Source organism: Megascapheus bottae, chromosome 15 (genome assembly GCF_031878675.1).
Source record: "Megascapheus bottae isolate mThoBot1 chromosome 15, mThoBot2.hap1, whole genome shotgun sequence".
NCBI classification, from domain to species: domain Eukaryota; kingdom Metazoa; phylum Chordata; class Mammalia; order Rodentia; family Geomyidae; genus Megascapheus; species Megascapheus bottae.
The window spans coordinates 35,654,287-35,716,394 of NC_143523.1; the positions used below are offsets into that span (position 1 = coordinate 35,654,287).

General features: G+C 38.8%; 2 protein-coding genes across 3 annotated transcripts; one reads left to right on the forward strand and one right to left on the reverse strand.

Moving 5' to 3' along the window:
• Positions 1-1,306: 1,306 nt before the first annotated feature.
• Ipmk (inositol polyphosphate multikinase) lies at positions 1,307-36,127 on the reverse strand. Its single transcript, XM_090346359.1, has 6 exons — positions 35,932-36,127; positions 23,022-23,107; positions 20,377-20,473; positions 11,104-11,276; positions 7,439-7,520; positions 1,307-6,146 (listed from the first exon to the last, which is right to left on the reverse strand). The coding sequence occupies exons 1-6, from the start codon at positions 36,119-36,121 to the stop codon at positions 5,521-5,523; spliced, it is 1,254 nt and encodes a 417-aa protein (XP_090202485.1). The 5' UTR covers positions 36,122-36,127; the 3' UTR covers positions 1,307-5,520.
• Positions 36,128-37,768: 1,641 nt separating this feature from the next.
• Cisd1 (CDGSH iron sulfur domain 1) lies at positions 37,769-55,753 on the forward strand. Of its 2 annotated transcripts, none has more exons than XM_090346362.1 (3): positions 37,769-37,932; positions 48,185-48,390; positions 55,304-55,753. In XM_090346362.1, exons 1-3 carry the CDS (start codon positions 37,902-37,904, stop codon positions 55,391-55,393), a joined length of 327 nt encoding a protein of 108 aa, XP_090202488.1. In that variant the 5' UTR covers positions 37,769-37,901; the 3' UTR covers positions 55,394-55,753. The 2 variants fall into 2 exon arrangements, with proteins under 2 accessions (XP_090202488.1, XP_090202487.1); XM_090346361.1 differs by lacking the exon at positions 37,769-37,932 and adding an exon at positions 42,929-42,990.
• Positions 55,754-62,108: the final 6,355 nt, after the last annotated feature.

The following is a 62,108-nucleotide window of genomic DNA, read 5'->3' on the forward strand; positions in this document are numbered from 1 at the left end:
CACCAGTAACAGAAAATGACAACATCTATTATTACCAAAACATTGCAGAGAACAGAGTTTGAGCGGGTTTTTTTTTTTTTTTTCTGTTGTTTTGCCAGTCCTGGAGCTTGAACTCAGTGGGCACTCTCCTTGGACTTTTTCAAGTCTAGGGCACCACCACTGGAGACACAGCACCACTTCTGCCTTTTTTGGTGTATGTGGTACTGAGTAATTGAACGCAGGGCTCTTTGCATATTAGGCAAGTACTCTACCACTAGGCCATACTCCTAGCCAAGTTTGAGGTTTTTAACAGCTAATGAACTTTTGCTACCACTGAAAATGGCCATTATCTTATCTGCTGGCTGCATTGTCTCAGATTTCTTTCTTGGCTGTGAAGCAGCTCTAGCTGGTTCTCTGCAATCCCACTGCATGGCATTATCAACTGAACTTTCTGCAAGTTGTGCTCTTACAAGTGTGGCCTATACATCAGCAACACCACAGATGCCATCTTGGCCTGTTTATTTAGAAGATGCATTTAAACAACAAGCTCTAGGTCATTATTTTCATTCTCAAAATTATTTTCTATTTCCCTCCCATTTCAGCTTTTAGTCTTTATATTATCTGTAATTTGGAAACAATGGCAGTGAGTTTCATTTTCAGAAGCACCCAGTCTTAACAAGAAAAAGATTCACGAAGTATTAATTTTACTATGCACACACAGAAACAGGTGATAGGATTCGCTTTGATCTCCCCAAGCAGTCACTCCCATTTCATACCCTTTCCACAATCTTGTTGGTAATATCAAACATCAATCATAGTCCCAATAGGATGTTATCTTCCACTTACATGTACTTTTCCCTACCCAGATAGCACGTATCACGAGAAACAAGTACTGAAACTTACTCAACTTTCTTAATCTCCAAACCTGAAGGAATTGTGTGCAAAAGATCTTGTGTTTGACAGTGCCTTTGTTTCTGCTTAATAACTTGGTCATTAAGTAGCCAGTTCACACAATTTTTAATACATACAAAAATATCTTACCTATTTGAGCCTTAAAAATATAGCATATTATTTTGAGAGCTCAATTTGTTTCTTCCAGTCACCTCTCCTATTAGGTTAATGTCAAAGAGTTTATATGATAGAAAAACCATACAAAACAGTTTATATACTTTGCTATTTCCAATGTGTTTATATCTTTCTACAAACACCTTGTCTTGGAATTCCTAACAACTCCTATAGTTTCTGACATATAATACCACATACAAAGATTCACTGAATTCAGTGGGTAACAACCTTGAGCTAGCATACTGTAATTAAAGAAAAAAGGTCCAATGCAAAACATTTTAATAGGCTGTCAAATATACAGTTATTAGAATTATCTAAATATCACTTATAAAAAAATTGGTGTATCACATTAGATGATTCTACAAAATAAAAACACAAATCACACATTGACAATGACCCCTGCAGTCCAAGAACACCCCCCCATCAATAGCACAAATTACAATTAAAAACAAAATGACATTAGACATTAAACAGAAGTAACTAAATACATTCATTCATCAAGTACAAGAAATTTAGCACTGCTGCTTAAAGTCACTAATATCACAATTTTAGGTGCGATTTCACATGCTTTCAAAAACTTCCAGTACAGTCCCCATAGTAAAGTGTCATTGTGCACGCCATGTTTGTTTTCTGTCGGTGCATTATACATCATAGTTAAGACCATTTCACCTCAAAATTAACTTATCTTGTAAGTGAACACCAGGCCAAAATTTAACCCCAAAGATGACAAAATTAAAAAAAAAATGAGAACCTTATTTTTGAAGATAGATATGAACTTGTTTCATTGTATGAGTACTATTTCCTAGCAGAGAATACAAAAATACTTAAATAGTAACAAGAAAAACAAAAGACGGTGCTCAAACCTTCCTAAAATATTAACAAGCATTTTATACTGCAATCATTCTAGTTAAAAAGTAATTTTGTATTTGTAGCCAAATTTAAAGTATCAGTGATTTGAAAATAGAATTGAGGCCTAAAATATTTTTACTAATTGGCAAAACACAATTTTTAAGTTTGCAGCCAATTTACTTGTGAATGTACAATGGAATGTGAAACATCATAGGATGTTTTATACACTTCGGTGGAAGGATAATTAATGTAAGTAAACGTACCTTCAGTAGCAAGAACGTGAAAAATTAAGGCATTTTTTATGCTATTTATGACTACATCAACTTAAGTCAAAAAGAGGCTATGCTTCTACAAAAGATTGTTTCTAACACTCCATCATCCTCACTCAATACTTAGGATTTACCTTTAATCCTGAAATGCAGTTAAGTCCTCAATCTCACTTTACCTAGAAAGGCTGCTGGAAATGGCAGTCTTGTCTGCTCAGCATTGTGTGCTGGGGCTGGGGTGGGGTGAAGAGTGCTTGGCTTGGCTCGTGGTAGACATCCAAACGAAGAAGTCTAGACTCCAAGGCAACACACTTGTCTTCCTCCCAAAGCATTTCTAAGCAATTTCTACCTGTCAGATAAGCAATTCTTAAAAAGAAATGGACACTTCCTGGGCTATTTAAAACATGACAGGATACTGAAACTACTAGAAAATCAAAGTTGAAGGCACTGGTTAAGGTAGATAATCACAAAACACTGTAAACAATTCATAAAGCAAATCAAGTTTTAAATGCTAGCCTCTAAAAGAAAACAGTACTGAAACAATGGAAGTGACTTAACAGTGGACACAATTTCTGCCATTTCACTTCTGTCATTGGTCTACAGTTTTCATTTTTCCTTACAATATCCTAAGCCCTTAAAAAATCAGTTAAAAAGAATTGCAACTAAAATAATTATGAATTCATTTTTTCCCAAACATCATAAATTTGGTAGGATTTATATGCAAGATGTGAAGAATGTATTTTGGAAATCATAAAGTACTAAATTATACTAATCAAAATTTGGAAAAAGTTTTACTCATTTAATAATCTAGAGCAAACTATAGTGTAAAAGAGTTATAAGAACAATCTTTCCAGACACAGAACAGAGAATCAAAAGTACTGAATGGAATTACCACAAGCTCCATGACAGAGCCATTTAATATATACATTCTCATAACTGTTTCTTGAAAAATTATTTAAATAAAATATTTCATATTTACCACCAAGTTTAATTTACTTAAATCTATGCAACTTCCATCCATATTAAAATATCAGTTACTGTAAATATTTATTATAAAACTATTTTACAATCTAAATTTTCATTTGAGAAATGTATTCACATCCACAGTTTCTTAAAAGTTCTTTTTTGAGTGCACGCCACAAAAAAATACACTAAAATCATGTTTCTTGGGGGTGAGGGAGGGAGGATTAATAACCCTATTATCCAAACTATATCCTTATTTTGTTTTTTTAAACAATGTTCAAATATCCTTGGTGAATAGTGATCACTTATCCCCACAGTGATAAATTTAACATAATCTTCAAACAGGACTACATAATAAAATAAGTCACATACAGACTAATAAACAAATAATCTGTTACATGTAAGCTTACTTATAAAGTAACATAAAATGGGCATTGAAAAGCAGTGATAAAAAATGTAAACAAAAAGAATTAAAGGTTAATCCCTTCCCTGAAAAACAAAACATAAAAGTACTTCTTTATTATAACAAAACATGATCTATTAAAAAGACAAGACAGTGATTTTACAGAACTGTATTTCCAGAGATTAGGTGAAGAGAATTGGGAACTGATTTACTGAGTTAAAATTTTCATAGAATCTGATGAAATTTTATTAAATTTGTTGTACATAGGATGATTACCACCCCATGAAAACAGCTCAAAATTCCACAGTATTTATTGCATGAAGTTCAGACTTTCTGGACCACTAGCCAACTAATGACAACAACAACAACAAAAGTCCATAGTGTAAGAAAAAGGAAAACTAAAAATTTCTAATTATTCATTCCCATAAACCAAAAACCAAAAAATTTAGTTAATACCCACTCAGTAAAGAAAAAACCAAGCCTCTATGGAAAACACTTTACAGTGGTTTCAAATAAAACATTATAAGATAGATATAAAATGTGCAGTTATTCCAGTTTAATAGTTTTGCTAAACACAGAACTCAGAGCATTTACTTCGTGTTTTCCTTGCACTCGGGTACTTGCAAACTGCCTTCAGAAAAGGCTAGGTAAGACAAATTTCTTGAGCATCACCAAATATGGCACTTAGATTCCAAACTTTAATGTAATTAAGAAATAAAGAAAAAAGTAACAATGTATAACTATCTTAATTTCAAATTTTAATGTTTTCATTGACAATTAATTTGAAAACAATAGTGGGTGCGAAACAAGTCTTTATAAATCAAACTTTTCCAGGAAAAATAGCATCATCCTTTGCCCTGCCAGAAATTAAAATTATAATTCTTGTGCAGACTAGAACATAAAACTTTTACTGAAGAGTGAAACAGAAGCATTGATATGCACCAAAGCCTATGTTATGCATTAATTGCTACATAGTACTTCTGACAATTTGCCCAACAGTATGTTGCCTTTTGTTGTTTGAGTTCTAAGAAACACTATTTTTAACAACATACATTTATATTATTGCTTAACTGATAGGAACATAGAAATACATGCATTCTGATAGGACACAGTTTAAAAATACTTAAATAACAAAAAAGCTTCAACCACCCACAGCTGACATCTCAGTTTAAGAAAAACGTGTTACACTATTTATATTATTTTTCACAATGTAGTAAATAGTTCCAATTTTGCCAGTAAATAAATGGGCTTACAAGAAAAATACATTGTTGCTTGCAAATAATTTCTCTTTTCTCCTGACCCTGAAAAAAATAATCAGGGCCCTGACTTTCAGGATTTTTGTTGTTGCTGTTGTTGTTGTCCATTTCAATAAGATTTTTCATGAAGTCTAACATTTTGAAATATGTGCAGAAATTGAAATAAAAGGAAAACTTGCTTTGGAATGCAACAATTCTAAATCATTTTACTAAGAAGCACCTTTTGATATGCTGGTCTGAACTTTTAATATAAAACACTATTTCTGAAATAGAATTTTCTCCAGTTTTAGTAGCAATAAACAGCCAATACTAAGGATGTTAGCCTGTGCTTTGTAGATATTCGCAGGTGTTCTGATGTCGGAATAGTTTAGATATGGCTCACTGTCAAGGTTGGGTGGACAGAGATTTCATGATAAAATTGGCTACAGAAAGCTAAATAAACTCATAATGACTGAACAATGATTTCCATTTTGCTTGAGCCAAACAGATGTTGTTTAAACCATGTACCACCACATTCCCTATTTAATATTCCTGTTTCTTTATTCTTCATAGTTTTCTAATGAACGTATTAGTATTCCTGAGTAAGATTATAAAAAAGTTAACCTTTCTACCAAAAGTATAAAGACAAATAAAATGTCGACTCACAATACAAATTTTTACATAGCATCACAGGTGCAGAGATAATGACTGCTGTTCTTCATTATGAATGGCCCATCCTTAAAAGATTGAGGCAAAAGATTCAATTGTCTAAAATACTTCGAAGTACAGTAATTAAATGTTTTAGGCCATAAACATATCCCTCATCTATTGTGTTGCTAGGGAACACATGAGCAAAATCTATCATTCGCACTTCTACTTCTGAAATCTCTTGGCAACCAGTGGGAAGGTGATAGAAAACTTTCTCTAGTTGGGAAAGTACATTTCCATTTAAATGTTCCTGTGACATGCTTTTCCACCCATTGTCCTGCTCCCTATTTTCAACTTTCAATGAAGTCTGACTGTGATGTCTTTTTGAATACATTTTTCTGTGCCGAGCATAGATCTTGGATAAGCTTTTGCCTACTGAAGACTCTATTTTCCCATTTGCTGTGGAATTTAACATATGAAAGTTATTATTGTACTCCAGTACGTCTGTGTCTGACAGTTGTCCTTTGGATAGTATCTTTTCTGCCAAAGTTCTGTCATTTGATTTTGTTGTAGTAGGTGGCTGAGATGAACCTTCATATACAAACAATAATGAGCTAGCATAGAAGTTAAGCTGTTTCTGGTTTTCAAACCACTGCAGAATCTTCTCGATCTTCTGAATACTGGCGGCAACAGCATCTTTTCTTAAGCAGAATCCATTATGAAAAAACTTGGACACTCCTATGACATGAAATACATTAGGGTTACTTTATAAAATAGCTACTAGGTGGAAAGTAAACTCCCAAGATATAAAATTTCCCAATGATTTCCTCATCTCTCTTAAAGTAACTGAATAGCTGTTTCTAGAATTCTAGTTGGAGAAATTTGGATTACAACTTAATTTTTAGTTAAAACTTAGAGAACATTTAAATGACATTGACATAGTAAAATTTTATTCAGATAAAAACAGACCTAAAAGATAAAAATAAATTTATTACAAACAAGTAGTTTAACTCTTGCTATGTATTCTCAAGAAAAGTGATTTCAAAATTTGCTCCATTTGATAACTGAGAATTGGGGGGGGGGTAAGGGGAATAGTTCATGAGTTTGAATTTAAAGCCTCCCTCTTGCTAAGCTGGTACTCGAATACCTGAGCATTTGCCAATACCCTTTTATCTGAGACTGGGTCTCAACTTCCCACCAAAGTCCATAGCAGAACCTGGTTTCCTCTACTCTGTCATTCCTGAAGTGGCAAAAGCATGCCATTGTGCCCCACTATGGACTAAAGAAAGGATCTTGCAAACTTTTCTACCTAAGATGGTCCTAAACCTTGATCTTGCCCAGGAATCTCAAGTAGGTACGATTACAAGTGTGAACTACCAGTATTTGGCTTAAAATTGACTTTTAAAGGTACTAACCCATAGGATAATTGGGCCTTTTTAAAAACAATGCCTTAAAGTGTTACCATAGATTGGAAATTATAAGTATATACAATTTGATTTCTGCTTTTAAGCACACATATTAATACAAAATGAAAATGTAAAAGGTGTCGATGATGTCATGGCTTTGAGTGAACTGGAAACTAAGAATTATGACTGACTTAATTTTGGGAATATAAATTTTATTTTTCAAGAAAAACATTTTATATATAGGTCAGGCAGCATGGCTGATTTCTATAATCCCAGTTTAGGAGGTAGAGATCAGGAGGATTTGGGTTTGAGGCCAGAATAGGCAAAAATTCAGAGAGATCTCATTTCAACCACTGAAACAATGGTCATAGTGTATTACCTATCACTCCAGTTGCAAATAGGAGCCTCTAAGTCCAGGATGGCCCTTGGAAAAAACATGAAGCTCCATTTAAAAGTAATTAATTCAAAAAGGACTAGAGATAGCAGTGTGCTTGCCTAGCAAGCACAATGCTCAGAGTCCAAACACCAGTACCAATTTAAAGAAATGTTTATTACAAATTATAACATTATTTTAAAGGAGCATTAAAACTGAAGTAACTTTGGCATTAATTTCGTAATACCTACCATCTTTTATAGTTTCTTTTGTTAAGCTTCTTCCATAGTGCTGGTTTTGTGTCTCATAGCTATCAGAATGAACATGATAAACCTGTTGAAAAGAAGTAGTATGATTAAAGGACTAATACTCTGATCACATTGTTTTTAACTTAACAGAGCAAAGTGTCTAATATGGCTACTATTTATATAACTCATCATTATAAATTTAAAAAAATCATAGATCAATACATACAAAACTAGTTTAACATCTACTACTGATAAAAAGTCCCATAACATAGGAAAAGATGATTATTTCCAATATGATAAAATTATCTATCTCAAACCAGAAAAAGTTAGCTTTCAATTTAAGGGGGAAGGTAAAGAAATGTTTCTTTTAAAATAATAATAAAAAAAAGCTCTCATATCACAGTATTATAAAATCACCAGTATTATAAAATACTATTTTGAAAGTATCAGCAAATACAAACACATATCAAGAGGACTAGGCATGGTGGTTTTACATTGTAATCCTAGCTACTCAGGAGGCTGAATTACAGGAGACTGCAGCTGGAGGACAACTCAGACAAAAAGTTAGCAAGATATCATTCTTATCTAAGAAGCTGGACATTGTGGCTCACACCTGTAATCCTAGCTACTCAAGTAGTGATGAGGAGAATTCTGGTCCAAAGCCACTGTAGAAAAACTGAAAGACTGTCTCTGAAAAGAAAGTGAAGTGTAAAAAGCGGGGGTCATGACAGTGTATTGCATTCGGCCTAGAAGCAGGAAACCCAGAGTCCACAATCTAGTAACACAGAGAGATAATCATTTAGAAGATAAATTGTTATTCTTTGTAGGCAGTAGTTGTATGTTGGAAAATCAATTGAAAAATAAATACAAAAAAAACTTGAAATAATGGCTAAATAAAATGAGTAAACACAAAATATTTCAAATAACAAATTAGAATATGTAGGAGATCCTATTTACAAATGCAACAAAAAAAGATGAGGTAGAAATAAAAGCAAGTAAGCACAAGATGTATATAAAGAGCTCTTTAAAACATTCTTAAGATATACACCCATGTTCACTAAGAAGATTCAACATCATAAAAAGATACTAATCCTATTTAAGTTAATCTACAACTAAAATGAGATTAAATGACCACCAACCTTTTTTTAATCAAGTAAACTAATTCTAAAGTTCGCAGCCAGGTGTGGTAGCACATTTCTTTACTATCAACTACTGAGGAAGCCAAGCAAGATAGAATGGCTTGAGATCAGGAGTTTGAGATAAGCCTAGTTAATCTGTCTTTAAAAAAGACAAAGAAAAATGAAAAAGCCCATACAGAAAAATAGAGATAGAAAAATCAAAATAAAAGGGCAAGATTAACCTTATCATAACATGTATTAAAATAAGTTTGAATCAAATATGATAGACAACTTAGTATGGGATAGGATTTTAAGTCAGTAGAAAAAGAGGACTAAATATTGTTAATTAGTAATAAATTCCAAATGCACAAAATGAAACAAAAGCCCTTCTACTGAAAACATGGAAGAATTCTAATAATCAGAGAAGGTATTTCTAAACTTAAGACATTTCTACCCCATTTGGAATTCTTTGTGCATACAGAAATTAAAATACATACAAGGAAAAGGTAAGTAAAATATATGTAACATATGCTTATACTTTATGGGAAAAAACAAAGGATCAGAAGCATTCCTAGAAATCAAGTTGGGCCTCAAACTTACTGGGAACACACTTAAATGTACCAAGCAAAAATGTCTCCAGATACTGGCAAATGTCTCCATAGGGGAAAAACAAAACAAAACAACAACAAAAACTGCCCCTGCTTGAAAATCACTGCTCTATAGAAGGCAAACTGCCAATATTTACCCAAGTTATAAATGTGGATGTGCAAAGCAATTCTCAAGAATTTATACCAAGAATGTGCTAGCACACTGGTAGAACGAAACAGATCTATAGTTACTCACTGCAACATGACTCATACTAGTAAAAGACAACCAAAAGTTTCATTTCAAACTCTTTACTACACTGAAGAAGTTCAATAAAACCACTTTCTTCTGCATACACACAACACCTAATTCAAAAGGATGATTTCTCAGCTGTGTGTGTGGTAGCACACACAGCCTGTGATGCCCGCACTTGGGAGGCTGAGAAGGCTCATCAGGAAGGTCCCCCTCAAAAGAAATTCTGAATGCAATGATAAACATTACATTCAGCCATAGGAGCACCTCTTTAAAAATGCACATTCTCTGTTCTACATGAAAATGTTTAAAAAGGATTCTAGGACTGGGGAGGTTTGTTCAGTGAGAGAGATATATGTTCAGTGAGCATATAATATATGCTCAATGTGAACAAGGCCCAGAGTTTCATGGCCCGCACAATAAAACCTGATTATCTAAAATAAAAAAAAAAGGATTCTAAAAAACTCACTCTTCTGTTATTCAGTAGTCTTATGATCTGAGTCAAATTAAGTCTCATCCATAGAAATCTGAACCTCACATACACACCAAAAAATTAAACCTTTCTAGTACAACACTTACTAAATTCTCTTTGCCCCTGTTAATTTCTCCTTTACTAACAGTAAAATGGAAAAAAAATCTTGAGTTTCTCCAACCTCTACTTACTATTAGTTCTTATCTAGTAGCAAAGGTATTTATAAAACAAATATTATAGTCCTACCCTGAAAACACGTATGTGTATAGTTAAAATAAAGCCTCTTATTATTTTTTTAATGGCTGGGAGACATGCTAAGGAGAACAGAATGAGCAAAAGCAAACTCCAAGTCTTTCCGTTGATAAATCTGAAGTGTTACTATCTCACAGTGTCATAAAGAAAGGGAATAAAGGGCCGGGAGTTTAGCCTAGTGGTAGATTGCTTGTCTAGCATGCACAAAGAGCTGGGTTCGATTCCTTGGTATCACATGCATAGCAAAAAGCCAGAAATGGTGCTGTGGCTAGAGTGGTAGAGAGCTCTAGCCTTGAGAAAGCACAAGGACAGTGCCCAGGTCCTGAGTTCAAGACACAGGACTGGCAAAAAAAAAAAGAAAAAAGAAAGGGAATTAAAGATTTTTGGACAGTATGATCAACAGACAAAAAAGAATTATCATTCCCTTTAATCAGGAATCAGTGATTGGGAAAGATAATTTATGTGTATTTCAAAAGAGCTAGAAGAAAATATTTTGGACATTCTCACCACAAATAGTAAATGCTTGAAGACATAAATTATTTCTGATGTGATAAAAACATAACAATGTATATACATCTACTGAAATATTACAGGTACCCTATGCATGCAAAAATTTTAGGTGTCTGTTAAAAATATTTAAAAATGTCAATGTGAAGAACTGTGAGCAAACAAGACAATTTTTTAAACCACAAAGTCTGAAACAAGAGAAAAGTTAAAAGTGCATAAATGTTTCTTCTAATATTTATTTTGAACTTTAGCTTAAACTTCTTTACAATAAAATATCCAGTTGCTGTCTTGGAGTTCAGTTTATTCATCACTATGTACTAGGAACAAGACACTAACCATTTATCAGAGACAAAAGGGAAAAGTTCTTGCCCACACAAAGCTTACATAGTCAGAATTTATAAAACCCTATTATCTTCTCATGTATTAGCATCATGACATCTAAAATTTTCAAAGAAAATTATTATATTAATAATCACTCTTACCCTCATGCCAAGCACCAAGAACCCAATCTCTTCCATTAATGGGTACTTGCTGACCTGCTGCTGAATCTTCTCAGATGAGGCAAAAGGATCATAGCTTTTTCGCCCTATCTTCACATCCATTATACACGGATTAGTAAATTTATGGGTCACATCTTCCAGTTTCAGGTATAAGTCTATAAGAAAAGAAAAATACTAAGTAATGACAGGCAGACATATCACTACTCAAATATCACAAAGGCAAACAAAATGAGGAAATCCTACAAAAGAAAAATTTAAAAACCCTGAACAATTATTATTGTACCTTAAAAAAGGATGGACCAACAAATGTGTAACAAGCACAAATATCACACACAAATTCCTAGAAAGTGAATAATATTCAACCATAAGCAAAAGGTATGAAGTAGATTTCCACAGGTGTTAAAGAAGGTGTGTGTGGGGGGAGGGGTGGATGCCTGTGGCTCACACCTGTAATTCTACTCAGGAAGCTGAGATCTGAAGATCGAGGTTCAAAGCCAACCTGTGCATGAAAGTCCATGAGATTCTTATCTTTGATTTAACCACAAGAAAACCCAAAGTGGTGCTGTGGCTCAACATGGTTGAGAGCACTAGCCTTGAGCTGAATAGCTCAGGGACAGTGCCCAGGCCCAGAATTCAAGCCTCACAGCTGACAAAAAAATAAAATACATGAAAGAAGAAGCAGGGGGGCAAGGGAATGGAGAGGAGGGCGAGCAAATGCATTAATATTTAATATACATTATATTAAAAATGAGTGATGTAACTTGTATATAGGCATGGGGGAAAGCTAAGGAAGGGGTGAAAATGTCTAAGCAGCATCGTACTCATAACTTGACTTATGAAACTAACATCTCTGTACAACTCCTGAAAAATAACCATTAAAAAGAAAAAGGCAATGAAGTCACGTACTGGTGGCTCACATCTATAACCCTAGCTACTCGAAAGGCTGACGTGGATAATCTTGGTCTAAGGACAGCCCAAGCAGAAAATTTCACCAGACTCACCATAAAAAGCAGGCAAGAAGGAAGACTAAAGTGGCAGGGCATCGGTTAAGTAAACATGAGGCCCTGAGTTCACAGACCCCCAATAATACAAAAAGTAGATGACATTATTTCAAAATTTCAGAATGTTTATTTACCTTTTAAATAAAAATTATGCCATCTATGCCTTAGCACAATATCTTAGAACTTTGAAATGTTTATTCTTCATTTAAAATTAGTAACTCTTAAGTTCTTCCTATAACAGAAGGATTAAGAAAGAATCAATTAATCTACAGGATACTAGTTTTACGGGGTTCTAAGGTAAATCAAAGGTCTTGCTTTTTAGAACACTGACATTACCCAAAGTTGGTTCAGTAGGAAGATGCAGGCAACTTAAATGGAAATTCAAGTATAATATTATAAAAATCCTAGTCACTGAAAGCAAGGATCGAGGACCAATGGGGGAAAAAGGAAAGGCATTCTCTTCCCCCTTCCAAGGCAAAATAATCTTTAAATTTTGAAAAAGATGATTCAGTTTTTAGTAATGAATACAGCAATAAACATTTAAAATAAAAATCTTCTCAAAGACAGAAAAGATTTTATATTTCTAACTATACACAACAAGCAAGGCTAGAGAAGATGTATATTACCTCTAAAGGGTACCAGGAATATGAGAAGCATTAGGTTCTAATGTCCCTTTTTCCTTGTTACTGTTCACTAAGGCTAGCATATTATCTAATTACAACAAAGAAATTTGTATTGAACCAAGTGAGGACAACTCAGAGCTTAATGTTTTTACAGTTCTCTGATTAAGCACACATCTCTTCTAAAGGGAAAGAGATAGAGATCAATTTTATCCCTTAAAGGCCAGTGGAAGGAAGGTTGTGACTACGTAGAAGTGAAGAATAAACTGCAGCCCAGAAAGCAGAACCAATATAGAAGAAAGAGCCTGCAATTGAGAGGAAAGTTCTTCAACAGCTTAAAAGAAAACACAAGATCTGGACACAGGCATAACACTGCAAGTAGTGAAAGGCAATGACCAAGAAGCCGGAGCCTACCTACACTTGTGTATTCTTTTTTTTTCTTTTTTAAGCTCTTTCCAAATTTAGTACATCTCAAATGCAACTCTTCATAACATGGTTCTTTCATGTGATGCCATTCTCAAAGGGCCTAGAGTGGGAAGGGAAGAAAATTGGGAAGATGTGGGCAAGGTTTTTAGCACTCAATACAGAGTGGCTACCATTACAGGTCATGAGATTTCCCCTGGATATTTGAGCTCAGTGTCTTCTTAGCATCTTGGACTTATTCTCCTGAGACTTCCAGCCACACTGTTTCTGACGCCAGTGGGATACAGTCAGCTCTTCTCCTCTTGGAAAAGCATCCCCAGTCTATACACTTCTCCTCTTGGAAAAGCACCCCCAGTCTGTATACTCATGTATTGGAAAAGATAATCACCATGGGGACCAACTGGGAAAGGAAGAAGCAAAGACAATTCCCTCCAGATCCTCTGCTGCCATCCGAGCGGCCCATTGCTACGGCTGAAGAACATTAGCAACAAGACATAAAACCAAACGTCAGAAACATCTAAAGACTCTTAACACCGTATATTCTTAGCGCTCAAAAGCTTAGCATTAATTTGGAGTCAAAAAATTCCAAATTCTTTTTTTTTTTTTTTTGCCAGTCCGGGGCTTGAGCTCAGGGCCTGAGCACCGTCCTTGAACTTTCTCAAGGCTAGAGCTCTACCACTTGAGCCTCAGCACCACTTCTGGCTTTTTTCTACGAATGTGGTACTGAGGAATTGAACCCGGGTCTGCATGCATGCACTCTGCCACGAGGCCAAACTCCCAGCCAAAATTCCAAATTCTTACTGAGATTGTAAAGCTGTGTGTGACACCGTAAAATTACTGGGAAATCCGGCCTCAATTGCACAACATGAGGTTATTTTCAATGTGTCCATTAGGTAGTGACCTGTTTATAAGTTCAAGACAAAAGTTTACAAGTAGGTTTTATATGTGTGAATATAAAAACAGTATTTCTTTCTCCCGCCTTTGATAAAGGAGGAAGATACAAGAAGAGTAAAATAAATGTTTGCTGAATAGTGAGTGTTTGCCTTTCCCATTTCTACCACCCAGTGGAACTTTGGACTTGGCTTTCCTATACTAAACAGTAATTTCTTCAGTAAATACATTTATTTCAACTGATTAATATGTTTTTCTTCAATTTAATTTTCAAATAACTGCTAGCCTATTTACTATTAGTCTTCAAAAATAAAGCTCTAACTTAAGGTCTACTTGGGTTGGGTATTTTCTTTTAGTTCTTTGGCTGCATTTTAAGTAACAATGAAAAAAAATTATATATCATGGACCATAACGTTTAAAACAATATTTGACTAAACAGAATATCAGTATGTATTATGTTTATCCAACTCACAGATCCTCAGAGTGGATCCCTTTGAAACTGTCATACTTTGGAATCTTGCCCTTTGGTCACAGTCACTGAAGGATGATTGGTCACCTGGTAGTACAAGCTTGTTTGGTCTTACCAATTTGGAATGAGGATGCAGAAACAACCTGTTGATTGCCAACCAACCATGTATATCTAAGTCACTAACATGTGCCACAATATGTAAATTCCTTGATATCAATTAAGTGATTCTTTTGATGTGGATAGCTCAAGAAACAGGACAGGAGGGGTTAAGAAAACATGAAAGGACTAGAGTGTGGCCCAAGTGCAAGAGCTCCAGCCTAGTAAGCATCAAGCCCTGAGTTCAAATTCTAGTACTGCCAAAGGGGGTAAGGAGCCCTGAATCAGTGGCTCAACCTGCAAACCTGGCAATTCAGAAGTCTGAGATCTAAGGATCAAAGTTTGAGGTCAGTCAGGACAGAGAAGTATATAAGATTCTAACTCCAGTTAACGTGCAAAATACTAAATTATAGGTGTGGCTCAAGTAATGAGTGCTAGCCACGAACAGAAAAAGATGTGTAAGAGTGCAAGGTCCTTGAGTTCAAGCCTATTACTGATACATACATACGTACATACATACATACACACACACACACACACACACACACACACACACAGAAAATACGCAGAGAGAGATCCAACCCTCATGCATTAACATTTGGTTTTGGGTTCTGGGGCCACCTTGGGCTCAGGTGCTTTGTCTTTGACTTTTTCTTTCTTTCTTTTCTTTTCTTTTTTGACAGTCTTGGGGCTTGAACTCAGGCTTGGGCACTGTCCTTGACACTTTTTGCTTAAGGCTAGCACTCTCCCACTTGAGCCACAGTGCCACTTCCAGCTTTTTCTGTGTATGTGGAACCAAGGAATTGAACCCAGGGCTTTTTGTGTGCAAGCGAGCACTCTATCCTAGGCTATGCTCCCAGACCAAGTCTTTGATATTTCTGTAGCTTTACCACAAATTCTCTTGTTTAATCAAGTCCACATTTATTTCTACAACTTACCATTAAAGAACAACTGCTTCAGTAACAGACAATAAATTCAGATCTCAACTTAATCATATATTAGTATGTGGCCTAGGAAGCAATTCTCTACACCTCTATTATATGTATAATAGAGATAGGACAGAATCCACCATTAGGTGTAATGAAGAATAGATGAAATATTATACTGCAAAGTGTGAATATGTAGTCTACAAATAGAAGTTACAATGTACTCCTACTTCATCCAAAATAAAAGTGCATACACTTAATATAATTGAGGTGAGAGATCTGTTCTGAGATAGAGGTAAACAAAACAAACATAAATATGGTTTGAGTCACTTTTGAAGGCTAGAAATAGCATTTTATGTAGCATGATACATGATATATATTATATTTACTGAATATTTACTCACTTTATTTGTAAATATATATAAATATAAAAATGCACAAAGTACTAAATGTTAAAATCTGCTAACCAATTAGCAACACCAATGGATCTTTACTGAACTTTAATGCTCAGCATAAATTTAAAAAAAAAGACTCACTGGAAATATACCCTTCTCTTTCCAGATAAGGGAAATATAACTTAATTACCACAAAATAAAAGACATACAACTCAATTACCCATATGATACTGAAGACTCTAACCCTGAGATTAATACCAAGCCTTAGCCAGTAGTCAAATATTAACAAGAATATCTATTTACTAGATAATGATTTTATCTCAAGCTAAATTATGTGTTATGACTGGAAAATACATTCAACCTGATCACTAGCTTCAAGCAAGGTCCTTACAACTGGTTAACTATCATAAACTACTCACTTTTCCATCCTCTGAGCCTATTTCATACTTCCTTCCTCAATACTCTCAGCTCACTTCTCTATTTTTCAAAATTCTGAAGAAAAAGTTATAGATGAAAAGTTAAGATTATAGAGAGTAAAGCTTACTGCAATAAACTTGACAGCAAGGTTGCTTTGTTGTTTATATTGTTTTAAAAGTCTCAAGTGCTATGAATGAGTACCTGAAATTCTTTAGGTTCACTCAGACCAAGCTCAACAATGTAAGTTAACTATAATTAATGTTTAGAAAAATATTTTATGATATGGTATAATTATTTTATAAGTTTTAAAGATAACATTTCATAAATAATAAAAGAATAATGTTGATATAATAAAAACTTTTCAAACTCTGGAAATATTATTTATGACAACTGATTCTTATAAAGCTAATCTTCCAGAGGCATATGGTCTGACATTTGTAAACCTCAGATTTAGAGAGATAGTCTGGAAAGCTTAGCACTGGTATTATAGTAAGTAAAAAGTAACTTCAAAAATATGAGTTCATTTCAAGAGATCATAATGAACAGTTCACCAGATTATGGACAATGATTTAATCCAGTAAACCATTAAAAGCCATTAATTAATTTAAAAGTATATGCACAATTTCTATAGTTTCACTAAAAATGCTTCTGAGCTGAAACTCATGAAAATAATTAAGATACATCAATAGCTTTACCAACAATACTGTTAGGATGTTTAAAATATTTCTACTTTCATGTTGTTGATGACAGTGTTAAAATTACAAAGTTAATGTGCATGAAAATTTTTTTCTACCACATCAAATACATAAAAGCTTAAATGACTTAAATATAATTAATATGTTGTTCTTTAGTATGTTAAGTGTAAAAAAATTCCTACAGCAAATTTCTACTGCTAGAGTATAACTGTGACACACTAAGAAAGGAGGTAAAGAATTCCCTGGTAAAAGAAGAAAAGCAGAAACATCTGAATTAAGAAAAATGTTTAAAGAGCTGGACACTAACAGATCTTATCTTTAATCCTAGCTACTCAGGAAGGGAAGATCTGAGGACTGAAGATTAAAGCTAGCCTAGGCAGGTAAGTTCATGAAACTCCTATCTCCACTTAGCCAGAAAAAGAACAGGCTAGTGGCAGGACACGAGCCTTGAATGAAAAAGCTAAGCAACATATGTGCACACATACATGCATTAACACATATCTTACAGAAAAGTAAATATGAAATAACAAGCCATTCTTTTGAAAAGGAAGACAAGGACACTTAGGGAACCGGAAAAAAAAGCTTAGATTCTTCTTAATGAATATTAATGACTGCATAAATTATGGAAATAGGTCCCCTATTTCAGTAAGCTTTTGCTCATAGAATCTAGAAAAATCTATTTAGTATTAGCTGCCATCTTCATTTCTGAACCTTGTTTAGAAAAAAAATCCCATTGGAGAATCACTGCCCCACTATGAAGACAGATGGAAAAAAACAAGGAGAATCTTGCTTTGCACAACAATTGTCAACTATGTGTGAGAACAGAAATTGAAAGCAGAAAGAATTTTAATTATAGACCATAAATCCACAAATTTGGGGTGAAAGGAGATGAAGAAACAGATATCCTGGGGCAGACTGTTTCAGTACAGGTAGCCAGATCCAAAAGCATACCCATCAATCAGAGAGGACGTTACACACTTGAAAACTGTCAATTTGCACATATCTTTATGATGCTATATAGTTGTGTTGTTTTGCCAGTCCTGGGGCTTAAACTCAGGGCCTGGGCACTATCCCTGAGCCCTCAAGGCTAGCACTTTACCACTTGAGCCACAGCACCACTTTTGGCTTTTTCTGTTTATGTGGTACTGAGGAATCAAACCCAGGGCTTCATGCATGCTAGGCAAGCACTCTACCACGAAGTCACATTCCCAGCTGTTATACTTTTCTTACCTCCAATTAACTATAGATCAGTATCTAAAAGCTTTTGACGTTATATGTCCTAAGCTCTATGTACTTACACAAAAGTGTAATGAGACTTACTATATATAACTAGCCTGACATCTACAAAGGTAATTGCCAACCAATGTTTTAAAAAAAATCCCACTGGTCATGATCTAAAGTTAAATAATGGTAATGATTGTACAACTCTGTAAATACACTAAAAACCACTGAATCATATGCTTCAAATGGGCAAGTTTATGATATAATAAATTACAACTCAATAACTGTTATAAAAAAATAAGAGGGAATAAGATACAAGAGGATCAAGGTTCAAGGCAAGCTCAGTCCAAAGTTAGGATAATATACTGGAAAACAAAATGAGTATGGCACCACATATTTGTAATACGAGCTACTTTGGAGGTGGAGGTATAAGAATCATGTTTGGAGGCAGCGTTAGCAAAAGTTAAAGAGACCTCAGCTGAAAAACAAACTGAAAGCAAAAGCACTGTTTACTACATGATGATTTTGTTGAACAGTTAGCTTTCTGTTTTACTGCTCTAAATTATACAAAATCGACATCAGCTTTATTAAAACTCTCCAATGCCCAACCAAAAATAAGAAAGCACAAAATACACAAGAACCTGAATATGCATGCCATTAATACTATGTAAAATACAGCAATGCAAACCACAGTAAAACACATAATGAGATATTTGCTTTTATGATCCTTGGACCTAAACATGCATAGTAGTTTGCTATCTTATACTTTGCTTAGAAGTAAATGGATTAAGGGGCCGGATGTTTGGCCTAGCATGCACAAAGACCGGGTTTGATGCCTTGGTCTAAAAAAAGCCATTAAGTGGTGGTGTGTTTTAAGTGGTAGAGCTCTGGCCTTGAATAAGCCCAAAGATAGTGCTCAGGTCCTGATTCTATGAAGTCGCTGGCAAAACTAAGTGATATGTAAGTTTTGTCTAACTTCTTCCAGAGCAAATAAAATGGGAAAGAAGAAATCACTTGAGATGACTGCTGGCTAGTAGAGTCCTCTGCGTCATGTATATTTTTATTTCCCATCCTTTTTTTCTTCTGGTTTAAATTTTCTCCTGTCTTCCTCATTTTCCTTACCTGGCCCTTTCCTCATAGTACCAACATCTCTAAAATCTGTAATTATTAAAAAATTAAGGCTACTTATCCCTTTGGTTATCTCATATTGTTACAATATTTCACCTTGTTATCTGATATATTTTATATGTGCTTAATTGGTTATTTGAAATTGGATAGGGAAGGGGGAAATCAAGATAAGCCGGGGGGGGGGGGAATGGGGACCATGTCATGAGAAAAAGTATTAATGTTTGTGAAGTTATGCACCTTTTATCTGGTGAATATAATGTACTCCTTCTATTAATCACAATAATAAATAAATAAAAATAAATTAAGGCTGCTTGGAGCCAGCAGTTTAGCCTAGTAGAAGAGTGCTTGCCTAGCCTGAAGACCCAGGTTCGATTCCTCAGTACTTACATAGAAAAAGGCCAGAAGTGGTGCTGAGGCTCAAATGGTAGAACTCTAGCCTTGAGAAAGTCCAAGGACAGTGCTCAGGCCCTGAGCTCAAGCCCAGACTGGCAAAAAAGAAAAAAAAAAGTCTCATGGACATTTATGCCTGGGCTGGCTTTGAACTGCGATCCTAGATCTCAACCTCCTGAGTAGCTAAGATTATAGGTGTGACCCACCAGCACCAAGCATCTCTGAATACTTTTGAAATAGATTATATGTATGAAACCACTTGAAATTGTACTAGGAAGGGAGGGGGGGTAAAGGAAGGATGGGGTGAACTAACTGAAATACATTTTATTCATTTCACAATGAAATCCCTCCCGCTTGTATACCTGTTTGCTAAAAACAGAAATTTTTTTAGCTCTGAAAAACAAAGACGATGATATCTGATAGCAAGCCCTTGAATATTTAAATCATGTAAACTTTGTTTTGAAAAGAAAAATCAGAAAGCATATATATTCTGTGTTTTCAAAATACTGCTTCCTTTACATATAGCCTTTAAAAGTCAATCTCATGAATAAAATGAAAAGACGTATTTTTAAGAAAATACTACCATTTGGTGCAGTAGGAGGTGACCAGACACCATAATACTTGGGCAAATATTTTCGTAGCTCTACAAGAACACCATCACTACAATCAGCAGCATAAACCTGAAACAAAGAGAAATGGAATGTTCCTTAGTCACTTATAATACTTTGTAATGTCCTGAATATTTCTCAAATTAAACACATTACTGAATCATAATTTAACTGCTATGGGTTTCAACTGGAAGTGACTTTGGAGTAAACAAAATAAGATTACTCTGTTTCCACTGGAAAATATGCATTATTATTTAAGAGCATATTCTTCTTATTTATCTAATTATACCCTTTCACTGTCCTTGAACTATTTTACAACTATGTACATTGGAGATAACTATTAGCAAATGCAAAGTAATTCTTGTTTGTAGTCATAGCTTGCAAATGAATTCTGGCCAAAGGAAGTTCAATAAACTTTCATAGGTGCCCCAGAGGAAGAAAGAATTTCCAAATGCATCTTAACTAAAAATGAGTAAAAGATCTATATAGTCAGTATTCTGCAGGAGATAAATGACCTGAAAAGATACTCAATATCATTAGTTATCAGGGAAATGTAAATCAAAGCAATTTACAGTGAGATACCATTCCATAATCACTGGAATGCTATTTAAAGAAAACAAAATAAGGACTGGGGATGTGGCTTTGTGGTAGTGCTTGCCTACCATGCCTGAAGCCCTGGGTTTGATTCCTCAGCACTATATCCACAAAAAAAGCCAGAAGTGGCACTGGGGCTCAAGTGATAAAGGGCTAGCAAAAGAAGCTCCAGACTGGGCTGGCTACTCAGAGGCTGAGATTTGAGGAACAAGGTTCAAAACCAGCCAGAGCACAAAAGGACCTGAGACTCTTATCTCCAAATAACCTCTAAAAAACAGGAAGTGGGGCTTGGCTCAAGGGTAGGGTGGTAGCCTTGAGCTGAGCAGAAGAGTTCAGGGACAACACCCAGGCGCAGGGTTAGGGCAGTAGCTTGGAGCTGAAGAGCTCAGGACAGAACCCAGGGAGGGTTCAAGTCCCATGACCCACAAAAAAAAAAATCTCAAGGACAGTGCCCAGGCCCTGAGTTCAAGCTCCAGGACTGGCAGAAAGAAAGAAAATGAAAAGAAAGAAAGAAAAATGTTGATGATAATGTCAAGCAATTACTATACTCACAGAACATGAAATAGCTTGACAGGTTCTCAAAATTTTGAACACAGAATTACCAAAATGACCCAATAATCCCATTGTTAAGTATGAACCCAAAGAAGAAAGAACAAGTATTCAAATATTTGTATACAGGGGTCGGGAGTTTGGCCTAGTGGTAGAGTGCTTGCCTAGCATGCACAAAGGCCCGGGTTGGATTCCTCAGTACCACATACATACAAAAAAGCCGGAATGGTACTGAGGCGCAAGTGTAGAGCTCTAGCCTTGAGAATGTCCAAGGACAGTGCTCAGGCCCTGAGCTCAAGCCCAGGACTGGCAAAAAAAAAAAAAATGTATACAAACGTTAACTGAATTCCTATGAAAAAAAGTCAAAAGGCAAAATAATCCAAACATTGATAAAAAGATGAACAAGTGGCATATAAGTACAGTGGCATATCACTCAGACATAAAAATGAAGGGTGATGCACACACAGGACCTTTAAAACATTACAGTAATTATAAGCTAGATACGAAAGGTCACACTTCTAGTGCATTCGTTTCTAGGAAGTACTACCAACTGCAAAGTTCACAAAAGCAGATTAGTCATTGACAGGGTAAGGAAGAAGCAGTGATATAGCATATGACTTCAGAGACAGAAGGTATCCTTTTGGATGACAAACTAAAAAACTATTCCCAGTCATCAATCATTGGGTTAATCAGATGTTACGTTTATCTACTTCCTCTCTCTCCTTATTCAAGACTTAACTGTAGATTAGTACATTCAAGACTAAATTTAGCATGATAGTCCATATCTCTACTACCAGTACTGGATGACTTGCAGGAAGATTTTAAGTTTATGAATTTAAGGCCCATCTGGTTATAAAGAATTTGAAACCAGAGTAGGATACTACAGTGAGAGCTTACCGTAAAAAGCATGCTTAAAAAGCATGCAAAAGCCAGGTGCTGGTGGCTCACATCTGTAATCCTAGCTACTCAATAGACTGAGATTTGAAGATCACAGTTCAAAGCCAGCCCAGGAAAATCAAGGAGATAACGGTCTCTCCAATTAGCCTCAAATGGCAGAGCGATAGCACTGAGCAGAAATGCTAAGGGACAACACCCAATCCCTGAGTTCAAGGACCCGGTATCAATACGAAGAGGGGAAAAGGCAAAGCAAAACCAAAAACCAAAACTAAGAAATTTTGTGGTAAAAACACTTATATAACTTAGCATTTCTGAGAATTACAAATACTCTAATTGTTTATTTTTTTAATTGCATCATGACTCCTTGACTAAAATCCATTTTCTCAGTAAGAGTAAGTCTTTGAGATATGCAACATGACATATAGTAATACAGTTAAAAAAAATAGTGCTTTGTCACGAAGCTTTTGTTTCTACTATACTCAGTGAAGTAGGTCATGGTAGCAAATGTATTTCCTACTTTGAGTCATCATCAGAAAACTGAAGAACATTCTGTATACAAGACAAATCTTACCTCACTTACCATATTATAAAAGTCCAACTCTCTGGGGCCCCTGGGAGGTGGCTGTAATTGCTTCAAAACTGTGCCATCCGGATGCTGCAGTATACCTAATAAAAGAAATGGGAACTTCATGTTTCCACTCCAGTAACCCTTACGTACAAGTCAATTCTGTTCCTCAAATGACATGTCAACTGCAGTATTTAAGGATATACTTTTACTTATTGCAGAAAATTTTAACACTCAACCAATAAATTTCAGTATTTGCTACGTACAAAGCACCCAAACACAAACTTCAAATCACTTGGTTTTATATCTTCTATTACTATTTCCCAGTGGCTCACATGGCCCTGTTCAACTCTGAATTCCACACACATGTACATTTTTATGGAAATTCCTCAGTAATAGACTTTGCAGGAGAGGTCAAGTTATAATTAAGCAAGAAATAGTAACACAAATGGATTCTACTTTTATAAACAGAAAAAACAAAAATGTGTTGGCAGGGACCATATATGTACTCCTGCTTATTAATGCTTTACAAACAAGTCTTCTGTTTTAAAAAGTTTTTTTAATAAACTAATTATCCTGAGTCAGTTTTGCCACTGTACAAGGAACACAAAGAAATGAAGGCTGGAAGCATGCACTAAGCCTGGTGTGGAAACGAGCAGCCTTTCACAATCTGCCCACTGAGAAGCACAGGGTTTTCCTAAACTCACCACAAGTGTGTCAACACTGGTCCTATCTCTGCAATCATGAATGGTCAGTCCTGAATATAAATTTTCAATTTTCATATGTTGAAACTAAAGCTAAAGCTCAGTCCCATTCCTAAAATTATCAAGATAAAGAGGGGAGATATCACACCAAATTCTGGTGGTTCATGCCTATAAACCTAGCTACTTAAGAGGCTAAGATCTGAAGATTTCAGTTCAAAATCAGCCCAGGCAGTAAAGTTCTTGAAGACACTTGCTGGAAGTAGAGCTGTGGCTAGCCTTGAGCAAAAACTCTGGGGCAAGACAGAAAATCAGAAACAATCCTCAAGGGTACAAACCTTAAGAAAGAAAAGCACCACTGCTCCAATGAAAAAAATAAAAAGGACTCTTCCTTAAAAGTCTTAAGCTATGGGCTGGGAGTTTGGCCTAGTTGTAGAGTGCTTGCCTAGCATGCATGAAGACCCAAGTTCGATTCCTTGGTACCATATACATAGAAAAAAGCCGGAAATGGTGCTGAGGCTCAAGTGGTAGAGCTCTAGCCTTGAGAAAGTCCAAGGACAGTGCTCAGGCCCTGAGCTCAAGACCAGGACTGGCAAAAAAAAAAAAAAAAAAAGTCTTAAGCTACTCAACAAATCATACTGTTCTTCAGAACCAGGCAAAGATCTACTGTTAATGAGGAGAAACAGTAATAATCCTCTACCTTGGAGGGGTAGAGAGTAAAGAGCAAGAAGGGTAAGGTCAAACAAAACCTCACCAGGTCCTGATTTAAAAGGCCTCTTAGTGATGGGTGAGGGAAAGGAAGTCTTATGCAGAAAAAGACTAGCTAAAGGCAGGAAACAGAGTTGGAGCCCTCAAAGGAAGCAGCACTTACTTAAGTGAACCCCTTTCCTAAGACAGCCTCACAAGGGGACTACTTGACATTACAACTGGGCCAAGACAACACAGAAAACCCATGAAGGCTAGATGAGTCACCAAGTAAATCATCAAGGAAAAAGCATGCTTTGGTATGGCCTCTCTGAGACCTGGGTACACACTGAAGATCTAGAACACTATAAAATAGAACGCTGAAAAAAAAAAAACCTCTGGCAAAACAGTCCTACCCCAAGCATAAGGTAAACAAAAGGTAAGGCCTTGGGGTCAAGCCCTAGTACTGGCTCATACAATATTCAAATTGATTTTTTTTTAAATTCAAAATGAGGCATTTTCAATGCAGAATAAGGGAGATACTAACAGAAAATGAGGGAAAACAAGGAAATGGCCTGTGATGGACGTGGGCATGGGCGTGGGCATGGGATGTGTTTTTTTGATAGGCCCTGGGTTTAATTTCCAGCTTGATGAAACTGCCACTGTGCAAATCTGGGTCAACCCCATCTTAATGCTGACTGAAAGCAGCAATAATAATGGGTAAAATCTACTCATTTAAGTTTGAAAAATTCACTACTTCATCATAACAGAGAACAAATTAATGAGGGAATCTATTCCTTAATGAAGAATGCCAATTGACTAATTAATGACAAAGTTAGGATATCTGTGTCTCTCAGGGTAACAAGTCAATCTGTCAAATTTCATTAGTGGATGTTTCAGATAAACCTTGGTGAGGAACAGGGTATATATCTGTCCCAAAATACTATCCCCAAGTTACTTTACAGCAATGGGGCAGGGGAATATAGTAGAAAAAAAAAACCTGATAAACATTACATAATCATATTATCAAAGTATATGAACAATAATGTAACAGACAACTCAAGTCCTGTGATGATTTGAGAATACAACCTAAGTCAATAAACAAAACTACATAATATTTCTGCATGTAAAATGATGAAAGTGTCGGGCGTGGTGGCTCACGCCTGTTATCCTAGCTACTCAGAGGCTGAGATCTGAGGATCTCGGTTCAAAGCCAGCTCTGGCTCTAAAGAACTTAAAGAACGTGAGACTCTTATCTCCAATTAAGCATTAGAAAATGGGAAGTCTGGCTGTGTCTCAAGGGGAAGGGCAGTTGCCTTGAGCTGAAGAGCCCAAGGACAATGTCCAGGCCCAGGGATAGGGTGGTAGCCTTGAGCTGAAGAGCTCGGGGACAGCACCCAGGCCCAGAGTTCAAGGAGTAGGGCAGTTACCTTGAGCTGAAGAGCCCAAGGACAATGTCCAGGCCCAGGGATAGGGTGGTAGCCTTGAGCTTAAGAGCTCAGGGACAGCAACCAAGCCCAGAGTTCAACCCACAAAACATAAATAAAATAAAATAAAATGATGAAAGAATCAGACAAATGTAATTAGAAAGGTATTCTAAAATTCCATATGTTTTAACTTCAAAAATTTCACTGTAGCTGGGTGCATGGTGGCTAATGCCTGTAATCCTAGCTACTCAGGAGGCTCTGATCTGAGGATCAAAGTCCAAAGCCAGCCTGGGCACAAAAGGACCAGAGACCCTTATCTCTAATTAATCACAAGAAAACAGGGAAGTGGGACTTGGTTCAAGGGTAGGGTGGCAGCCTCGGGCTGAAGACCTCAGGGACAATACCCAGGCCCAGGAGTAGGGCAGTAGCCTGTAGCTGAAGAACTCAGGGAACTCAGGGACAGGGACAGAGCCCAGGCCAGTTCAAGCCCCATCTCACACACACACACACACACACACACACACACACAATCATTGTTCAAAAAAATAAAGGGAGTATGGGTGACATATGCACTTAATATGCTCAAGGCACTATGTTCAGCTCCCAGCACCTTAAAACAGCAAGGACAGGGAGAAGGAGAGGGGAAGAGGGTAGGGGAGAGAGGGAGAAGAGAAAAGTGGGAGGGGAAAGAGAGGTGAGAAGGGACTTAACAGGAAAAACAAATGATGCAAATGACAGACAACTAAGAATCGTGACAGCCAAATTCGATATCTGATGATGGATGGAGAAAACACTACCTCGATATTACTGCAATTGTTTCTCAGACTTCTTAAAGACTCTTCAAGGAAGGAAATTACTGAAATATCACTTTTATCACTGTCATTTTATCACTGTCAGATAAGAAAAGCATCTTATTTTCAGAAGATAAACATTAATTTGGAGGAAAGGTTCATGATGCCTGCAATTTATTCTTAAATGGCGCTATAAATCATAATTCACAAGGAACAATACAGCAAATGTGATAAATTAACAGCAATTAGTAAATGCAGAAGACTGATAACGTTAACTCATAGTGCAGCAACATTTTTGTAAGTTTAAATTTTTTTTCAAAATACAAGGATCTTTAAAAGTCATTTATACTTAAAGTCTGACAAATTCTGTGTAAGACCTCTGCACTGAAAACTACAAATCACCAGAAGAAATTAAAAGACTCTAGAAGGCTCAAGCTTATCAATTCTCACCAAAGCAACCTATAGCTTGAAAGTAATGTCAAACACAATTTCATTCGGTCTTTTTGTTTCCTAAAGGGAAAGTGAAAAGAAAATGTGGAAATGTAAAGTGCCATAATAAATCAAGAAAATCCTGAAATAGGAAAACAGGATGAAAAAAATAGGGCACTTTACTACTAAGCACCAAAACAGTGAGGTATTATTGCCAGAATAAACAATGGAAATAAATAAAAGACCCAAAGCAAATCCAGGAAATTAACTGAATAAATTGTGGTGCATCTGCCCAAGGGAGCTCTGAAGAATGAGTGAAGAGAGCTCTACAAACTGATTTCTAGAGTGTACTGTCAACTTTTAAAAGCAAAATACAACAGTAACTATATCATAATGATTTTTGTATGAGAAAGGAGAACTAAAACTTGTATATAGACTAGCTTATAAGAAATCTAGAAAAGATGAATTAGGAAACAATAAAATTGGTGTTCATAAAAAATGTGAGAAATGAGGTAGGATGGTAAGAGAGTAACACTTTTGATTGTATTATTTCTGAAAAGTTTGACTTTTGGGAAGCATATTTATTCTGAATATTCAAATATACAAGTGAACAACAAAAACAAAACGGAAGGAACTGAACTTACACAGAAACAAATGAGCCTAACTACCACATATTAAAAAAAAAAAGAAAACAAGCAAACAAACAAAAACATCTAATCCAAAAGAACTTCCAAATAGTTTCCTAACACAAACTTTTAAGTAAAAACAAATTTCACAACTGGGCACTGGTGGCACACAATGTAGTGCTAGCTACTCAGGAGGCAGATATCTAAGAATCTTGGTTCTAAAACAGCACAGTCAGCAAAGTCTGTGAGGCTCATAACCACCAGAAACTGGAAGTAAAGCTGTGGCTCAAAGTAGCAGAGGGTTAGCCTTGAGTAGGGGGAAAAAAAAACAAAAAACAAAAAAGCTCAGGGACACTACCTAGGCCCTGAGTTCAAGCCCAAAACCAACACACACAAAAAAATTATTTTCATCTTAAATTATTTAATCAAAGTTTGTTTTCTGTAGAAGCATGGGCAAAGAATTCTTAAAGATGGTTAAGACTGAGCAAAAGAATAAATGCACTGTGACACTGGAAATCACAACTGTCACTGCTGAAGGAAAAACAAATGTAAAATTAAGGAAGGAAAGGACTCAGATGTGATTTTCAAAACACTTATACATTCATCTTAATTGCATCCATGGAAAGGTCTGGAGAGCAATGATGTGCCAGTAGCTATGACCACTCCTAGAACACAGATATTCGTTTGGGTCTTGGGATGTGGCTCGGTTGCAGACCACTGACTTGTTCAGCATTCACAAGGTCCTTGGTTCAATTTCAGTATTAAAGGGGGAAAGAAAAGGAAAAATTCCTAAATACCATTTCCCTTTAAAATGGATGGGGACTCTTTGGAAAAATAGCTAAGACAAGAGCTAGGAAGGGAAAATAATTGATAGAATGTCAATATTTGTGACAGAACTGTTCCCAATAACCAAATTCAGGATAATTTATAAACAACAACAAAAAAGAAAGCAGTTGTGTAACAGGTTATATAACACATTAAAAATAAGATCAATGAGCCGGGAGTTTGGCCTAGTGATAGAGTGCTTGCCTAGCATGCACTAAGACTGGGGTTCAATTCCTGGGTACCACATACATAGAAAAATCAGAAGTGGTGCTGTGGCTTAAGTCATAGAATGCTAGCCTTGAAGAAAACCCAAGGGCAGTGCTCAGACCCTGAGTTCATGCCCCAGGATTGGCCAAAAAAAAAAAAAAAAGATCAACTTGTCACACATGCATAGCAATAGAATGCTCGGAGCAGAATGCTGATTGTTGGAGTGATAGAATTGGGGGGAAAAATCAGTTTGTAACTATCACAGAAAGACTGCTTCAGAGAAAAAACAAACAGATGGCAGTTCATGATCTCCTCACAGTGGTTATTAGTTGCAAAGGAAATAAGATTAACTAACATTAACCCAAGAAGCCAGATGATCAAAGTTAACCAATAATAATGTCAGACAAACACCATGGGTCTCTAGATGTGAGAGTAAAAAAAAACAAAACAAAAAAAACCCCACATACACTTCCAACATCTGAATCTCATCATAAATATATCAGATATTCAAACTGAGGAAAATTTTACACAATACCTAGCTTGCAATCTTCAAAATGACAGTATAATTTTTTTTAAAAGGTTGTGGTTATGTCACAAATTGAAGGAGAATAAGAGAAATAGTAACTAGCAAAAGATGATCCTAAACAGGACCCTGTACTGGGGGGGGGGGGCAGGGGGAGGAATAGAAAGGAATAAAAGAGGATTAGTAGGACAAATGACAAAATGAGAATATCAATTATATCAACTATAATACCACTACCAATGGTGGATGGAAGTTTCCATATTTAATAAATACCCTGTGGCTACAGAAGATAATGTTATTCTTAGGAAATATTACTGTGCAAATTGGCATGTTATCTGCAACTCACTAACAAATAGCTGAGAAGAAACAATGTTCATAGGGAGAGAGACCATAAAACAAAGGTAGCAAATTCTTTCCACTGTTCTTATAACTTTTCTTTAAACTTACATTATTTTATACTAGTAAATATCAACAAGAATAGGTCAACAAATAAAACTAGTTCTAGGACTTCCCCATCACTGGGGAAGCCCAAGGACAGTGATCTGGCTCTGAGCTCAAGCCCCAGGACTGTCAAAAAGAAAAGAAACAGTTGAACAAGGTACAAGGTATACGACAATGTTCAAGAACATTGAATAGGGTTTGTAACAGAAAAAAAAAAAGTGCAGAAAATAGAAAACTGATTGCTGGAGGAAGAGTTCAGCAAAGTTTGATACATCTACTTTGTAGACAGCAATATTGGGTTTGTTTGGTTTTTTTGTGCCACTCCCAGGGCTTGAACTCATTGCCTGAGCACTGTCCTTGGGCTTTCCTCGATGTCTCGATGTGAGTGCTCTACCACTTTAGCCACAGTGCCACTTTCGGCTTTTTCTATGTATGTGGTACCAAGTAATCTAACCAATGGTTTTGTGCATGCTAGACAAGGACTCTACCCCTAGGCCATGTTCCCAGCTCCTCTTTCCCTCTTATCTGTGCCAATCCTGGGGCTTTAACTCAGGGCCTAGGCACTAGGCTCAAGGCTGACACTCTAGCTCATAAGCAATAGCTCTACTTCCAGTTTTTTGGTGATTTCTTGGGGATAAGGGTCTCTTTTCTGCCCCATCTGGCTTCAACTAAGGTCTCAGCTTCCAGACTAGCTAGGATTATAGGCAAGAGCCACCAGTGCCTGGCAACATCATTACAAGAAGTAAAAAGCCCAGTACCAGTAGATCAAGTCTATAATCCCAGTTACTTGGGAAGCTGATATTGGAAGGACTGTGGTTTGAGTCAAGGCTGGGTAGAAGTTAATGAAAAAGCTGGATGCAGCGGTGTATGGCTGTTATCCTAACAACCCTGGAAGACTAATGTAAAGTAGATGGCTGTCCTCTTAGGCAGGAGGTAAGACTCTACCTTAAAAATAACTAGCAAAAAACAGAGGCCTGCAAGGGCTAGGAGTGTATCCTAGTGGTAGAGTCTTGCCTAGCATGCATGAAGCCCTGGGTTCGATTCCTCGGTACCATATACACAGAAAAAAACGGAAGTGCTGCTGTTGACTCAAGTGGCAAAGCGCTAGCCTTGAGCAAAAAGTGTCCAGGGACAGTGCCCAGGCCCTGAGTTCAAGGCCTAGGACTGGGGGAAAAAAAAAAAAGTCTGCAAGCATGGCAACCTAGCAAGCATAAGGACCCAAGATGAAACCACAATATTGTCCCCCATCCAAAGCTGAGTATTGGTGCAAAAGCACTTCAAGGGCTGTCTTTCTAGGACTATGCAATATGACATTCATTTCCTGTTGGACAATGGCAACAAGCTGCACTCCCAGTTGACCACCAATCACAAAGCAACAGTGTACTATTAGCTATGCTATGATGCTGCCTAACTTTAGGTGCACTAAACATACTTCTTAACCCTTTTCAAGGTATAATGGATTTATGCATGTGGTAAGTATAAATACTGGCTTTTACTACCAGATATAATACAGATTGAAAAAAATGTTGCTGGGCCGGGAGTTTGACCTAGTGGTAGAGTGCTTCCCTAGCATGCACAAAGACCCGGGTTCAATTCCTCAGTACCACACAGAAAAAAGCTGGAAGTGGCTGAGGCTCAAGAGGTAGACCTCTAGCCTTGAGAAAGTCCAAGAACAGTGCTCAGGTCCTGAGCTCAAACCCAGGACTGGCACAAGCATAAACTCAGAATGGATCAAAGACCTCAATGTCAGACCGGAAACCTTGAAACTGCTACACGATAGAGTTGGAGAGACACTGGAACTCATAGGCACAGGAAAAAGATTCCTGAACAGAATCCCAGGGTCACAACATATTGGAGAGAGACTTGATAAACGGGACTACCTAAAGATAAAAAGTTTCTGCACAGATAAAAGCATAGCCACTAAAGTAGAGACAGCCAACCAACTGGGAAAAGATATTTACCAATAATACATCAGACAAATGCTTAATGTCTCCAGTATTTACAGGGAACTCAAGAAACTAATCCCCCCCCAAACCCAACAAACCAAACACTAAATGGGCGAGGGAACTAAAGAGAGACTTACCAAAAGAAGAGATTACAATGGTAGAAAAGCATATGAGAAAATGCTCATCATCCATGGTCATAAAGGAAATGCAAATAAAAACAACCCTGAGATACCAGGTTACCCTAACAAGAATGGCCAAGATTTTGAACTCAGACAATGACAGATGCTGGCCGGGTTGTGGAGAAAAAGAAACCCTACTGCACTGCTGGTGGGATTGTAAGCAAGTTCAGCCACCCTGGAAAGCAGTTTGGAGGTTTCTTAAAGAACGGAAAATTGACCTTCCCTACCATCCCGCTATACCACTCCTGGGTATCTATCCTGAACATCATGACCCAAGATATGATAAGGACACCTGCTCAGCTATGTTCATCTCTGCACTATTCACAATAGCCAGGAGATGAAAACAATCCAGATGCCCTACTGCAGATGAATAGATACAGAAAATGTGCTATGTACATATATATACACATACACAATGGAATTCTACATAGCCAAGAGACAAGATAAAATAATGTCATTTGAAGGGAAGTAGATGAATCTAGAGCGAATCATGTTGAGTGAGACAGGTCAAGACCAAAGGAACAAAAGGAACATGGTATCCTTAATATGTGGCTATTAGATCCAAACAGTACAAGAGCGATGACTCAATATTTGCATACCCAATGCTATGGACATGGTACTGGAAATATAAACACAACTACATAGATATAAAAATTTGTGACTCTATAGACATAATGTTTTATTACATAGATTAATATGTATATATGAAATACAAACCCTCAGCCTAAATTTAATTATGTTCTAAAATCTAAGTGCCAGTGATTGTATATATAGATTCCCTTCTTGAATACTTGGTTGTTAAATGTCATTTGAAATATGATGTAAAAATCAATGTTAATAAATTCTTTTAAAAAAAGAAAAAAATGTTGCTGACATATGTAACTGAATTTAAAAAAATCATAAGCTGGGTGTGGTAACTCACACCTGTAATCCTAGCTACTCAGGAGGCTGAGATGTAAGGATGGAGATTCAAAGCCAGCCTGGGCACTAAAGAATGTGAAACTCTTATCTCCAATTAACCTCTAGGAAACTGTAAGTGGCACTGTGGCTTGAGGTAGGGTGATATCCTTGAGCTGAAGAGCTCAGGGATAACGGCCAGGCCCAGGGGCAGGGCAGTAGCCTTGAGCTGAAAAGCTCAAGGGCAGTGTCCAGGCCCAGAGTTCAAGCCTCATGACCCACAAAAAATAAAACAAAATCACATTTGAGCTAAGTCTAAAGATGCAAAGAAAATTGGTACCAGTATTTGATTCTGAGAGAGAGGCGAGAATTCTTTCTCCAAAAGATCATTAACCATTTGTACACTTTGAAAAAACTAAAAACTAAATTCAAACGTTAATACTGATAAATAAATGTACTTTATTATTTCAGTGAAGACAACAAAATATAACTGATATAATTTTTTAAAGCCTAGTCTTGTCACTTAGATACACCAATTTTCCTTTTTTTTTTTTTTAAATTTTTTCAGTCATGGGCCTAAAACTCTGGGCATAGGCATTGTCCCTGAGCACTTTAGACAAGTCTAGCACTCTACTAATTGAGCCACAGAGCCACTTCCCATTTTCTGGTGAGTAATAGGAAGTAAAGGTCTCATGGACTTTAGTGCCCCAGCTGGCTTTGAACCCTGATCCTCAGATCTCAGCCTCCAGAGCAGCTAGGATTACAGGCTGAGTCACCAACGCCCAGTCACCAAGTTGTGAATTTTTCTTTTGAGCACCTTTGTTCCGTCAAGTTCCATGATTTTATTTTTAAACTAACAACGCCAATGACTCTTTTTAAAGAGCAATCTTAAAGTACAAAATTTGATTACTTAACAATGGTAGCAAAAAAGTAAAAAGCAAAGCAACAACAAATACACACAACGTTTTTAAAGCTTTCTTAGAATCATTGACATTAACAGGCCAAAGTCCGATCCAAGCAATCTACTTTACAAGTGACTTATGATGATAAGTAAATTATTGAACTTTGAATGTACTGACGATCCTGCCACCTATTCATAAATAGGGAAGATTACCATCCTCTTTTTATGGTACTAGTGGTATACATTCAATTATATAAATATGTTCAATTATGTAAATATATAAGGATTAAAACCAACAAATATTACCTTGTTCATAGTATGTTCAAAGTGTCCTGGTAACATAAAGACCATCCTTAGTCCAAAGAACTGTACAAAATTGGAAGTTCATTTTAAACTGACTGTAATAATAAAACTGAAATCTAAACTATTCGTTTAATTTGGCAACTGTGGAGACAAATTAACTTCTGCCACTGTTTGAGGTTACACTTAAAGTATACTGAAATATTGACAGTATACTGATATGTGATCCTGCATAGGATCATATAGTCACTCTAACACTGTTGTTTTATTATTATCAACACAAGGTCACCCTATATAGCCCCAGCAGGCCTGGAACTTGTTATCTTCCTGTCTCATCCTCCAGAGTGCTAAGATTACAGGAGTGCAGCTCTATGGCCAACTCACGTCATGTTCATAAGCACTGTTTATACTCTTATGTGATAATCATCATGGAGATTTATTTTTATGTTGTGGATTTTTAGATTATTCCACTTGGCAAATAAGTCTATCTTCTAGGAACCTTAGGGGGATACTCAACTCTTCCAGGCCTCTGGAATATCATCAGGAACATTATCATTATCGTTTATGAAAGAGCATCAATAAGAAAATGCCTCTATTAACAGTTAACCCCATGACCACTCTGAAAACAATGATTCACAGATACATGACAGATAGAAAGAAATGTCTGCTAAGAACCTTAAGTGTGTTACACCAAAAAAGGTTGTTCATTTACACTCTTTCAGCATTTCCTGAGTCTGAGTCCTAACCTTGCACTTACTGCAAGCACAACACACGGTGGAAAAAAACAGTACTCAGAGGAAAATCCCTTGGTTTCAAATTCTAGCAGAGTACCCATGGGACTTGAGGCTTAGTTGCCTGCCTAAAAATTTCAGTCTATACCTAGATGATCTTCATCAGCAAAAAAACAATATTATCTCTTATTGGTTGTTTTGGGTCAAAGATCTACACTTCTCTCCTATCAACCATCAGGTTGTCTAATCAGAGCCCGGGGAACCATTATGAGTAAGCTAGTTCCTAATTACAGTTCTCAAAACTGACAAAGGCCCTGTAGAATGCTTTAAAAATTGTAAACTAACAAAATGTACTACAGAGGCCAGGAAACTGTCTCACCAAGGATGAAGAAGAAACCGGGTGTGGTCCCTCACCCTTGTAATCCCAGCATTCTTGAAGCTGAAGCAGGAGGATCACGAATAAGAGAGGCCAGCTTAAGACTACAGAGTAAGACTGCCTGGAAAACCCACCACCAACAACCACAACCACCAAGGTAAATAAGACAAAAAAAAGTGTCCCAAGAGCAAGAACAATAATAAATGGTAAACAAATCAACAGGAATGCTTTATATGTGTACTGTACACCAGCAGGGAGTATTTCTTACCAGGGATCCAAGGTTCTGCCACTGGAAACACGCCTCCCAGAGAAATAAAAGAGACACTAGAAACCACCTCAAGGGGCAAGGGCAGATCTGGATAAATCAAGACAGTCCCCTCCACATTCACCCACCCACCTTCAGGCCGGTTTTACTCGGGGAGTTATGTTTTTTTGTTTTTTTTTTTCTCTTCCCCTACAGCTATGCAGCTGCACCCAACTGAGAGAACTAGATTACCATCATCTGCATTTCATTCCTTTGCTTTTGCAAGAGCTGCTCGCCTATAATAAACAAATCGTGTGCTCCAAGGAGAACCTACTTCCCCCTCCCCGTCCAGTAAAAAAAAAAAAATCCAAGTTCCTTATTTATCTATTTATTAACAACACCGTCTCCAATACTCGCCCTCGGTGGGCGGGGGGGCGAGGAGACCAGGCACGTCTCTCCCGCCACCACCCCTTCTGCAAAAAGCCTGATGTCCCACACCCTGGAGGGGGTGGCCCCACTTTGCGAGCCCCCTGGGTCTCCCCCCGCGCGCACACACACACACACACACACACACACACACACACACACACACACCGTGTCTAGGCTTGGGGAAGGGAGGGGGTGTCGGGGCGGCGGGGGTGGGTAGGTAGGGGTTCTCCGGGCGTCCGGGGAGACCCACGGGCCCCCCCTCACTTACCCACTTTGTCCTTCCCGTACATGTGCCCGGCCACCTGATGCGAGAGGGGCACGCAGCCGTTGAGGAAACGCAGCCGGCCGGCCGCCGGTGGCGGGGCGCCCTCGGGGGCCGCATCGCTGGGCGGAGGGGTCCGCATTTCTTGCGGGCCGGGCGCCTCGAGGCGGAGCGGGGATGGCGGCTCCGTTGCCATAACGGAGAACACCGGCGGCGGCTTCGCGAGCAAGCGGGGTGGGGGTGGGGGGCGAGGTCCCGGTGGAGGGACGAGGTGCCGGAGACGCCGGGGGTCGCTCAGGCTCGGCCGCGAGGAGGCCCGGGGGTTCCCGCGGCTACTGCCCGCTCAGGCCCGGGGAAGGGGCCCATGCCGCCGCGGAGGCGCGGGCGCGGCTCGGCCCCACTCCCGGCGGAGCGCGGTCCGCCCCCCGCACCCTAACTTCCCGCTGCCCCAGCCGCCTGGGCCGCCCAGGACACCCAGCCCGCCGAGCGCAGCGGCCGCCGCGGCGCCCCACGCTCCCCGGGGCCCTGACGGCGACGGCGGCGGCCCCACCCCCTGGTCCCGCGCCTCCGCCTCCTCCCGCCGTCCTCCAGTCCCCGCCGCCGCCGCCGCGCGCGCGTCAACGCCGCCTGCACCGCCGCCAGCTTCCGACTGCGCGACCCGCGGCCGCCGCCGCTGCACTGAGCATGCCCAGACGCCGCCGACGGGACCCCCCTCGGCGAGGCGCAGCGGAGACAGCGGGCCGCGACTCTGGTGCCCTGGGAGGGGGGGGGGGTCACGTGCGAGGTCACGCCGTCCCCGCTGAGGTCGCGCCTGCTCCCAGTCGCTGAGCCCCCACGGGACGACCCTGAAGCCGTCGGGGCTCCCAGGTGTTATGAACGGCCAGGTAGTGGGGTGGGGGGGAGCCGTGCCCGTCGTGGCGGGAAAGGCCAGCCCTTAACTGCGGGGGTAACTCCTACCCCGCAGGAAAACGACTGAGGGCACAAAATAATCATGCGAGAAGCGGGTCTGAAGACGCACCGTCCGATCACCCTGCAGACTGGCGCCCGTCCCCATCTGCGCTTCTAATCCGCTCTTAAAAGCAAAAACAACTGACACTGACAGTCACTTCAGGCTGCTCAAACACATGCAACGACCCCCCGTGGTATGTCAAGCGTGTGTGTACTGCGTTTTGTTCAGAATAACCCTCTGCTTTCTTCCTCTCTCTCTCTCTCCTCGATACTACAGGTCCCTAGGCTCGGCAGAGCTGACTAATTAGGTCAAAGTCAAAAAGGGATGGACGATCGAGGGAACCGAAGACACTATTCGAAAAGAAATGTACTCATTGCCGGAATCTTGTATCGCAATCCCTCTATACATCACTTCTGTAATAATAAAGTAAATTAATTTTAAACAAATTAAAAGGGGGAGGGAATGGAAGCACACTGGGAACCTCCACAGATTCTAGAATAGGGCTTTGAGCGTCTTTGTGTTGACTGTCAAATTCTTCTATGAAAACTGACCCTGGGCCTTACAGGTGAAAATGAAAACTTGCAGTGTGTAGGAAAATCTTAGGTAAAATGTTAACATTCCGTCTCCCTCAATCGACGAACCCCTACTTGGCCACCAGTCCTGGAGCATCAGAAAGACACGCACCTGGGAAGAAACGTAAAATCTGGCGTGGATTCCTTATTCCTCGGGCTCCGCCCACCCACAACTCCCCAGTCGCGCAGACTCAGTAGCTTCCCAGAGCCTTAGGCTGTCAAAACTCCTCTCGACCTCCCTGGAGGGGCGGGGCTGTCCAGAGCTCCACGCATGCTCCCTGAGCATCCACACGGCCCACCACACACACGTGTTTTGCAGCCCGCCACAGCGCCTGCGCGGTGGGCCCCCGGATTCAGCTCCCGGCGGACGCGGCTGGTACCTTGACTCCCGCGGTCCTCTCACGAGCCCGCTAGTGCGCGGCGTCCTGTGCGTCCGCCTTGCAAGGCCCGGCGCCATGGTTCTCATTTCCGATTCCAGCGTGCGAGGTGAGCGAGAGGAGGGGTCCTGCGGCGGGTTGGGGGCGGAGGGGGGGAAGGGAGGTGCGGTGGCGGGGACCGGGGAGTAGCGGCCTGCGCACCGGTTGCAGCGCCCGCAGCTTCGGAGGGTGGTTGGCGCTGCCTCGGCGCCGGCGGGTCCCGTCACCTTGAGGTGCAGAAGAAGGACGAGCGCTTGGGCCGGGCCCGCGGGCTGCCGGGGCGTGGGGGGTGGGGGGCGGCGCGGGGAAGGGGTCACCCGGCCCCGGTGTCCGAGGCCCGAGCTGCCGTCGATCCGGCCCTGGCCCGCGTTCCCCTGCCTTCCCTCCCCCACCCCCAACCTAGCCAAACCCTGAAACCTCCGGATGCAGCTGTTCTCCCCCAAAACCTTTCTGCGTTGAGGCTCAAGGCCTTGGCCGGGGTGGGGGGGGGAGGGACAAACGTGTTCCCCTCTGTCACTTAGAAATCATCGTGTGGACCCCTAAAACTAATTTCCAGCTATCCCGAAGCGGATGACTAATCATATCACAGGTTTTTTTTGGGGGGGGGTGGGGGGGTTGTTCCTTGTTTTGAGGACATACTCAGTACCCCGCCCCTTTTTAAAATTATATCCCTCCCCCCTCCCTCTCTCTCGAATTTTGGTGGTAATCCAAGAAAGAGGATTTTAAAAAAGAAACAAGTTTGTTGATCCTTCAGTTTCCGTTATGCAAGTGCCTAATGTTTAGAAAATAACACCTTACAGAAGATGCAATTAAATTCAGAGGATGTGTGGAGTCTGTTTAGTGTGAGGTTTAAGTTGATCACAAGTTTGGATAATGCTGGGATTGTTAATATGATACTGTCTACGGCCCCATAATATATGTGATTTTTCTAACCAGTCATGAACTGCCAATTCTCCTCAGGATTCGGCTCCCCCGTTACTAAAATTGAGAAAGGTAAAGAGATTGTGCAGAGAAGTTCATTTGAATCAGCTTCCTTGATTGTTTCAAGTGCAGTTTGATCCTGGGCAGTGCCAGATTCTGTTTAAAAAAAAAAAAGTGGACTAACCTAAGCCCTGATTTTGTAATGCAAAGGTAGATTTCATAAACTGGAGAGTTGCACCAGAATTTTCTTGTCAGGTGGAGCAGTAATAACATTTCTAAGCTATTAGTGATTTTTTTTAATGTGATGATTTGCAAACATTTCAAAATATGCTCTTGTTGAAGCTCCTTTAAACAGTGGCATCTTCATGTGTTTAAAGTAGGAAAGGATTTTGTGGTTTTGTTTTCTTTCTTTTTTTTTTTTGTAATGTGCCCTCTTTTTTGTGTGTGTGTGTGTCAAGGTAATGTATAAAGGGGTTACAGTTATATTCTCCAGGTAGTAAATGCATTACTTCTCATACATTGATACCCTTCTTCATGTTTTTGTCCCCATTTCCTTCCCCCCATACCCTCCCAGTCATCTTGTTTTCCCCCCCTTCTCTTTCCTATTTCAAATAAACAAATGAACGTATATACAGTATACCAGGTATATGTTGATGTTTTCTTTTCAAACATTACTATTTGTTTCAGATAGGGTCTCACTGTGTAGGCCAGGGCAGCCTTGAGATTATTCAGCCTCAGCCTCTCGTGTGTTGGAAGTAAAGGCACAGGACAAACACTACTTTCTTAGGAATATTATTTTATTTTGTAAAATAAAATGCTGTGACTAGTACAGCATATATTTTTAGATTTAAGGCAAGACTGCCTGTATGTGATATGGGCCAAACAAGGTATTTTTGCTTAAAATAAGAGGACATTCTGTGTAAGTGGACACTGAACTCTTGTTTAGGTAGCATGCTAATGATATAGGAAAAAAGTAAACTATGTGAATTAAGTATCTGTAAACTAATCTTTCTTGCAGCTAAGACAGGATTTAAGTATTACCATAATGCAAGTTTAGTAGTGACTTTTCCATTAGTTTTCCAGTTTCTAGGGAATAAGTAGTCACTTGGCAAACAAGTGATTAAACTTGAGTATATAGAATGTAACTATTTCTTACTTCACTAAAGGTTATGGAAGGGAGAGGCCCATAGGCCTTGTAAATGTTGTCTACCAAAAACTTCCTCCTCCAATACTGTGGCAGACAAAAAGTAGGGACACAGGGTGTCAGTTTACCTTGTAATGTAGTATTATAAAAGCTTGGTTCTTAATTTTTTTTGTTGTTGTTGTTGCCAGTCCTGGGCTTGAGCTCAGGGCCTGAGCACTGTCCTTGGACTTTCTCAAGGCTAGAGCTCTACCACTTGAGCCTCAGCACCACTTCTGGCTTTTTTCTATGTATGTGGTACCAAGGAATCGAACCGGGGTCTTCATGCATGCTAGGCAAGCACTTTAACCACTAGGCCAAACTCCCGGCCCTAGAATTGAGTTCAAAGAATGTATTCACACACATCTCAGAAAAACAAGATTTTACTTATTACATTCTCATTTTTTAGACAAATCTTAATTTCCGTGGGTTGAACATCAATTTAAATAGCATAATTTAGTATATGATCATGTTTCTTAATTCTGTGGATTCATAATGATAAGGATCTTAGGATGGTATATAACAGTAGTGACTACTATTTGTGTTAAAAATTAAAGGTAATAGTTGTATATATACATGCAGAATTTTTTTTTTGTCGGTTGAACTCTAGGCCTGGACACTGTCCCTGAGCTCTTCACCTCAAGGCTGCCACCCTACCCCCTTGAGCCACAGTACCACTTCTAATCTCCTGGTGGTTAATGGGAGATAAGAACCTCTTGGACTTTAGTGCCCTGCTGGCTTTGAACCATCATCCTCAGATCACAGCTTCCTAAGTAGCTAGGATTATAGGCGTGAGCCACTGCACCTGGCATGCATGCAGAATTTTTTATGAAAATATTTTATTAAAAAATGACTGGGGAAAAAAAAAACCACCAAAAAACCTCCTGGGACCAGGCGTTTAGCATAGTGGTAGAGTGATTGCCTAGCATGCATGAAGACCAGGTTCAATTCCTCAGTACCACAAACATAGAAAAAGAAGCCAGAAGTGGTAGAGCTCTAGCCTTGAGAAAGTCCAAGGATAGTGCTCAGGCCCTGAGTTCAAGCCTACGACTGGCAAAAAAAAAAAAAAAAAGACTGGTTTATGCATAAAAAGAAGAGGGTTAGGCCAGGACTGCAGTTAAGGAGATGCAATGAGAATAAGTAAGTAGAATTGAAATTCTATGAAAGATGTGGGTCAGTGTCAGGGTGCCGAACACACATTTGATGGATGAGACCGTTAGTTCATTATGGTTTCTGGCGCTAAGTGGCCTTAATTACCTGTTTTCCCCAGTCTCTTGTGAGTCTTCTTTGTGCCCAATAGGTGAGCTTTCTGAACTCCTCCTGCTCCTTTAGCACCTCCAAAACTTGTTGACCATACTCTCATCCTTAACTCTTTCTCTCTACATGCAAGGAAGAGACTGTCAGGAACCATCCTCTTTCCATGCCTTTCAGGTGTCATTTTCTTCCCTTTGACTCTTGCCAGTGAGTACTTTTTAAACTTTTTAACTCAAAAAAAGTTACTTGCAGGCCAGGAGTTTAGCCTAACGGTAGAGTGCTTGCCTAGCAAGCACAAAGACTCGGGTTCAATTCTTTGGTACCACATACATAGGAAAAAGCCAGAAGTGGTGCTGTGGCTCAAGTGGTAGAGCACTAGCCTTGAGAAAGTCTAAGGACAGTGCTCAGGCCCTGAGTTCAAGCCCCTAGACTGGCAAAAATGTTACTTCCAGTTCACTCTCACTTAAAAAACAAACTGAGAGAAGCCAATGAAACCAAATATTTATAAAGAAACCCTTCCTGCTGGGCACGGTAGCTCACACCTGTAATCCTAGCTACTCAGGAGGCTGAGATTTGAGGGTCTGGGTTCAAAGCCAACCTGGGCACTAAATTCTGTGAGACTCTCTCCAATTAACCACTAGAAAACCAGAAGTGGTGCTGAAGCTCAAGGGATAGAGCAGTAGCCTTGAGCTGAAGAGTTCAGGGACAGTACCCAGGCCCAGAGTTCAAGCCCCACTACCGACCTTGAAATCACCTTTTTTTTTTCACATTTGAATTCTTTACTCAAGGAATAAAAGACAAAAATAGAGGTTTATTTGTTGGTCTTACATTTTGTTACTCATCCCAAACCCTGGCCCTTACATGTAACCCAAACTTCATATCATGAATTCTTACTTTCTGGTTTTTATGTCCTTGTGTATTAAAGCTGATCATAATTTTCTAATTCATTTAACATTAACATATTGATTCAATTGGTTGAGTCATTGACAATAACTAAAGGATTAGGTCTCATAGAAAGAATGTGACTATCACACTGAGAAAAAGATCACTCCTGTAGATTGTAAACAATATATAAACAGTAATGGGACTGGTATTTGGAGCTGTAGATGAAACAAGGTTGGCTAGCAGTTGTTGCTTTTTTGGAGGGAGGCTGTTAATGAACCATTTTCACATTCCTTGTGCATTCTGAAGATGATCCATACTAATGGTTTTTGTCTTAGGGTGGGCTGGTTTGTTTAATCTCAGCTTAAAAACTACTCATAAAATACTTTAGTAATGCCAGGGCATTAAGCTCATGCTTGTAATTCTAGCTACTCAGGAGACTGAGATCTGAGGATTCTGGCTCAAGAGAATCTTTATCTCCAATTAACCTCTAGAAAATGGGAAGTGGTGCTGTGGCTCTAGGGATAGGGCAGTAGCCTTGAGTAGACAGAACCCAGGTCCTGAGTTCAAGCCCCATGATACCCCCCCCCACACACACACACAAAATAGGTTAGTAATGAAGGCAATGACAAGTTGTTTGTAAGAGCAAGGCACTGGTAGAGTAGACAGATAGAAATTGAACTAGCTCTTGTTTCTTTCAGTATTGAATGTCACCAGTGTACCGTTGCCAGGCACGGGTACCAGTCTTAGAAAATCTCAGACCGGATGGGTTTCAACACAGCCCCCCTCCCCCCACCTGATGAAAAAGGAACAATCTGATTCCGTGACAGTTGACAGTAAGTAGGTGAGGGCAGTTTGGGTCAGAAAACAGGCATAAGGAAAAGAAGAAGGGTGAGATTTCTATGTGAAAGTAAAATAATCCTCACAATACAGAAAATTTGGTGACTCAGTTAAGAATAAGTGTTTGGAGCTTGGGGCCAAGTACATGTTTTCTCCACCTCTGAATAATTTTCAGAGAAACCAAAGGTTATACCAAAGTAGGCCAAGGGGAAGTGTAAAATGGGAGGGGAGGTACTTAGGAATATAGCTTTCTTTTAATCTTTCCCTTTCTTTAATGGTGTTTGTATAACAAAACTTTATTAAGCAAGGTTGGGCAAGGTGGGGCTTGATCTAACTATAACACAAATGTATCTTGAGAAACATCTACATAAAGGGAAAGCAAGGATAAACCAGAAGAGGCAGAAATATTGCTTATGATTTTAGAGGAGGCCTAGTCCTGACCTAGTATCTAAAAGGTACCAACTAAAAAAAGCCTTTAAAAAAAGAATACAATATACCCTAAACCCTTTTTTAAAAAGTGGTTCTTTGTGAAGAACCTTTTTGCCTAAGATTATGATTCTCCTTATTAGACTTACACCTGTCAAGGACTACTGATATTTAGGTTGTATAATTTGTTCTTTCAGGTTTAGAGTTCTTTCCCCATCCTAATTGTTGATTTTTGAATCTGTCATCATTTTTGTCTGTATAAGTTTCCTTTTCCTTCTTGTCCTGGAGTTAAGAGTTTTTGACTAGAAGAGCTGATTCAAGCCACAGCCATGAAATGATAAAATAGCAACATTTTTCCCTTCTCTGGGAACTCTTAGCGTTTGTCCCTGATGAGATTAGAGAATTAGAATTTGGGAAGAGGAAAGAACTGGAAATTCTTAAGACTTCATCTGCCTCTATGATTCTAAAAGACTCATTAGGAGCAAATACAAACCTAGGCTTCTAGCAGCCCACATGGGGTGCTACGACATTTGCTCGGGGTCATAAGTGAGCCTGGCTAAGGATGGGGACACAGAGTGCATGTGTTGATTCTTCATGGAATAGCCACACTTGAGTAATTTTTACAACCGTTTATTACCTAAGGTGTTTATTTCCACATGAAATTATTCTGCCTTTTTTTTCCACCATCAAAAACTATCCAAGTGAGGGTAAAAGTTTGTCTTTAATATCATGTATGCTTTCTGTTGGTAATATGAGAAAAGAGAATATTTTAACAACTAAGATTTATTTGACCTCTAGGAGCTATGGGTAGTAGCTCATGCCTATAATCATATTTACTTAATAGACTGAGATCAGAAAAATGGTTCATGAACAGCATGCACCAAAAATTCAAGAGAATCCATCTAAGCCAATAGCTGAGTATCATTTTGCTACAGCAGGAAGTATAATGACTGAGGTCCTGGCCATCCCCAGACAAAAACTGTCAAAGATAGTTTTGAGACACCATCAATAATAAGTAACATGGGCAAAGGGTCTAAGGACGTAGCTCAAATTCTAGAGTACCTGCTCAGTAAGCATGAAAGCCAGAGTTCAAATCTCAGTGCAACCAAAAGAAAATGGGGAAGAAGAAGGTGCTATATGATTCTCTTTATACCATGAAACAGATTAATGCTAGTCATTTGTAGTTCTTTGTGTGAGGACTTCTTACAATATGCAAACACCGTTAAAATAGAGGAAAGTAGACCTGGGTTGGAGGTTTGACTCAGAATGGAAAATTTGCCTACTATACCCAAGGCCCAGCCCAACAAAAATGAAAGAATGTTTTATAATTTATCTAAAAAGTAAGATGTAACTAAGACCAGTAATACTTGTGTTGTTTTATTTGGGGGCTGGGGAAATACTGCTCCCTTTTAGATTTGTACTAAAGATAACATTTAGCAAACATTATTGAGCCTGTACTATTGTTCATCATTTAGGGATTTTTGTTTGCTTACTTATTTGGGAGGAAAAAAGCTAGAAAGCTTTTTAAGGCATGGTCTCATTTTGCTGCCCCAGACTAGCCTTGAATTCTCAATCATCCTGTCTTTTTTTTTTTTTTCTGGTTGGTTATGGGACTTGAAATCTGGGCCTAGGCATTATCATTGAGTTCTTCAGCTCAAGAATACCACCCTCTTACCCCTTGAGCCACGCCACTTCCAGTTTTCTGGTGGTTAATTGAAGATAAGAGTCTCACAGACTTTAGTGCCTGGGCTGGCTTTGAACCTCAATCCTCAGGTCTCAGCCTCCTGAGTAGCTATGATTACAGATTTGAGCCACTGCACCCAGCTTTCCTGTTTCACTCTTGTGTGCTTAGGATTACAGGCCATCATGCCTGGCCTAGACCATTTTATATGTATGGTATTCTATTCAGACTAGGGTTCCCCCACCATTAGCTAAAAACTCCATTGATGTAGCTCTGTATTATTATTTGTGTTTATTTTTGTCAATATGAGGCTTCAACTCTGGGCCTGGGCACTATACCTGAGCTCTTCAGCTCAAAGCTAACACCCTACCACTTTGAGCCACAGCACCACTTCCCGTTTTAATTGGAGATGGTGATTAGTTGGAGATGGGTCTCTTACAGTCTTTCATGCCCAGACTGGCTTTGAACCTCGATCATCAGATCCCCACCTCCCAAGTAGCTAGGATTACAGGCATGAGACACTGCATCTGGCTCTTTATTATTTTCTTTAATGTTTTTTGATCACTGACATGTTACTTACTGTTCTTGTTCGTTTATGTGGTACCGAGGAATAGAACTCAGAGCCTCATGCATGCTAAGCCACTACACCACATTCTCAGCCCCTGCTATAGGTCTTTATTTTGGGAATATTTTCTCAATGTAGTCCTATGGCAAATAAAAGCATCAAAAAAGATTAATGCTGTATGGCCCTGGCTCATGCCTATGATCTTAGCTATTCAGGATGCTGAGATCTAATGATCATGGTTTGAAGCCAGCCAGGTAGAAAAGTCTGTGTCTTCCAAAAAGTGGAGCTGTGGCTCAAGTGGTAGAGCACTAGCCAACCTTGAGCAAAAGATGCTCAGGGACAGTACCCAGGGGTTCCTCCCTGCATAGAATTGCCATAGGATGATAGAATGGTATCATGGGAGAGATTAAAATTCAAGAAAAAGAAATCTATAGAAGATTCAAATTTAGTGAGACCCCACTTTGAGGCTGTCAAATGCTTTAAAACTTGTTTTTTCAGGCAGTACCTGGAAGGTCAAAACATTAGTTAATGTTTGTTTTAGAGAGTTATAAAGCAAGGAAGAATGGAAATGTACAAAGTTAAATAATTAAATTTGCAAAGAAAAATACTATTGTAGTTGAAGATAGAATTCATGGAATGTACCAATTAGCATAATTTAATAGAAGTTAAATGATTAAATTAGAAGGTCAGGGAGCTGAGGGGGAGGAGTCAAGTGTGAAAATGGTGGTTGCTTTCTTTTTTTTTATTTTTTTATTGTAATTAATAAAAGGGTTACATGATATTTGCCAGATAGAAGGTGCATTAATTCACATATATTGATACCCTTTCACATGTCTTGGTCCCCATTACCCTCCCCTCTACCCCCCACCCCCGTCTTGGTTTTCTCCCCTTCCCTATGGTGGTTGCTTTCTTTTAGAGGTTTTTTTAAGCTCCAGGTTTATGCAAGGCACTATCTGGTATGGCGATAGATCACATTAACAAAATTAGGAATTTGACTCAGCAGAAAAAAATAAGCCATAGGGGGTAATTGCTCTGACATGTTTTTGTTTGGCCTTGGAATGTGCTTTTTGTACTTATCTCTCTAGGGCTTTATTTGATAGTCTGGGAACTTATTTCAAACACTGCGAAGATCTGACCCAGGAAGTGCTGGGAAGGAGTCCAGCGTGCTTATCCTGACCCCTGTTCAACTTCTCCACGCAGGCCCCTCCATGCTGGGAATAGACAACTCTCCTCTGAGGCTAACCAGGATATGCACCATTTGCATCTCTCCATCATTGCCTGGACCTGGGGTAGTTGTTAAACACCTGGGTTTCTAAGGATTCTGTGGACGAAAAAGGAATAAATAAATGGCCTGTTAGTCAAACAAAATTTTGTATTATTTTTAGAAAGTAGGGTAACATCATTGAACTTAAATGAGATTCAGTTTAAGTTCATAGTAGATGGTTATCTGAATTCCCCAACATTTGTATGGATAATAAAAATTTAGAATTTATCACATGAGAATATAGTTGTAATTTTTTATTTTATTTTTTCCAGGGCTGGGCTTGAGCTCAGGGCCTGAGCACTGTCCTTGGATTTTCTCAAGGCTAGAGCTCTACCACTTGAGCCTCAGCACCATTTCTGGCTTTTTTTCTATGTATGTGGTACCGAGGAATCGAACCCCAGTCTTTGTGCATGCTAGGCAAGCACTCTACCACTAGGCCAAACTCCCGGCCCCATAATTTTGAAATTAGTATATTCTGATTTTTGTTTTAATGAGCACTTCGGAATTTTCTTAAAAACTGACTTTTAAATGACTTCGAAATACAGAATCCTTCAGAGTATCTCCTTGGAATGCTTAGAATTGAGTGGTTTTATTTTCATTTATTCTGTTTGTAGTTACACTTATATACTAGCTGCAGTTGACTTTTCGTAAATCACGAAAGTCTGAACTACCATATATAATGTAAATGAACTTTCCTGAGAGACATTTGGTTCATATAATGACTTGGATTCTTTTAAGTCTAACTTTTTTATTTTCAGTATTTTTTTAAGTAATAGATACCTGTAGGCTCCTAGTTAGTTAAAAATCTATGAACAGGGCCCGGAGTTTGGCCTAGTGGCAGAGTGATTGCCTAGCATACATGAAGACCGGGGTTCAATTCCTCGATACCACATACATAGAAAAAACCAGAAGTGGTGCTGTGGCTGAGGTGGTAGAGCACTAGCCTTGAGGGAATCACAAGGGTAGTGCTCAGACCCTGAGTTCAGTCCCCAGGACTGGCAAAAAAAAAATCTGTGAACACTTCAAAAAAATATATTAAGCCTTGTTTGTAATCTTTTTGTCTTCTCTCTTAATTTAAGAGCTGTTATCACCCAATAGAAAATTCACAGCTACCTTAGCATGGGCTGGGAAAAGTCCCAAAAGGCCATTGTACCAGTATGTTTTGTTCACTTTGTTATCATTTTTTAAGAAAGTATCTTGACGATGAGGCTGCTCAGTACTCAGAAGCCACACTTCATGAACATCCGTGTTGGACTGTGAGGGACCACTTTGGTTTTCATAACTATTCCTCTCTTCTTCCCTGCTCTAGTGGAATGGATTGCAGCAATTACCATGGCTGCTGGGACAGCAGCCCTTGGTTACCTAGCTTACAAAAGATTCTATGTTAAAGATCACCGCAATAAAGCCATGGTAAACCTTCACATCCAGAAAGACAACCCCAAGATAGTACATGCTTTTGACATGGAAGATTTGGGAGATAAAGCTGTGTACTGCCGTTGTTGGAGATCCAAAAAGGTGAGGAAAACAAATCCTTCACACTGTGCTATTTTTAATATACCATTTCTCTTTTTACTGGGGTGTAAACTCAGGGCCTTTTGGTTGCTTGGCTTGCTGGTAGTTGCTATGCCACTTGAGTCTTGGCTGGCTAACTGGAGATGGAGTTTCACAGACTTCTTCCCCAGCTGCCTGCATTTCAAATCCAGATCTCATCCTCCTGAGTATATGGCATTGCAAGTTTGAGCCATTCATGCCCAGCTTGAATCTTTTTAAATTATTCTTTCATTACCAGATATTAAAATATAAGTCATCTCTCATTCTTCCTTCTTTTTTCTTCTTCTTTTTTTCTTTTTCTTTTTTTTTTTTTTTTTTTTGGTGTGGTACTCTTGCTAAAAAGTGCTCTCCCTCTTCAGTCATTCTGAGAGTCTTTTTTGTGTTATTTCTTTTCTAGTCCTGGGGCTTGAACTCAAGGTGTGGGTACTGTCCCTGAGCTTCTTTTGCTCAGGGCTAGCACTCTACCACTTAAGCCACAGTGCCACTAACAGCTTTTTTTCTATTTATATGGTACTGAGGAATTGAACCCAGAGCTTCATGATGCTAGACAAGCACTCTACCACTAAGCCATATTCCCAGTCATTGTTGGTTATTTTCAAGTTAAGGGCTTCACTTTATGCCCTGGTGACCATGGACTGTAATCCACCTGTTTGTGTTTCTCTTTGTCCCTGGGATGACACATTGACTCAGCTGTCCTTGCCAACATCAAACCACATTCCCAAGCTCTACCTGTCTAGTAGATAGGATCAAAACTTTTGTGCCATTGTTCCTGGCTTTCTTTTTCTTTAATGGATCCTGTATTTTTTTCCTTACACATTTGTTTTTGGGTTTGGGGGGGGGGGGTGGTTTTGGTTTTTTTTTTTTTTTTTTTTTGTTAAATTTTGGTTGCTGGTCCTGGAGCTTAAACTCAGGGTCTAGATGCTGCCTCTGAGCTTTTTTTGCTCAACAGTGGCACTCTATTACTTGAGCCACAGCTCCAGCTCCACATCTAGCTTTTATTGGTAGTATAAGTAGAGCTTTGAGTCTTACGGATTTTCCTACGCATGCTAGCTTTGAACCTTAATCTTTAGCCTCCTAAGTATCTAGAATTATAGGCATTAGCCACCAGCACCTGGCTCAACTCTTTAAGAACTAAATTTACCAAAATGTATGACTATCATGTAGTGAAACTACATCTCTCCCTTACTGAGTTCAGGTGCATATAACCATGTTCTGAAACAAAGAGAGGAAAATCTCTTTAGTTTACTATTGGGATTTCTCCTCCAAATCGATCTTAATTTCTAGTATCTGCATACCCTGCACTGCTTTCAGCTGAAGTTCTTGAGGTTAAATGTCTAACAGCATACGATTCTTTAAGCATCTTTTCTTTTTATGAGGATTATATTTTACCATATTTCCTTGTGGAAAGGTCATCTATGATACCTGCAGATTTCTCTTTCAAGGTCATCTCAAAAGGATTTATGAACTGATTGACTTCAGTATTTCTGGTATATTGTGAAAAATGCATTGTAAATACAGTGTACTACCTCTGTTAGCTTGAACACACACACAAAGATTTTTTTAAAAGATATAATGCATGACTCCATGGTTCTCTCTGTTACTATAAAAAGGAAAGCATATTAATTTGGGAGATGCTTCCACAGTCAACAACCATTTTCTAAATCATGTATTGCGAAATAGAAGAAGCTTCATCCCTGGCACTACAACATATATTTCACTAACTAATTTCTCCCATTAAGATTGAGGGTATAATACAGTGATATGCAGCTTAGATTTTATTTTTGTGTCCAAACTTCCTTGGTAAGTGAATGTATTAAATATAAAGCTAAAGTTAACAAACATATCCAACAGATTGCACCATAAGAAGGTTTGGATGTAAAGTTGCTTGTAAGTACTGAAGGGTTGTTAGAAAATAATCTTTCAACGATACTGTATTTACAGACTAGACTTGTTATAAAAGATTTGCCTGTTGGAAGTTAACTAAAATGTACAACATAATGTATCTAGAAAATGTAAAATTTCTGTCAGAATTGCAATTAATTTTTGCATCAGTAATCTGAGATAATTTGTTTACTACATGAGAAAAGTTTCATGTGTGTATTATAAATGTTCAAATACTTCTAAGTAAAAGGAAACATGAGATTGATTAATTGGGAATATCTGTAAATGTGTGGAATTGTAACAATGGGATCTCTGTATAAGTAATGTAAGCTGATACAAATACTAAAAAAAAAAAATTAAAATAAACAAATAGAAGTATTTATATCCTGGGCTAGCATTTTCTGGGAAAGTTTTAAAAAAAAATGAGAGAGTGCCACTGAAAAGACTAATGAATTATGAATAAGCTTCAGGTATTAAGGACCCTATCTCAAAATCTTTCAAGAACTCCTATGAGGTAGGAAAAGCTGAAGTCTCAGGTCTTGGCCTAGCACTAGCCTCTGCTTCCCACTGAGGAGTAAGTGAATTACGGAGAAACTTAAGTTCTAGTATGAGTATTGGCCTCTGGACATGGCTGGAGAGAGGGTCCTTGCAGGGATTTCAGACCTGAGATGACAGTCCCTACACCACAGTGCTAGCTGTGGAAAGGAAAAAAAAAAATGAAGAACCAGCCAAATGCAGTTGCTTTTCTATGTAGACTGAGAACCCCCTAAAGAATCCACGCCTGTGGTATCAGTAACAGAAACAGAAATTCGGTGTGAAATGCTAATTTTGCAGGACACTTTATAAGGAATGAGATACCAGTTGAATGGAAATATACAGCAGGTGATCTGATATGCGGGAGTGTAGCAGAGACATCAGGGTTGGAGAGAGATTAACAAAACTGATGAGTCAAGTATAGGAATGCAGCTGATCCTTGATAAAAATCAAGAGCTAAGGATGAAATCTTGAGTGATTTTGGAGAGAGCCCCAAGGGTCACTTTACAAGACAGAATGGGCCAAAGAGGTTAGGAGTAAATTAAAGATACCATGCATGGCTTCCCAGTAGACACAAGAAACTTTTCAAAGACTGGTACTAAATGTCAGCTCGTGTAGTACGACCAGGTGAATAGATTTATTGTAAGATTGTTGGGTGGAAGCAAGTAGACAATTGACCTTTTGATGTTGTTTCAAGAGTGATTAAAATGGAAGCTGTGTCCAAGTAGGGTAATAGTATGAGTTTCAGTACAAAGGGCTGTAAGCCTGAGTATGTAACTATGAAGAGCAAACATAAAGAAAATTAGGCAATTGCTTAAACAAGCTTTTAACATTAGCTTTGAGATCAAGTTTTTCCTTTGATTAGATTTTCCCAGAAGGTTATAGGGTATGCTTTTTTTCTTTTTTTTTCTTTTTATTTTTTTTGCTAGTCCTGGTGCTTGAACTCAGGGAATGAGCACTATCCTCAAGCTTTCTCAAATCTAGAGCTCTACCACTTGAACCACAACACCACTTCCAGCTTTTTCTGTGTGTGGTACTGAGGAATCACACCCTGATCTTCATGCATGCTAGGCAAGCACTCTACCACTAGGCCAAACTCCTCGCCAAGGGTCTACTTTCTTAGACCCAAGTTCTCATGTGTCTCAGGTAGAGTCACAAGTGAATATGAATGGGTGGTTTGGATGCTTACTAAACATTGTAACTCAACAAAACATTCCAAGATTATTATTTCCATTTTACTGTTTAGTGTTTGCTGACAGATTAGGAACTGTCATTTCCTGTGGATACACTTCAAAAGAGGAATATGAAGCTTGTTGTTTTTCTCAGTATCCAATTTTCTCAGTGTCTGTTGGGTGGGGAAGGGCAGGAAGATCTTAATCACATTTATTTTGTAGGAATTAGAAACTCACTGAATTTTGAACGCTTGTTATTTATATTTACTCTACTGTTCAAGTTCTTGCTTGTTCTTATTCTTGAGAACTTTTGGAAACTCCCCACATTTCTGAGCTTCTTAAGTTTATCATAGCTGTGAAGTCACAGAAAATATATAATACATTTAAGTAAATGACTAGATTGAATTAACATTTAATTATTCCTATATTATTAACATACTGACAATGTGATATATCTAAGTACCTTTTCCAATCTGAATTTTATTGCATATGATATAAAGCTTATTCACTGATATCTAATAGATCAGATCTGTCGGGAATGTAGAGAAAATCTCTCTCTCTCTCTCTCTCTTTCTTTCTCTCTCTCTCTCTCTTTCTCTTTCTCTTTTGGTGCCAGTAAGCACTGGGGCTTAAATTTAAGTCGTTGCACTTAGTTTTTTGGATCAAGGATGATCTTCTACCACTGGAGTCATACTTCCCTTTCTGGTTTTTTTTCTTTTTTTCTCCGGTCCTGGGGCTTAAACTCAGAGCCTAAGCATTGTCTTTGGGCTTTCTCAAGGCAAGAGTTCTACTACTTGAGCCGCAGTACCAACTACTGGCTTTTTCTATGTATGTGATACTTAGTAATTGAACCTGGGTCTTCGAGCATGCTAGACAAGAACTCTACCACTAGGCCAAACTCCTGACCCCTCCTTTCTGGCTTTTTGCTGGTTAATTGTTGGCTTGTCTGCCCTGGCTGTCTTTGAACTTCAGTCCTCAGATCTCAGCCTCTCAGGATAACATGCATGAGCCACAAGTACCCAACAGTTACACATTTTTCCTCTCCTAGATTTAGTGTGTGTTCTACTGTTTGAGAAACTAGCATGTTTCATACTGTTTCACAAAAGAACTGTCCGTATTTTAGTAAGAATGAAAGGAACCCATAGGGAGGAAATGATGAACATGACTGTAGGATAAAGTAATATTTAAGACAGTAGTTTCTTTCTTTCTTTTCATTTTTACTTATTTTTCCAACAGGGGCTAATTTATTTGATATCAGCCAACTAGTATTTTAATTTTCTGGTAGAGGCTTCTAGGTAGCATAATTTAAGATTATCTGCTATTGCAGTCAAGTTCCAAGAATCCAAAAATTGCTCCCTTCACTGAGTAAAGAGGTTTCTACTCCACTAAATGAAAGTCACTTGACTCCTCCAAACAACTTCCCTTGACCTGCAGTGTACTTAATGCTAGAAGGTAAGGTCAGATTTCATGTTGTGAGTGCATTCCAAGCTGCAAGAGTAATTCAGAAAGGCTTGTCTCCATGGTTTATGCTAAGTAGACAGAAGGGGGGGGCATAAAAATAGAAACAAAAATATTTACTACTAACTGGATCTACTGGTAATTACAAAATCCCGAGGAATCGTCAGTAACACTGAATTCCCTTGTTATTTAACAATAAGAAAGATATGCCTACAGAAACAAGTGATGTAGTTAAAATAAGAGTGTTCAAATAGGGGCCGGGAGTTTGGCTTAGTGGTTAAAGTGCTTGCCTAGCATGCATGAAGACCCGGGTTCAATTCCTCGGTACCACATACATAGAAAAAAGCCAGAAGTGGTGCTGAGGCTCAAGTGGTAGAGCTCTAGCCTTGAGAAAGTCCAAAGACAGTGCTCAGGCCCTGAGCTCAAGCCCAGGACTGGCAAAAAAAAAAAAAGAGTGTTCAAATATGTAAATGTGTCAGATTATAAACAGAGGGAATTCAAAATAACAGCTAATCTTAGACTAAAGTTAGCAAAGGAAAATAAGGGAAAACTAAGCCTGTGAAATACTGTGACATTTGAACACAATTATCCCAGTACAGGAGGCTAACCAATATAATAAAGATCCTTTAAGCGCTTTCAATAAGAATTTATTTTGATTAAAAATACAGATGAAGGAACAATTTGAAACAGGAGCCATCTCTCCATAATACTGGAACAAGATCTTATAGCAGATTACACTCAACAACAACAACAAAAAAATACTGCAACAGTGGACATTAGATAAAGTGCTCAGAGTCCAGACTGCCTGAACAATTTTGGATTAAAATACTGATTTTATAGAAGCTTGGAGGATTAAAAATAAAAAGATGCGCTATGACCCAACAGGGCTACAAGATGTCAATTTTCAAACAGAAACAATTAGAATGTCTTGCAGGATTCAGCTTTTTTAGAGTCCTTTAGAGAGCAATTAGAAATCAAGCTTTGTCCTTTTCCTTCCCTGTGAACAGTGAAATTCTGGATATACTTAATGTGAAGTTGTGAGAAGGAATGGAAAGTGTACATTTATATCATCGTCTCTCTTGAAGAGAAATTGACCAAGAGTGATGCTGAAGCCAGAACTACTCATGGTCACTAGGGAGGCTGAGATCTGAGGGTCAGAGTTGGAAGCCAGCCTTGGGAGACAAATACAAGACCTTCTTAATTCTGATTAACTCAAAAATCCAGCTGGAAGTGAAGGCATAGCTCTAGTGGTAGAGTGTCCTCATGAGCAGAAAAGCCCAGGGGAGAGCTCAAAGCCTAGAGTTCAGTCCCCAATACCTGCCAAAAATAAGGATATTGAACAGGGAAATACTAGCATACTTGTTGGAAGTAGAAATGTTAAGGATATGTAAAATCAGATAGTGGAGCAATTTGAAGAAAAGATCTCTGCTAAGACAACATAGGGATCATACACAAATTGGTTTTAAGTGACTTAATCAAATCTTAAAATAGTGCTAGGGATATTGTTTTGCTTCATCAACATGAGGCTCTGAGTTTAGTCCCCAGCATCATACAGTATACTTTGTTTTTTATAAGTAGGCCATGAATATAATTTATAACAAACACAGAAAAGAGTTATTGCATCCATGATGAAATTAGTATATGATTCAAGTAATGATCTATGTGCTAACCATATTTGATTTCTTCATATATATATAGTATATATTACATATAATTTTTTTACACATGCTAAGAAAGCCTACATAAGATAGCCAAGAGAATGGTAACCACCCTGCTAGGCATAATACTTATTTGGGGGTTGTACATTTCACATCCTCTCCTTCTCTTTCTAGTTCCCATTCTGTGATGGGGCCCACACAAAACACAACGAGGAGACTGGAGACAACGTGGGACCTCTGATCATCAAGAAGAAGGAAACTTAATGGACAGTTTTGAAGCTGCAGACCAACCTGTCATGATGTTACCTGATTGTTTAACTAGGATGATTACTGATTACCACTTCTCTCTAATTCACTTCCCCTCATTCTTGATGCGGAATATTGCCAACGTCAGCTTTCACATTCATGGCATTTGCCTTACTTGTTGAAGCATTGTGGTGCACATTTGTTTAAACACACACACACACACACACACACACACACACACGAAAAAAAGATAAACCAACCTCATGGCCTGTGGGTTATTTTGGTCTTGTAAGGATCCGTTTCTTTAAATTTGAAATAATGGTCTTAGTATATAGTTATATCTTGAAGTTAATGAATTAAATTATTCTCAAAATCATGTGTCTGTAGTCATGAAGAATATCTTAAAATGTTACATTCTAGAATCCTTGCTCAAACGAGTGGCAAGCACTTGAACTTGAGGCTCTGGAAGATTTGGAGCACATAGCTTCAAGTCTCTGGGTCCATGATAGAAATAGCAGCCACAAGGTTAGATCAAAGGTATGGGAAATTTTTATTTCTCTGCCCTGCATAATCAACTGTGTGGCTCATACTAGCAAAGAAACTATTTCGGAGAAAAGAATTATATGATTATGATCTTTTTCTTAAACACAAGGCTTTGAAGACAAGTATTTATGTAATACTCTTCAAAGACTCAAACCAGAAATATTCATGCTAGATTCTTAAAAAAATGAAAACTGAAAATAATTAGAAACCCCAAGTCGATTTCCTGTCTTAAGAATAGTTAACTCTCAATAGTAATGAAAACGTATTTCTAAGTACTAAAATCCAGTTCCCTTCAAAGTCATAAGACTCGGTGATACCAGACCCTAATGTGCCTACGTTACGATCATTGATAGTGTCTTGTGTGTGTTGTGTCTTTGTTTTGCCTTTTTCTTTTGGTACTAGATGGAAGCCAGGGCCTTGAATGTGCTAAGCCAGCACTCATCACTGAGCTTTATCTCTGGCCCCCCACTCAGTGATGGATAGGTGTGTATGTGTGTGTCTTTTTGTGATGGTACCGAGTTTCAGTTCTTCATGCTTGCTAGCCGGTGCTTCATTTCTTGCACTATACTGCTGACCTTTTTTGCTATTAAATGTTCAGTTTTGTGCGTATACAAAGGTGAGTACTAAAATTGTGTACACTAGTTGTCTTTTTTTTTGAGACAGATCTTCCTGGGTAGCTCAGAACTGATCTAGAACTCAAAATCTTGCTTTGGTCTCTGAGGTAATTGCAAATAAGTCCTGATAGTGTACTAAGCTTAATGTGTCTCTCAGGCATCTTTAGTTCAAATTGTAAAAATCATCCAAATCTTGAGGCTGTCAGAATCTTAGGGTAATTTTTTTCTGTATCTTATCCCCACTTTTAAAAGTAAATAGGTCAGGGACTTTGAGTTTGGCCTAGTGGTAGAGTGCTTGCCTGGCATGCATGAAGACCCAGGTTTGATTCCTCAGTACCACATATATAGAAAAAAAAGCAGGAAGTGGTGCTGAGGCTCAAGTGGTAGAGCTCTAGCCTTGAGAAAGTCCAAGGACAGTGCTCAGGCCCTGAGCTCAAGCCCAGGACTGGCAAAAAAAAAAAAAAAAGTAAATAGGTCAGCAAATGGTATCATGATTTTTAAAGTGAAATTTAACACTCAAGTTTCTGACAAAGATGCCCTTTTCAGTTAGTGTAAACTGGATTTTAATGTTGAAATTATGGTAGGTATGCTTTTTTTATTGCAAGGAAATGGACCTAGCACCGGTTCTCAGAACTGTGTTTTAAAGGTATAGGGATGTGTAAGGGAAAGGCAGAAATGGCAACTTCACTGTGAAACACAGATCTTGAACATTTTAATATCCAAAAAACAATTGGATCATGAGATTTGTTATTAAGGTATTAACACAGTTTTTTGATGTATATGTTATATACATATAACATTTTACTTTTTTCCACTTCATTATGGCAACAATGAGCAAGCATTGCCAATTCAAACCCCTTCTCGGCCTACAACTGATACATAACTCAAGGGATCTACACAGGATGGGTGGAGCATCTAGTTTTCCTCAGAAAAGTCCCTATGTTTTAAGTGAGCTTAAGGAATCCGGAGCCAGGGGTCCTGTGGTGTATACCTGTTACCCTGTTTGGAAGCTGAGAGTGGAAGAATCATGGTTTGAGCCCAACCCAGACAGAAGTTCTTGAGAGATCCCTCAACCCATGGCCAGACACTGGCACTCTCTGCCATCCTGAGGTACATGAGAGGCTGAAATTGGGAGAATTGCAGTTGCAGGCCAACCCAGACCAAAAGTTCTTGTCTCTAAGGAGGGAAGCTGCATTTGTGCACCTGTTTTCCCAGCCTCAATAGGAAGCTGAAAAGTAGGGAGGTAATTGCTCAGGCGTGTGCCTGACTCCCTGTCTGAAAAATAACCAGTGAAAAGCCGTAGAGGATTTCAGCAATTTTTTGTCAACCTCTGAAGTGTGTGGTCCTGAGTTCAAACCCGCAGTACAACAAAATTTAAAAAGATGAGAACCCATCAAGTCAGGCTGGTTACAAGAGACATCACTTAAAATCAGCTCAGTCCCATTTATTTCAATATCTACGAAAGGTAGTAATTTGTCTCTGCAGAGTAATTCTTACTGTTTCTTTGTTTAGAGTTTCTATGGTGGTTGTAATAGGCCCAAAGTTGGTCTTGACTGTGTATAGTCCTGCCTCAGTCTCCAGTCTGCTGAAATTATAGGCATGCATATTAACTCCATGTCCTTTGTCTTAACACGGGGTCCCTATTTTAGTAAGGCTGTGTAGTTACCTTAATTCTGTGATTTAGTCTTAAGAATGATTTAAGTAGTTGTAAAAAGTAGTTGCCATTTATCATTCCCTCTCCTACCTACTCCCCTCACTTAATTCTGTAGGACCCACATTGTTTGGGGTTTTTTTTTTTTTTGCCAGTCCTGGTGCTTGAGCTCTTGCCACTTGAGCTACAGCACCATTCCCGGCTTTTTCTGTGTATGTGGTACCAAAGTTCCATTAGATCACGCTCCTAGCCTGGATTCTTGACTGCATTCTCCCCAGTTCTTCATTAATTTTCCCTTGCTCTCACCCCTTTTGAGTACCAGCTTCCTAGTGCTTTACTTTGCTGAACTTTGATTTTGCCTTTCTAAAGAATAGTTGAGATCTGATTTAATTTTTTTAATTTTTTTTTTGTGCCAGTCCTGGGGCTTGTACTCAGGGCCTAATAAGCACTGTCCTTGGGCTTTCTCAAGGCTAGCGTTCTACCACTTGAGCCACAGCACCACTTTTGGCTTTTTCTGTATATATGTGGTACGGAGAAATTGAACCCCGGTCTTCGTGCATGCCAGGCAAGCACTCTACCACTAGGCCAAACTCCCGCCCACTTCACTGTGATTCTAAAAGAATGAGTATTATGAAAAAAGGATGATGTTGCTTGATCAAAGTGTAAATTGAAGTCTACTGTGTTGCAAAGATGGAGAATAAGGGACATAAAAAATTAAATCAGGGGGTTCAATTCCTCCATACCACATACCATAGAAAAAAGCCAGAAATGGTGCTGAGGCTCAAGTGGTAGAGCTCTAGCCTTGAGAAAAATCCAAGGACAGTGCTCAGGCCCTGAGCTCAAGCCCGGGACTGGCAAAGGAAAAAAAAAAAAAAAAAAAAGAATCACAGTGAAGCTGCTTAGAGAACCAAAGCTAAAATAGCATTCATTGACTTTCCATTGTTCCTGTTTCAGTCCTGACCTAGAGCGCCACCTAGTGTAGACTCTGGAGATAATAAATCATAAATCGCATTTGTAACTGAACATTGTCACCTAGTATGTGTGCTTACATCCTAATCCTAAAATGTCTTTGTAACCCCCCAAATTTGACCACTCTACATTTTTATTTTCAGTATTTTTGGCATCTACCTTGAGAAAGCATTGGTGATCTTCCAGATATCTCTCAACCCTGAGAAAAAAATAACCTCAAAAAATTTTGTCATTACAGTCTTCTCAGTACCTAGAACAGTTACAGTATATGACATGTTCAATAGTGCTTGTTTGAATTAATTTGTAAATTGAAATGAAATAGATAAAGGATTCAAACTAGTTGCCCAAAGTCAGGATTTCTTTCCTGTTCTACACCAAACCCTGGTCATTGTTTTTCTGATTTGATTCTCCTCTTCTAATATGTTGAATTTTTGTCATTGTGAAATTGTTCTAACAAGACTGATTGGGCACTCACACCTGTAATCCTAGCTACTTGGAAGGCTGAGAGTGCTTCAAAGCCAGCCTGGGCAGAAAAGTCTTATCTGCAATTAACCATCAGAAAGCTGGAAGTGTTACTTTAACTCAAAGAGGTAGAGCACTAGCCTTGAGTGAACTGTTCAGGGACCGTGCCCAGGCCCAGAGTTTAAGCCCCCAAAAAACTGCTTAATCCACCTATGTCTAAATCAGTGATTTAAAAACCACCACCAACAAAATACCACCCAGGGTTTAGGAGTTTAAGTTAGTAAAGTTCTTGTCTAGCATGTAGAGGCCCTTGGTTTAATCCCCTGAAAAAAAAAAGTACAATACTAATTCAAAAAATACTAGTCTGTTTTAAGCTGATTTGCATTATGGTAAAATGTAATCTGTAGGATTTTTCAGATCCACCCCCTCATCCCTGAGAACGTTTCACTCCAAGCTTGTCTCCACCCCCTTCTTGGCCAGCAGCACCTTGTCCTCACTGCTGACAAAGCCAATCCCTGCCAGGTGCCAGCCTCGGGAGCTTGGCAGCCTCCATTCCCCTGACCTCACTTGTCCACAGCTTCCAAACAAGCTCTATTTCAAGAGACACAGGCACAGCAGTAGCTGCCACATTGAGATGTCAGCTTCTGGGACTGGGCTGCACTTGGGAATCTATGGCAGGATCCTTATAAACCAACAGCCCTTTCTCACACAACTCGGAAAAGTCCCAATGTTTGAATGGGCTTAAGCACTCTGGAGACCATGGGACTCTTGTCTGATCATGGCTAAAGGCCTCCCCTGTTCATCTCTTCTTATTCTCCCAGACAGTCTGGGGAAAGGTTTGATAGAAGGCAAATACTAGGAGGAAAAGAAAAGGTGCTGTGAAAAAGACTAAAGCTCCTGGGAAGTGGGGCTGTGGTACAAGGATAGGGCAGTAGTCTTGAACTGACGAGCTCAAGGACAGTGCCCAGGTCCAGAGTTCAAGCCCCATGACCCCCACACACACACACAAAAAGACTAAAAGCCCCTGGTGCCATACATCTTTCAGAAAAATAACTGCCCATTGGTAATCAGTTTTAACATTTCAGAGACAATTTTTAGACTATTTTTGCATAATAGAGAAAACCTAAAATTATAGGGTCTTTCTAGAGTGATTCCCACAAATGATTGATTGCCTACTGTTCAACAGGCTGAAATTATTCCTGTGCTCATTGAGTTTTCTAGTTTATTGACACCCCATTCCTTGGCTCATAGTTGGGGGGGCGGTTAGAGACAAGCAATAGGTTATTACAGTACTGAGTATATGATAGAGTTATATGATAGGGAGCATAAATACAGATGGTCTAACAACACACAATCAAAATCCAAAATCTGAGGCCATGTAGGTTTTCTATATCTTTTGGTCAAACATGGGAACCAAACGTAGGGCCTGCGCATGCTAAGCATTCACTCTACATCTCCCAAACCGAGAGTGAGTCTCTAAAGGAGAAAAAGAGTAAAGGTAGATCAGTTCAAAATAGTCAAATGCCTTATCCAGGATTTTTTTTTTTGGAGTGGGGGGGCAGGAGGCAGTACTAGGGTTTGAACTCTGGGTCTCCCCTGACCCACACTTTCAGCTCTGCCTTTTCTTTATTGACTATTTTGGAACTGAAGTCTAGTGAAGTTTTCAGCTCAGGCAGACCTAGAACCATGATCTTCCAGTCTTAGCCTCTTGGGGAGCCAGGATGACAAACATGAACTAGAAGCATCTGGCTCATTTTTTGAAATTATTTACATATTTTATAATAATTTTTATCAATCAAAGGAAATAGACACCAACACAATAATATAATATTAATGGAGTATATCATGTGATGTTACATGTATGTATTGTATAATGTTTAAGCCAGGCTAAACAGGCCTGTCTCCTCATTTATCATTTCTCTATCATGAAAACATTTGTTATCTATCACCATCCTATAGTGAAATACCACAGACTTTCTTGCTTCTGTGTAACTGTAATTAACTGTGTCTGGTTTATTTAATGTCCAATTCCATCCATGTTATGACAGTTTCATTCTTTTTAACAACTGACAGCACTCCCTTGAGCACATACCACATTCTCTTCATCCACTCATGTGTTGAAGAGCAGAACAATTGATTCTGTATCTTTGCCCTGCTAATGAGAGATGCAACAGACATCACACTGCAAGTATCTGCTTTCAATTAAGCTATCACACAATGTGTTTTTGAAGGGAATTCTTTTTACCTTAACATTCTCAATGTTCAATCTGCATTAATGAGCACATAGGGTTGGTCCCAAACAAAGAAGAATGGGGTCTTAGCCAGGTCATTTAACCCCTCTGAGCCCTTATTAAATAGGTATAATGGGATTCTCTCACAGAGCTGTCATGAAAATAAAATGACTCTGAAGCTCTTCTCAAAAGACAAAATTATAGCAAATCTAGTTATAGATCAAATTGGCTTTTATCAGTTCACGAAATCCAGGCAGTCTCCT

Coding starts and splice junctions, on each gene's coding strand:
- Cisd1 (XM_090346362.1), top strand. CDS start 37,902: ATGGTTCTCATTTCCGATTCCAGCGTGCGAG. Junction 37,933..48,184: donor TTCCGATTCCAGCGTGCGAG/GTGAGCGAGAGG, acceptor TCCCTGCTCTAG/TGGAATGGATTGCAGCAATT. Junction 48,391..55,303: donor GTTGTTGGAGATCCAAAAAG/GTGAGGAAAACA, acceptor TTCTCTTTCTAG/TTCCCATTCTGTGATGGGGC.
- Ipmk (XM_090346359.1), bottom strand. CDS start 36,121: ATGGCAACGGAGCCGCCATCCCCGCTCCGCCTCGAGGCGCCCGGCCCG. Junction 20,474..23,021: donor AGTTGGACTTTTATAATATG/GTAAGTGAGGTA, acceptor TCTTTGTTTCAG/GTTTATGCTGCTGATTGTAG. Junction 7,521..11,103: donor TCTTGGTGCTTGGCATGAGG/GTAAGAGTGATT, acceptor TCTTTTCAACAG/GTTTATCATGTTCATTCTGA.